The sequence below is a fragment of the Saccopteryx bilineata genome, chromosome 1, assembly GCF_036850765.1.
Source record: "Saccopteryx bilineata isolate mSacBil1 chromosome 1, mSacBil1_pri_phased_curated, whole genome shotgun sequence".
In the NCBI taxonomy this organism is placed as follows: Eukaryota; Metazoa; Chordata; class Mammalia; order Chiroptera; family Emballonuridae; genus Saccopteryx; species Saccopteryx bilineata.
In genome coordinates this window covers 95,073,801-95,145,889 of record NC_089490.1, presented here as the reverse complement: position 1 = coordinate 95,145,889, position 72,089 = coordinate 95,073,801, and the positions used below count along the sequence as shown (strand labels likewise).

At 41.9% G+C, this 72,089-nt stretch overlaps 1 protein-coding gene and 2 pseudogenes across 1 annotated transcript; 2 read left to right on the top strand and 1 right to left on the bottom strand.

Annotated features, from left to right (window-relative positions):
• Positions 1–8,004: 8,004 nt before the first annotated feature.
• Positions 8,005–8,428, top strand: LOC136319966 (large ribosomal subunit protein eL39). Its single transcript, XM_066253104.1, has one exon. The coding sequence runs from the start codon at positions 8,032–8,034 to the stop codon at positions 8,185–8,187; it is 156 nt and encodes a 51-aa protein (XP_066109201.1). The 5' UTR covers positions 8,005–8,031; the 3' UTR covers positions 8,188–8,428.
• Positions 8,429–19,156: 10,728 nt separating this feature from the next.
• LOC136319264 (large ribosomal subunit protein uL23-like) lies at positions 19,157–70,470 on the top strand (annotated as a pseudogene).
• LOC136321536 (U4 spliceosomal RNA) lies at positions 62,889–62,956 on the bottom strand (annotated as a pseudogene).
• Positions 70,471–72,089: the final 1,619 nt, after the last annotated feature.

The window sequence follows — 72,089 nt, the reverse complement described above, 5'->3', positions numbered from 1 at the left end:
GGACAAGAACAGAATAGTATAAAGGAACTGAGACTAATACCTAACTAACAGTATAAGCATAATCTTAGACCAAGATGCAAAAAGACTTGGTAAACCATATAATTTTATAGAGATTATAGGATCTATATTTTCTCTTTCTTTCTTTCTTTCTTTCTTTCTTTCTTTCTTTCTTTCTTTCTTTTTTTTTTTTGACAGAGACCGAGAGTCAGAGAGAGGGACAGACAGACAGGAAGGAAGAGAGATGAGAAGCATCAACTCTTCATTGCAGCACCCTAGTTGTTCATTGATTGCCCTCCCATACGTGCCTTGATGGGGGGCGGGGGGGGGAGTACAGCAGACTGAGTGACCCCTTGCTCAAGCCAGCGACCTTAGGCTCAAGCTGGTGAGCCTTGCTCAAACCTGATGAGCTCGCGCTTAAGTTGGCGACCCTGGGGTCTCAAACCTGGGTCCTTAGGCATCCCAATCCGACGCTCTATCCACTGCGCCACTGCCTGGTCAGGCAGGATCTATATTTTCAACACTGAGCTGTAAACCAACATGGAATTTATTAAATCCAGTATATTATATTGAACAAGGTATTCATACCTTTACATCAGTATGGACTGGAATTAAGGAAATATTGAATAATAACACTTATATACCTGTTTGTTTTGATTGTACTAGGATTAAAGGTGTGTAATCCCTTTTGCAATATATGTTTAAAAAGGAATAAAAAATAGTTTTGTAATGATCCCTGCAAGCAGATAGCTTGTTGGGATCAAGGGGTGGAATGTTGCAGTACTATAAGGTTTAATAATTAAATATATAGAAAAATATGGAAGATATATAAAAATAATTAGGATATAACATTAAAAGCAATTAAGGAAATTAAATAAAGTTATGCTGTCTGGATAGGAATTAATATAGCGTGTACAGATATAATAAACAGACTGCCGTTCACGCAGGGCTCAGTTAGTGTGTGTGTGGTTACATATAGATAAGAAGTGGCTTGATGTCATAACTCTGTGGGTTGAAGTAGACAGGAGGCTCCCCTAGGAACATCTTAAAAGTGGCTTGATGTAACATTTCAGTAGATTAACATAAAAAGGGCTCCCTGTGAGGAACTCCCAAAAAGGTGGTGCGAGATGATAATCTTGTAGATTGACACCTGTTAGAAGGCATTGGCCAGAAAAGGTACTACAGCTAAGGGACCCACCTGCTGCAGTAGTCACCCAGACTCCAACATGAACATGGACTGTCTCCACGCTGCTCCGACCAAAGACAGTGAAGAGGAGCCCGCTGATGGGGCCCCCTTAACTGTACCCAGGCACACCAAAAGGATTTGTGAGTAATAAACTGTCTGTGTGATTCTTGCAACTAACTTGTGTGTTGGTCAGTGTCTTTCCTCCGGTGGCAGTTGGTATCAGCACTGATAAGTAGCATCCTCATAGCCACTTCAAGAGTAGTCTCAAAGAGGCTGCCAGCCCTGCTGATAAGCAAGAGTGTCCCACTGCACGGGGAAGTCAAATCAGGGACACCTGATTGACGATGTAGAGCTCAGGTTCCACTGGGACAACAACAGATAATACTTGCTCAATACAACTTTGTTTGATGATGTGTTTGGGGGAGATTGGTTGTTTGACTGGGGTCTTTGGTGCACTTTGAAAGTAGGACCCACTAGATTTCAAGCTCCACTCAGGAGTCACAGCTCTAGTGATCGATCTAGAGGAAGTATGTTAGAGCAGGCCAGCAAGGTAAAAGTCCTAAAATGCATAGCCGGTACCATTTGGTTCCAGAGATGTTCTTCCGTTTTTACTGAAAACACAAGAGGAGGAAATGTGGTGGATAAATTTCAAAATGGAGTAAGTTGGGGAGGAAAGTTATGATATTCCTACCTAAGTGGAATGTAGAGCTGAATGGACTAATGGTCTAAAACGTATCTGCCAACGTAAATCTTAACCCTAGTGTCATCTCACTCTGTGCAAGGATGTCTGCTAGTGTGATAACCAAGCAGGGAAACAAGCAAACCAAAACCCTGCTGCAGACCAACATTGCTAGTAATTCCAGGTCCTGAGTGGGAACGGTGGGGAATGAAGAAATAAATTTATAGAGAAAAAAGATGGGATTTGGAGGTCTCTTTGTAATGAAAAAGACAGCCTGCAAAAAGCAAGTCTCCACCCCCACCCACCACTTTATTTATAGGGCAGAGCAATATGCAAATAAGGAAGTCTCCGATAAGATACAAAGTCACACATCTCCAAGGCAACCCAAGAATTCTCCCAAGTGCAGAAAACCCTCCACAGTGCATAAGATCTTAACTTCACAAAACAAAGAGTAAAAAGAAAACTGCCCCTAGTCTCTCCGAAGGACATGGGGGATAGGACCAGTAGAAACAATTCAACATCACAACTAACATGGAGAGATGTGGAGAAAAACTTCGCCTTTAGCAACTTAACCAAGCAAATGAGGTGGGGGGTTGGGATAAGTACAAATACTCAGCTTCATAGCCAATATGGAAGTATGGGGGAAGAACATGGCCTTTAGCTAAGCCTTAAACTGGGAGGGCTTTGCCAACTTGCAGTCTCCCACAAAACCCCTCAGATCAGGAAACACTACAGGGCTTAACCAACTAAAAATAATGACAGGGAAAACTGCCTCTATCACAGGACAATGATGGCATTTAAATGACATATCAAGGCACACAAAAAGCTAGTGACTGTTCTAAAGTCTGCTAATGTCGTGCTGGCCAGTTAGCACGGTTGGTTAGAGTTTCGTCCTGAAGTGCAAAGCTTGATGGTTTGATTACTGGGTCAGGGCACATAGCGGAACAAATAATCCTGTCCCTCTTCTGCTCTCTCCCTTTCTCTCTCTAAAATCAATAAAATAAACATTAAAAATAAAAGTCTTCCAAGGTTAATTCCACTTATTGCTTATACGTGCAATATTTCTCATAAAGGACAACTTTTGTTTCAGCATATCTTTTCTTTTAATCAGCATATTTTTTTCATCTTTATTAGTTTAAGTTTAGGCAGCATTCATTTTGAATCTGAAAACGCTTTTGAAAATACACCCTTAGGGAGAAGGAAAAAAAAAAAAGAGAAGTGTTGATTTTCCTGTCTAAAATGGGTTTCAACTATTCACCACTCCAATTAACCCTAAAGGACCTAATCTCAGCTCCCAGACCCTTATCACTTTCTAAAGGGTCTTCTTTCCTTCAATTTCCTTTAAAAGTTAATGCATCACATGCCAGTGCTAGATGAATTATCCTAAATTAAAATTAAACTTTTTTTTTATTGATTGATTTTAGAGAGAAAGGAAGAGAGAGAGAGAGAGAGAGAAACATCAATCTGTTCCTATATGTGCCCTGACCAGGGATCAAACCCACAATCTCCGCGCAGATGTTCTAACCAACCAACTACTAGGCCAGGGTCTAAATTAAAATTGTACTCATATCAATCTCTTGTGCAAATGTCTTCCATGGTTATTGAATAAAGTTTAGATCAGTCCTGCTCAATAAAAATATGTAAGTCATATATGAAATTTAAAAATTTCCAGTAGTGCCTGACCTGTAGTGGTGCAGTGGATCAAGCATCGACCTGGAATGCTGAGGTTGCTGGTTCAAACCCTGGGCTTGCCTGGTCAAGGCACATATAGGAGTTGAAGCTTCCTACTCCTTCTCTCTCTCTCTCTCTCTCTCTTTCTCTCTCTCTCTCTCTTTCTATCATTCTCTCTCTCTATCTCTCTGTCTCTCTTCTCTAAAATAAAAAAATAAAAAAAATAAAATTTCCAGTAGCCATATTAAAAAATAATGAAAACAGCCCTGGTCGGTTGGCTCAGTGGTAGAGCGTTGGCCTGGCGTGCAGGAGTCCAGGGTTTGATTCCCAGCCAGGGCATACAGGAGAAGCGCCCATCTGCTTCTCCACCCCTCCCCCTCTCCTTCCTCTGTCTCTCTCTTCCCCTCCTGCAGCCAAGGCTCCATTGGAGCAAAGTTGGCCCGGGCGCTGAGGATGGCTCCATGGCCTCTGCCTCAGGCGCTAGAATGGCTCTGGTTGCAACAGAGCGATGCCCCAGATGGGCAGAGCATCATCCCCTGGTGGGCATGCCAGGTGGATCCCGGTCTGGCGCATGCAGGAGTCTATCTGACTGCCTCCTCGTTTCCAACTTCAGAAAAATACAAAAAAAAAAAAAATAATGAAAACAACCAAGCTGTTAATTTTAATATATTTTATTTAACTTACTACACCCCAAATATTCTCATTTCAACATGTAATTAAAATAAAAATTATTAATCAGATATTTTTCTCTTTCTTTTGGTATTAGACCTTCAAAATCAATCTGTATTTTACACTTAACAGTACATTTTAATTGAAATACTAAATTTTCTTTTTTTTTTTTTTTAGTGAGAGAGAGGGACAGACAGACATGAAGGGAGAGAAATGAGAAGCATCAACTCTTAAATGCAGCACTTTAGTTGTTCACTTATTGCTTTCTCTTATGTGCCTTGATGGGGTGCTGGGGGGGGGGGGCTACAGCCAAGCCAATGACTTCTTGCTCAAGCCATTAACCTTGGACTTGACTTCAAGCCAGCAACCATTGGTCTCAAGCCAGTGACCATGGGGTCACTTCTATGATCCTATGCTTAACCCAGTGACCTCAGGGTTTCAAACCTGGGTCCTCAGCATCTCAGGCTCATGCCCCATCCACTGTGCCACTGCCTGGTTCAACAGGACACTAAATTGTCAACGATAGAGGTGAAATGTCGTCTTATTAAAACAATAAAGTTGTGTTTAACAAAAATATTTTACACTGCTTCAAATTTCTTTACACTACTTCGATTCTTAAAGATCGTTTAAAAAAATGTTTATTTTATTAACTTTAAAGAGAGAGGAAGGGAGAGACAGGAACATGAGCCGTTCCTGTATGTGCCCTGACTGGAAATCAAACCGGCAACCTCTGTGCTTTGGAATGATGCTCTAACCAACCGAGCTATCCAGCCAGGGCCACGACTTCAATTCTTAAATACAAACTCAAATGAATTAAAATAGGATGAAATTAGCCCTGGCTGGTGAGAGCGTTGTCCTGATATGCTGCAGGTGCAGGTTCAATCCCAGGTCAGGAAACATACAAAAACCAACCAATGAATGCATAAATAAGTGGAACAACAAATCAATGTTTCTCTTTATTTCCTTTCCTTTTCTCTCTCTCAAAACAATAATAAAAAAAAGTTAAAATGGGATGAAATTAACAGTTCCTTAGTCATACTAGCACATTTCAAATGTTCAATAGCCAAATGTGGCCTGTGACTAACCTATTGAACAGTAACGATCTAGACTCCTTAGTATGATCTGGAATACAGACTAAACACCCAAGAAGTATATCTCCCTTGGCAAAAGTCAAACTGAACTATTTGTTGATTTTCAAACAGGCCCTATTTCCTGTCTTACAGTTTTTACTTTTCTATTGTCTCTCTTACAAATCTCTTCATTCTTACTTGTAAAGACTAATCCCATCATTCAAGGGTCAATATATATATATATATATATATATATATATATTTTTTTTTTTTTTTTTTTTGTGGCAGAGACAGAGAGAGTCGGAGAGAGGGACAGATAGGGACAGACAGACAGGAAGGGAGAGAGATGAGAGACATCAGTTTTTTGTTGTGGCTCCTTTAATTGTTCATTGATTGATTTCTCATATATGCGGTGATGGGGGGGCGGCTACAGCAGACTGAGTGACCCCTTGCTCGAACCAGTGACCTTGGACTTAAGCTGGTGAGCCTTGCTCAAACCAGATGAGCCTGTGCTCAAGCCAGTGACCTTGCCTCCACATCCCAGTCCTATGCTCTATCCACAGCGCCACTGCCTGGTCAGGCTCAAGGGTAAATTAAAATTCTTTCAGCCAGGCCTGACCTGTGGTGGCGCAGTGGGATAAAGCGTCAAACTGGAACACTGAGGTCGCCGGTTCGAAATCTTGGGCTTGCCTAGTCAAGGCACATATGGGAGTTGATGCTTCCTGCTCCTCCCCCTTCTCTCTCTCTCTCACTCCTCTCTCTCTAAAAAATCAATAAATGAAATATTAAAAAAAATTCTTTCAGCCAAAAAAATTCATTTGAAGATTATACACGCCTTATAATACGCCATTCTATCTTGATTTTTAGATATTTAGGCTGAAACTCCATGGTTGCATGATCTGGTTTGGTTGTTTTTGTCTGGCCCAGAATAGAATAGCATTCAAATACATGTTAGTTGAATGAATATAGCAAGGTTGCAAGATACAAGGTTAATATTTATATATAAAAGTCAATCATGTTCCTATATACCAGCAATAAAAACATGGAATTTAAAATTAAAAACTTAATACCATTTATATTAGCCTCCAAAAAAAGAAAATGTTTAGATACAAATGTAACAAAATATATACAAGATCTATATGAGGAAAACTACAAAACTGATGAATGAAATCATAGAAGAGCTAAATATTTCAAGAGGTAGTCCATGTTCACTGATAGGAAGACTCAATATTATCAACATGTCAGGTCTTCCTAACTTGATTTGTAGATTCAATGCAATCCAAATTGATATCCTAGCAAGTTATTTTTGTGGATATAAAATACTGATTCTAAAGTTTATATGAAGAGGCAAAATACCCAGAAATTCAAAAAATATTGAAAAACAAAGTTGGAGGACTGATACTACTTAGCCCAACTTCAAGACTTACTATAGAGTGTCAGTAAACAAAATATTGTGGGTTTGGTGAAAAAATAGACAAATAGATTAATAAAACAGAATAGAGAGCTCAGAAAGACTGATATAAATATAGTCTATAGATTTTATTTTTTAAGTGACAGAGATACAATAAGGGAGAGAGATGAGAAGCACCAATTTGTAGTTGTGGTACTTCAGTTGTTCATTGATTTTCCTCAGAAGTGCCTTGACTGGGGGGCTGCAGCGAAACCAATGACCCCTGGCTCAAGCCAGTGACCTTGGGCCTCAAGCTAGTGACCTCGCACTCAAGTTGGATGAGCCCACAGGGTTTAGAACCTTGGACCTCAGCATCCCAGGTCCAAGCTCTATGCACTGCACTACCACTGGTCAGGCTATTGTCTATGGATTTTGACACAGGAACAAAGGCAACACAATGGAGCAGATAGTCTCCTTAACAAATGGAGCTGTAACAATGGGACATCTAAACATAAATAAATAAATAAATAAATAAATAAATAAATAAATAAATAATCTAGACAAAGACCTTACACTGTTCACAAAAATTAACTCACAGTGGATCATAGATCCAAATGTCAAACGCAAAATCATAAAAACTTCCTAAAACGGGAGAAAACAGATGACCGTGGTTATGGCGATGACTTGACAAAGGCACCATCCAGAAAAGCACTAATCAGTTATTAGAATGGCCAAAATAGCACACTGACAGAACCAGCTGATGAGGATGTGGTGTAACAGGAACTCTCATATATTGCTAATGAGAATGCAAAATTGTATAGCCACTTTGGAAGACAGTTTGGTAGTTCCCTTTTTAAAAAATTTTTAAAATATTTATTGATTTTAGAGAGAGAAGAGAGAGAAAGAGAAAAGCAGGAGGGAAGAGCAGGAAACATCAGCTTGTAGTTGCTTCTGCATTGCCTTGACTGGGTAAGCCTGGGGTTTTCAAACCAGCAACCTCAGCATTCCAGATTGATGCTTTATCCACTGTGCCACCACAGTCAGACCAGTTTGGTAGTTTCTTACAAAACTAAATATACTCTTACTATACATACTACTATATTGTCATCTCTTTAATAAAATCCAGCAATCATACTTCTTGGTATTTACCCAAAGGAGTTGAAAACTGACGACCACTCAAAGACTCACACACAGATGTTTATAGCAGTTTTATTCATGATTACCAAAATTGGGAAACAACCAAGAGATCTTTAAATAGATGAATGTATAAACTGACCAGACAATGGAATATTATTTAATGTTAAAAGGAAATGAACTACAGCTTTTTTCTCTCCGCCATCGTGGTGCGTGCGGTTGTTTCTTCCTCACCATGTCTTCTCACAAGACTTTCAGGATCAAGAGGTTCCTGGCCAAAAAACAAAAGCAGAATCGGCCCATTCCCCAATGGATTCGGATGAAAACTGGTAATAAAATCAGGTACAACTCTAAGAGGAGGCACTGGAGGAGAACCAAACTGGGTCTGTAAGGAACCACACATGAGATGACTCACATTTATGCTGTGTTCACGTTGCCTACACCTCATAAATCACTGGAAAGAGCACTGCTGTCGGACAGTTGGCTATTTTAATTGGGAGATTGTTGGGGAAATGAGTTTTCTCTATGATAATTTTTTTTTTTTTTGCAATAGGATCTGGATCAGTAATAAATGTGAGACCTTTTAAACTGCAAAAAAAAAAAAAAGGAAATGAACTACAAAGCCACAAAAAGACATGGAAGACCCTTTAATGCAGGGGTCCCCAAACTTTTTACACAGGGGGCCAGTTCACTGTCCCTCAGACCGTTGGAGGGCCAGACTATAAAAAAAACTATGAACAAATTCCTATGCACACTGCACATATCTTATTTTAAAGTAAAAAAACAAAACGGGAACAAATACAATATTTAAAATAAAGAACAAGTAAATTTAAATCAACAAACTGACCAGTATTTCAATGGGAACTATGCTCCTCTCACTGACCACCAATGAAAGAGGTGCCCTTCCAGAAGTGCGGCGGGGGTCGGATAAATGGCCTCAGGGGGCCACATGTGGCCCACGGGCTGTAGTTTGGGGACCCCTGCTTTAATGTATACTAGTAAGTGAAATACAATCTGAAAAGGATAGATACTGTATGGTTTCAACTACACAACATTCTGCAAAAGGCAAAACTATGGACACTGAAAAGATCTCTGGTTGTTAGGGATGTGGGTGGGGATAGGAGGAAGGATCAATAGGCAAAACACAGAGAGTTTTTAAGGCAGTAAAACTATTCCATGTAATGCTGTAATGTTGGATACATGTCATTATACATTTCTCCAAATCCACAGAATGTGCAAGACCAACAGTGAACCTTAATGTAATGTGTATGGGCTTTAGGGGATTATGATGTGTCAATGTAGGTTCATCAAAATGAATGTATAAATAAGTAGAACAAATCAATGCTTCTTTCTTTCTTTCTTTCTTTCTTTCTTTCTTTCTTTCTTTCTTTCTCTCTCTCTCTCTCTCTTCCTCTCTCTCCAAAATCAAATAATAAATCGGGGGAGATGTTTATTTTACTTTTTTTTTACAGAGACAGAGCAAGAGTCAGAGAGAGGGATAGATAGAGACAGACAGACAGGAATGCAGAGAGATGATGAAGCATCAATCATCAGTTTTTTGTTGTGGCACTTTAGTTGTTCATTGATTGCTTTCTCATATGTGCTTTGACCATGGGGCTACAACAGACCGAGTAACCCTTGCTCAAGCCAGCAACCTTGAGTCCAAGCTGGTGAGCTTTGCTCAAACCAAATAAGCCCATGCTCAAGCTGGCGACCTCAGGGTCTCGAACCTGGGTCCTCCACATCGCAGTCTGACATTCTATCCACTGTGCCACTGCCCGGTCAGGCGGGAGATGTTTATAATGCAGAGATTATGCCTTATGTGGGGGCAACTCTGTTCCTTTTTCTTAATTTTGCTGTAAACTTAAAACTGCTTTAAAAAAAAATAAAATCACCCTAGCCAGTTGGCTCAGCAGTAGAGCATCAGCCTGGCATGTGGAAGCCCCAGGTTCAATTCCCGGTCAGGGCACACAGGAGAAGTGATCATCTACTTCTCCACCCCTCCCCCTTCTCTCTTTCTCTCTTTCTTCTCTTCTCCCATAGCCATGGCTCAAATAGTTTGAGCAAGTTGGCCCCCCGTGCTGTGGATGGCTCCATGGCCTCACCTCAGGTGCTGAAATGGCTTGGTTCTAAGCAACAGAGTGGCAGCCCCAGACAGTAGAGCATTGCCTCCTAGTGGGCTTGTTGCATGGATACTGGTTGTGGCTCATGCGGGAGTCTGTCTCTATGCCTCCCTGCCTCTCACATGATAAAAAAAAAAAATTATACTCTGTCTGATCAATTCCACTAACACAACTTGTCTTTTAAGCTTTACTTAATCAGTCAACGAGGCTTGCTCCTTGTCACCTCTTTAATGAAATCCAATTATTAATTTCTATTGAACAATTAATCAATTTTTTAAAATTATTTTTATTTATTTATTCATTTTAGAGAAGAAAGACAGAGAGAGAGAGAGAGAAAGAGAGAAGGGGTGAGGAGTAAGTGTCAACTCCCACACATGCCTTGACCAGGCAAGCCCAGGGTTTTGAACCGGCAACCTCAGTGTTCCAGGTCGGTGCTTGATCCATTGTGCCACCACAGGTCAGGCAATTAATTCATTTTTTAAAACATCCTATGAAAACAATAGTGAACTTTGCTGTTTAATACCATACCCTTAAATGTCTTTGAATATAAGTCCTCATTTAGTACTTAGTTCCTTAGAAACTTCATTTCATACCTTTCAGTATGTTTGCCAATTCCAAGTAATTATTTTTTTTTGGATCAAGTACTCTTTAATACTTGGAAGATATTAAATTGATTACCAGGCCACAGCATCATGTAGATTATACTTATTGTTAATAATAATAATGTCAGAATATGCTCTAAACAATATCTACAAAGATAAGTAGATCATTCCAGTTGATAAAGATTTGAAGAAAAAGGAAGAACCAGGTATTAAGAGGGGGAAGTGAATGTCTATGTCACAATTCAAACTTAAAAAAAAAGTCAAACTAAAAAAACTACTTTATACAACAGGTGCCCACAATTCAACCCCAAACTCTCCCCAATCTCCATATGCCAAACTCTGTCTGAAAAGCAGCATAGAGAAAAATCTTTGGGTTTATATTTATAGATTATCTCTGTGTTTTTTACTAGCCTTCTTCCAGGATTAGAGAAAGAAGTGGCACTTCCTCCTTGCAGAGCATCTCCGTTGTTAGGGATGTTGTTAGGGAGTAATTAAATATGTAGAAATATAGAAAAATATGAAAGATATATAAAAATAATTAGGCTATAACATTAAAAGCAATTAAGGAAATTAAATAAAGCTATGCTGTCTGAATAGGAATTAATATAGTGGGTACAGATATGACAAACAGACTCTGCCTTTTGTGCAGGGCTCAGTTAGTATGTGTGTGAAGTTACATATAGATAAGAAGTGGCTTGATGTCATAACTCTGTGGGTTGAAGTAGACAGGAGGCTCCCCTAGGAACATCTTAAAAGTGGCTTGTTGTAACATTTCAGTAGATTAACATAAAAAGGGCTCCCTGCGAGGAACTCCCAAAAAGGTAGTATGAGATGATAATCTTGTAGATTGACACCTGTTAGAAGGCATTGGCCAGAAAAGGTACTAAAGCTAAGGGGCTCCCCTGCTGCAGTAGTCACCCAGACTCCAACATGAACGTGGACTGTCTCCACACCGCTCTGACCAAAGACAGCCAAGAGGAGCCCACTGATGGGACCCCCTTAAGCTGTACCCAGGCACGCCAAAGGGATTTGTGAGTAATAAACTGTGTGATTCTTGCAACTAACTTGTGTGTCGGTTGTGTTTTTCCTCTGGTGGCAGTTGGTGGCACTTATCATTACTATCCTCATAGCCGCCTCAAAGTAGTCTCGAAGAGGCCACCAGCCCTGCTAATAAGCAGGAGTGTCCCACTGCACAAGGAAGTCGAATCAGGGACAACTGATCGATGTAGAGCTTGGGCTCTATTGGGATAACCACTAAAGCAGGAATGTCTCCTCTGACACCACCCCTTACTCCACAGTTGCCTTGGGTGGGGCACAAATATCCTCCTCACTCACTATATGCCCTTTCGAACACCCAGTGGAGCCTTGGCATTGTCATGTTATCTATTTCCTCTTATTATCAGCACTAGGAAGAATAGTAAAAGAGAGAATCATTATTTAGTGTAATTGACTGAAGAGCAAAATCTGAGTCCCGGCTCTGGAACATGAACTAGAATTTAGACATCTGAACAGGTCATTTAACTCCTCTCACTTTCAGTATTTAAATTGGAGGCCGTAAAACACAGCTCATGGAATTATTGGAAGAATTAAGTGAGATAATGCACGTGAATAAAACAGAAACTCTAAAACCTTAAGTACTATTCATTCAGTCAGGTTGTCAGTCATTTATGCGTTTAAGAAAAATTTTAATAGAGCCCTGGCCAGAGAGCTTGGCTGGTTGAAGTATCATCCTGAAGCACAAAGATTGCTGGTTCAATCCCCGGTCAGGGCACATACAGGAACAAATCAATGTTCCTGTCTGTCTGTACCTCTCCCCCTCCTCCCACCCCCACCTTCCTCTCTCTCTGAAATCAATCAACAAAAAACATTTTAAATGTTTAATAGATTTTATTTATTGATTTTACAGACAGAAGAGGAGGAGATGAGCAAGAAATATCAACTCACAGTTGCTTCACCTTAGTTGTTCATTAATTGTTTGCCATATGTGCCTTGACCAGGCAAGCCCAGGATTTCAAACCAGTGACCTCAGTATTCCAGGTTAACACTTTATCCACTGCACCATCACAGGCCAGGTCATTTATGCATTTTTTATCAACTGTTTATTGAATACATACTGTATGAAAGGTATAGTCTTATGTGCAGGCAAAACAAATGTCACTAAGACAAAGTCTTAATCTTCATATAGCTTACATTTTTGTTGTTGTTTTGTATTTTTCTGAAGTTGGAAACGGGGAGGCAGTCAAGACAGACCCTCGCATGTGCCCAACCGGGATCCACCCGGCATGCCCACCATGAGGTGATGCTCCGCCCATCCGGGGCATTGCTCTGTTGCAACCAGAGCCATTCTAGTGCCTGAGGCAGAGGCCACAGAGCCATCCTCAGCGCCCAGGCCAACTTTGCTCCAATGGAGCCTTGGCTGCGGGAGGGGAAGAGAGAGACAGAGAGGAAGGAGAGGGGGAGGGGTGGAGAAGCAGATGGGCGCTTCTCCTGTGTGCCCTGCCAGAATTGAACCCAGGACTCCTGAACGCCAGGCCGACGCTCTACCACTGAGCCAACTGGCCAGGGCCCATATAGCTTACATTTTAATATGAAAAGCCAATGTGATGGTTAAATTTATGTGTCAGTTTGGCTGGGCCACCATAGTGTCTAGGTATTTGGTCAAATATTTTGTATGTGGGGTGTTTTTAGATGAGATTTACATTTAAATCAGTGGGCTTTGAGCAAAGCAGATTGCTCTCCCTAATCTGCTTTATTTTGGATGGGCCTCATCTAATCAGCTGAGGGTCTGACTAGAACAAAAGACTGACACCCTCCCCTCCCCAAGCAAGAAGGTATTCTGCCAGCAGACTGTCTTTAAATTTCAACTGTGATGCCAGGTTTTCCTGATGATGGTTCTTGTACTTGAACTATGCTTTAGCTCTTTCTGTGTCCTGCTAGCCCAGCCAGCAGATTTTGGACTTGCCAGCCTCCATAATCATGTGAAGCTATCCCTTAAAACAAATCTACACACACACACACACACACACACACACACACACAGAGACACACACACATCCTATTGCTTCTGTTTCTCTAAAGCAGTGGTCCCCAACCCCCGGGCCGTGGACCGGCGTGGTCCATTTGGTAGCGGTCCGCAGAGAAAGAATAAATAACTTACATTACTTCCATTTTATTTATATTTAAGTCTGAACGATGTTCTATTTTTAAAAAATGACCAGATTCCCTCTGTTGCGTGCATCTAAGACTCACTCTTGACGCTTGTCTCCGTCACATGATACATTTATCCGTCCCACCCTAAAGGCCGGTCTGTGAAAATATTTTCTGACATTAAACCGGTCCATGGCCCAAAAAAGTTTAGGGACCACTGCTCTAAAGGACACTGACTAATACAGATTTTGGTACCAAGAAGTGGCATTCTGCTATAATAGCTAGATAAACATGTGGAAGTGGCTTTGGAACAGAGAAATGGTTAGAAGCTGGAAGAGTTTTCAGGTACATCTGATGATGTTCAGAGACTAGGCTTGGAATTGATGTTGGAATGGGATAAAACTTTTGGGGTTGTTGGGATGGAGATGAATAAATTTTGCTTGTGAGAAGAACATGAGCTTTGAGGGGTGTTATGGGCCAAATTGCGTCCTCCTACAATTCATATGCTGAAGCCCTGACCTCCAGTACCTTAGAATGTAACTGTATTTGGAGACAGAGCCTTCAAAAGGTTATTAAGTTTAGACCCTGTCTGGGTAGCTCAGTAGGTCAGAGTATTATCCTGATACACCAAGGTTGAGGGTTCAATCCCCAGTCAGAGAACATACATGAATCAACAAATGGATGTATAAATAAGTGGAACAACAAATCGATGTTTCTCTCTCTCTCCCTTCCTCTCACTTTAAAATCAATCAATCAATAAAAATTTAAGGCCCTGCAGGGTTAGCTCAGTGGTAGAGCGTCAGCCCAGGGTGTGGATGTCCCAAGTTCAATTCCCAGTCAGGCACACAGGAGAAGCGCCCATCTGCTTCTTTTTTTTTTTTTTTAATTTTTAAAAATTTATTTATTCATTTTAGAGAGGAGAGAGAGTGAGAGAGAGAGAAAAAGTGGAGAGGAGCAGGAAGCATCAACTCCCATATGTGCCTTGACTGGGCAAGACCAGGGTTTTGAACCAGCGACCTCAGCATTCCAGGTCGAGGATTTATCCACTGCACCACCACAGGTCAGGCCCACCTGCTTCTCCACCCCTCCCCCTCTCACTTCTCTCTCCCTTTCTCTTTCTCCCTCCCCCACCCCCTGCAGCCAGGGCTTGATTGGAGCAAGTTGGTCCTGGGTCCTGAGGATGGTTCCATGGTCTTGCCCCAGTCGCCAAGAAGAGCTCAGTTACTGAGCAATGGAGCAATGGCCCAGATGGGCAGAGCATCACTCTCTAGTGAGCTTGCCCTGTGGATTCTGGTTAGGGCACATGAAGGAGTCTGTCTCTTTCTCCCCTTCTCTCACTGAATAAAAAAAAAAAAAATTAAATTTATTCAGTTTAAATGAGGTCATAAGAATGGGGTCTTAATCCAAAATAATTAGTGTCCTTATAAGTAAAGAAAGAGACACCAGGGATGTGCACACAGAGAAAAGGTCATGTGAGGACACAGCAACAAGGTAGCCATCTGCAAGGAAAGAGGTCTCAGGAGAAATCAGCCTTGTTGGCACCTGGATTTCAACTTCCAACTTCCAGAACTGTGAAAAAATAAATTTTTGTCATTTGAGCCAATCAGTCTGCAGTACTTTGTTATAGCAGCCCTAGCAGACCAATACAACAGACGATAAATAAGCAAATAAGTATGTAATGTCAATTAACAATAAGGAAACACTTTGAAGAACACTACAGCAAAGTAAAGCACTGGAGGAAGGAGAGTTATTTAAGGTAAGGTGGTTAGGGTTGATCTCAGTAGAGATGACATTTGGACAGAAATCTGAATGACAAGAGGAAACAAATTTTGTGAGCATTTGTGAGAACACTCTTGAAGGAGGAGAGCAAGAGTGGAAACATAGGGACCAATTAGGAGGCTAACAGTTCAGGTGAGACATGATGAGAGCTTAGATAAAAGTAGTAATGGTGGAAGCAGTGAGTTGTTGTATTTAAAATATTTTATATATTGTCAAGATAGAACCAACAGGGTTAACTGAAAGTCTAGATGTTGGGTGTGAAACAAACAAACGAAAAAAACAGTCAAGCCTGACCAGTGGATAGAGCATAGGACTGGGACACTGGGGACTCAGATTCAAAACCCTGAGGTTGCTGGCTTGAGTGTGAGCTCATTCAGCTTGAGCACGGAATCACCAGCTTGAGCGCAGGGTCACTGGCTTGAGCATGGGATCATAGACATGACCCCATGGTCACTTGCCCAAAGTTTGCTGGCTTAAAGCCCAAGGTTGCTGGCTTGAGCTCAAGGTCGCTGGCTTGAGGAAGGGGTCACTCACTCTGCTGTAGCCACTCCCCCCCATCAAGGCACATATGAGAAAATAATCAATGAACAACTGAGGTGCTGCAATTAAGAACTGATGCTTCTCATCTCTCTCCCTTCTTGTCTGTCTGTCCCTATCTGTCCCTCTTTCTTTTTTTTTTTTTTTTTTTTTTTTTTTTTTTTACAGAGGCAGAGATAGACAGGGACAGACAGACAGGAACAGAGAGAGATGAGAAGCATCAATCATCAGTTTCTCGTTGCACGTTGCGACTTCTTAGTTGTTCATTGATTGCTTTCTCATATGTGCCTTGACCGTGGGCCTTCAGTAGACCGAGTAACCCCCTGCTGGAGCCAGCAACCTTGGATCCAAGCTGGTGAGCTCTTTGCTCAAGCCAGATGAGCCCGCGCTCAAGCTGGTGACCTCGGGGTCTTGAACCTGGGTCTTCCGCATCCCAGTCCGACGCTCTCTCTCTCTGTCCTCAGATCAAAAGTTTTGTTTTAGACATGTTAAGTCTGAGATAATGTTAAACTAGGCACAGAGAACATGACTTCTATTTCAGCCCTAGAGTCTGGGAATCAAAAAATACAAAAGATATGGTTCTTGCCTTTAAGGTCTTATGGAAGGGGATGGAGAGAGACATATAAACCAGTTTTATTAATTAAAATACTCTATTTTTGCCCTGGCCTGTTGGCTCAGTGGTAGAGCGTAGGTCTGGCGTGCGGTAGTCCCAGGTTCGATTCCCGGCCAGGGCACACAGGAGAGGCGCCCATCTGCTTCTCCACCCCTCCCCCTCTCCTTCCTCTCTGTCTCTCTCTTCCCCTCCCACAGCCAAGGCTCCATTGGAGCAAGGTTGGCCCGGGCGTTGAGGATGGCTCTGTGGCCTCTGCCTCAGGCACTAGAATGGCTCTGGTTGTGGCAGAGCGACGCCCCAGATGGGTGGAGCATCGCCCACTGGTGGGCATGCCAGGTGGGTTCCGGTCAGGCGCATGCGGGAGTCTGTCTGACTGCCTCCCCGTTTCCAGCTTCAGAAAAACACAAAAAGGAAAAAAAAACAATTAAAAAAATACTCTATTTTGGCACTGTTTGGTTGGTTCAGTGGTAGAGCATTAGCCCAGAATATGGTTGTCCTGGATTCAATTCCTAATCAGAGCACACAGAAGTGACCATCTGTGTCTCCACCCCTGCCCCTCCCCCTTCTCTCTCTTTCCTTCCTGCAGCCATGGCTGGTTAGTTCCAGCAAGTTGGTCCCCAGCACTGAGGATGGCTGTGGCGCTTCCACCTCAGGTGCTAAAAATTGTTTGGTTGCTGAGCAATGGCCTTAGACGGGCAGAGCATTGCCAGTAGGAGGCTTGCCGGGTAGACCCCAGTCCCAGTGCATGTGGGAGTCTGTCTGTCTCCCTTCCTCTCATTTAAAAAAACAAACAGATTTTATTTGGGGGGAGCAGTTCTAAGTTTGCTGAAAAAATAAACAGAAAGCACATACAGTTCTCATAAATCCCCTCAACTGCCCTAATAGTATATTAACATCTTGTATTAATGTAGTACATTTGTGACAACTGATGAACCTACATTGACACATCATAGTTACCCAAACTCCATAGTTTACATTAGGGTTCACTCTTGGTCTTGTATATTTTATAGGACAAATGTATAATGAATGTATCCATCATTATTGTATCTCATAGAATGGTTCCATTGTCCTACAAACCCTCTGTGCTCTACTCATTCTTCTCTCCTCCTCATGTCACACCCAACCTCCATTCCTTCGCAACCAGTGTTTTTTGTTGTTTGCATAGTTTTTTAGTTTGTTTAGTTTTGTCTTTTACAGTATGTCCTATATTTGGAATCATATAGTATGTATCCTTATCAAATTGGCTTCTTTCACTTAGTAACTGCATTTAAGGGTCCTCTAGTCTTTTCATGGCTTTATAGCTCATGTATTTTTAGAACTGAATAATTTTCCACTATCTGAATGTACCAGAGTTTATTATTCACCTTTGAAGGACATCTTGGTTGCTTCTAAGTTTTGGCAATTATGAATAAAGCTGCTGTAAACATTTGTGCTCGGGTTTTATGCAGACATAGGTTTTCATCTCGTTTGGGTAGGTGCCAAGGAGTGTGATTGCTAGATCACAAACAAGTATTTTATTTATTTATTTATTTTTAATTTTTATTTATTGATTTTAGTGAGAAAGGAAGGGAAGAAGAGAGAGATGGAAACATCAGTCTGTTCCTGTATGTGCCCTGACCAGGGATCGAACTGGCAACCTCTGCACTCTGGGCCAATGTTCCAACCAACCAAGCTATCCAGCCAAAACACAAACAAGTATTTTAAATGGCAACTTCTATACAAGTGCCAATAGGGAACACAGATTATTGCTTTCAGGAAGCAAAGAGCTTCCTTTCAGTTCCTTAAGTTTAGTCTAACAATGCTGTAAAACTGTAATGTCCTTCCTTTTCTGTGTAGCTATTAATGGGACTTTATCACCAGGATACCCACTCCTGGCTCATTTCCAGGAAGATAGCTGTGGAATACTGATAACTGAAGTGTTCGCACTGACTCACATACAGCCTTTCCAAAAACCATAAGCAACTGTCAATCTCTGGACTGAGGTCAGTGTTTCACATTAAAGATCTATATCCTTTTAGTAGGACTCATCTCTAACTTTGGTGACCCTCCAAACCAGCAAAGCCAACTCAGGGGGAAAAAATCCATCAAGTTCTCTGGGGGGGGGGGGAGGCTATTGAGCTCTAGGGTGGTGTTTACTAACACAGGGTTCTAAGATTGACTAACAGATACACAACCCACTGAAAGTGATGTAAATGTTGTATTTCAGTGTACTTTTCCTACCAGGAGGAGAACCATAAGCTCTTACCACAGTCTCAAGAGTGAGTACAGTGGCCTGACCTGTGGTGGCGCAGTGGATAAAGCGTCGACCTGGAAATGCTGAGGTCGCTGGTTCGAAACCCTGGGCTTGCCTGGTCAAGGCACATATGGGAGTTGATGCTTCCAGCTCCTCCCCCTTGTCTCTCTCTTCTCTCTCTCTCCCTCTCTCTCTCTCCTTCTCAAATGAATAAATAAAATAAAAATAAAAAATAAATAAATAAAATAAAATAAAATTTCCTTAAAAAAAAAAAAAAAAAAGAGTGAGTACAGCACCCAGAAAACAGCCAAAGGAGCCACCAAACCATGGGGGTGCTGGAAGAGGCGAAGACTCTGACAGCTCCTGGGTCATCAACAGAGGACCTGTAATGTGAAAACTACAAGCATTGTCTGCTTTCACATTGCTTCTCTGCCCACTCTTAGAGATGGCGCTACAAGTAGAATCACAAAGAACAAGTTTTTTTTTTTCAAGCCAGGGGCTCTAATTTCTTTCTAGCAGGGAGGAGGATAAGAGAAAGCAGTTCTTTCAAAGTGCAGGAATAGAGCTACTTATTATTAGGGTGCTTTAGAAAGAAGTACAACACACCCTCAGAACTGGGCATAGCTAAGAAAGCCTTAAAATATTTCACACTTACTCATTCAAGTGGTCACTGTAATATTTTAGCATTTGCTTGTAGTAACTTGAAGAGGAAGAAATGTTAAGCAGTGGGGCTCAGCTCTCTCAAGCTAAATGAAGAATCATGTGTTCTTTTCAAAACTGTCCAGCTACATGCATTCAACACATTTTATGGAATGCCCACCACGTGCCACTCAGTGTTCCTGCCACTGTACTTGTAATAATTCTGTTTTCTATTTGTGCTTCACATCTAAGTGCCATGTCATCTTTCTCTGTAGTAAAAAAAAAAAAAAAAGAAAGAAAAAAAGGCAGCTTTCCTAATTTATGCATCTTTCTCACAAATAACCCAGACCTTTGGCTTTCTCGTTTTCAGTCTCAAAATGGGGCAGTCACAGAAATATTTGGATGAGGCGGGCCCAGAAACCAAAGAATCTCTTCTGGTTTTTGTCGACCGTAGGGTAGCCCCGCCTGTTAAGGGGCTGCGTAGGCAAGTGCAGACGTGCTTTGTAGAGCGTCAGCCAAATCTCCAAAGCGACCAGTTCCATCACTCAGAGCTGACTCAAAGACTCTGGTCCCTTCATTCTTCTGCTATTCCCTCCTCCTCCCCACCCACGGAATGTGTTTTAATTATACTGCTACCTAGGGATGCAAGCAATGTCTTTGTCTTCCTTATTCTCTTGTGTTTTTGTTTTGTTTTTTTTCCTGCTCCTTGGTTCTAGGTCCTTATTTGACTTCAGTCTCATGGGTGTGTAAAATCCTGAGTGCTTCTTGCATGGCTGTATGCAAACTTATTGAATGCCTACATACCTATTTCAAAAATGTGTGCAACAAGTGTTGACTTTGATGGCCTGACCCTCTAATCCTCTAACTGATTAGTGTTCCAATGTTGGGAAATTACATGATTACAATCACAATCTAAATTCTTTAAATTGTAGGTTCCAGCTGGATTTATTAATCCAATTTAATTTCAATTACATGTAAATAGCTGTTTTATCTTTTATTTTTTGTAAACAGCTGTTTTAAGCTAATTAGAAATAAACAAGTTTATACATGTTCTTACAAAATTAAGAGGAAAAAGATAATCCATTAAAATCTTGACAAATGACAGAAACGGTTTGGGGCCTTAGCTTTAAAGAGAAGCAGAGGGCATATTTGCTACCCCAAAATATGCCCTTTGGGATATTATTTTAAGCTGGTGATTTGGAAAGACTCAAGAAAAACCTTTCACCTCCCCCCTTACTGCCTAAAAAAATTTTAGATAGATTCCTGCACCCCCTATCAGGAAGGGAGCTATCATCACAGATAACTATAGTTCAATATAAACTAGTGTGTGGGAGATAGGGAGAAAGCTCGCAAGGCCTGTTTGACCAAAGTCCTCTCTGTGTTCCATTGTTAAAGATGGCCCAGCAAACATTTACCTACAAACATTTGCTTTTCTATCCATGTGAATTGCCTTCCTCCCCCAACTTTGAAGTCCTAAACCATAACTGTCCCCCTTCTCCTTAGCTCAAAAAGGTATAGAAACCTTAACTGCTTTATCTGTCCTGGGCCGGAGCCCATATTCTTTTTTTTATTTATTTTATTTTTTATTTTTTGCCATATTTACACTTTGCTTTATTTAGTGTTAGTAGCAGGATATATGTATATATATTATAAACCCATACACATGGGTTTATTAAAAAGATGGGTTTTTTTTATGACAGCTTAAGATCTGTTTTTATAATACTATAATCTGAACATTCTCCAATTTGACTAATCATTCTTTTTTTTTATTTGAGGGTCTGTTCAGTTTTTATTTATTTATTTATTTTTTATTGAATTTATTGGACTGACACCGGTTAACAAAATTATACAAGTTTCAGGTGCACAATTCCACAACACATCATCTGTATATCGTATTGTGTGTTCACTACCCCAAGTCAAGTCTCCCTCCATCATCACTTATCCTCCCTAATGGGCCCTATATTCTTATAGGACTCTCACATGCATGTAATAAGGTTGGTTATTTTCTCTGTTACTCTGTTTCATGTGTGCAACCTCCAAACATTTGAACACTAAACAGTTATAGGATTATTAGACCAGCTGGAAGAATTTAGAAAAATAGAAAGGAAATTATTTTTCCTCCCCTCCAACTTGATAGTCTTTGGCCTGCTCCCTCTCCTTCTTAATGCTGTGAAAAGGCATCAACAGATCAACACACTGACAGCAGCAGTGAAGGAGAAAGACAGAGAGCCTGAAAAATGCACGATGGGCGATAGGTCTGGGTTAATTCATTCTTACATTCACATAGGTCTACTATGTCGCTAGGCCCAGTTTTAGATACTGAGGAGACTGTGGGAAAGGTGGTAGGAGAAATCTATTCCCTGCTTGCGTAAGACCTATCAAACGGGTTGGGGTTACTTACACATACATTTTACTTTTTATTTCTATTTTTAAAATATTTTAAGCAAGTGTAACTAAAAGCACATATTCTGGAGCCAGACATCTGGGTTTGAATCTTAGCTTTACCACTTACGTGTGATCCTGAAAAGTCCTTTAGCCTCACCGTGCTACCATTTCCTCATCTGTAAAACAAAGGTAAAGATAGAGTCTATCTTCTTCATAAAAGTTATGATGATTAAACTAAACCAGTCATTATGTGCATAATACTTAAAATAATGTTAGTATATATCATGTCATACAAGTATTTGTCAAATTTTTAAAAAAAAGAAAGCAGCAAACTCACCTATTTAACTTTATATTTGACTATATATGCTCAGAGATAAAGAAGTTACTATATTAAAGTATAGCTCGCCCATTCTTTTTAAGACCCTTAAAACTTTTCAAAAAGTCTTCAATTACCTGTGAAGTTTTCAAACAAATCATCACAGAAATATTCTTCTCTGTAGTAGCAGTAATAATAGGTTCTTAATAAATTGAAACTGTTTTAATTAAATGCCAGGTTCTTATCATGTTATCTTATTTACACTTAACAGTTTAAATTTAGTATTTTTATCCTAAGTAACCATGAGAAATCTATAAGTAGATTGCTCAAGGACCCATGGTTTGGGGTAGAACTAGTTATCTGACTGTATTACACTATAGTGCTGTAGATTAAGAGAAAGATAGAGTCAAAGTAGGTTAAAAACAAGTTATCTGAGATAGCCAGTGTTTCCCTATCCCCACCCCGTATGCTTTTCTTCCTAGAGATGGAGCCTTTTCTTTCTCTTCCTTTTAAAGCAAGTGGTCATAAACAGGATATTGGCATGCAATAAATGTAGAGGCAGATGATAAAATGCTATTCAAGAGTTGTAGAAAAAAGTCATCCCACTTGTTCAGTAAAGATTCTTATTCTCAGGCTATATAGAAAGAAGACCATCCCAGGTGGAGGGGAGATGAGGATGGTAGGGAAAAGAGGCTTCATGAGAGAAGAAAAGCTATTTACCAGTGCTAAACTGTAAGCAAGAAATGTGTGCGTTGCCCTGGCCAGGCAGCTCAGTTGGCTAGAGCGTCATCCCCATATGCCAAGGTTGCGGGTCAGATCCCCGGTCAGGACACAAAGAATCAACCAATGAATGCATAAATGAGTGGAACAACAAATTGATGTTTCTCTCCCTCTCTCCTTTTCTTCCTCTCTCTCTAAAAATAAATAAATAAATAAATAAATAAATAAATAAATAAATAAATAAAATCAATAAAAGTTGTTGAGTTGGCTCTGACTCCTGACAACTCTGTGAGGAATGTCCTGTCTTCAACAGCCTCTCAGCTCTTGGAGACGCATGCCTGTGGCTTCTTTTACGGAGTCAATCCGTCTCATATTTGGTCTCTTTTCCTGCTGCCTTTTATTTTTCCCAGCATTATCATCTTCTCCAAAGAACCCTGCCTTCTCATAATGTGCCTGAAGTAGGACAACCTCAGTTTTGTCATTTTTGCCTCCAGAGATGTTTCAGGCTTAATTTGCTCTAGGACCCAGGCTTAATTTGTTTGTTTTTCTGGCAGTCCAGGGTATTTGTAAAGCTTTCCTCTGACACCATATTTCAAATGAGTCATTTTTTTCCCTATCAGCCATCATTACCATCCAAATTTCATATCCAAATATGAAAAGAAGCAGTCTCCTTTAGGAATAATAGATTTAGGTAGCCTAACACTTTTTTTCTCTCAACATTTGATTTTATAGCACTCATAAACTACAAATCGTTTTTTAAATTTTTAATTGGTTGGGAAAAAAATATTTTGTTACTCGTAAAGATTACAAGAAATTCAAATTTCAGAGACCATAAGTAAAGTTTTATTGGCACAAAGCCATGCTCACTCATTTACATGCTGTCCATGGCTGCTTTTGCATTACAATGGCAGAGCTGAAGAGTTATGACTGAGACTATATGGCCTGCAAAGCCTAACATATTTAGTCTTTGACCCTTTAAATTTTGCCAACTCCTGAGTTAGACAGCGGATGATTTTAGGCACAAGGCAGGGGAAGGGATGGAAGGGGGTGGTGTAGCAGGAGCAGACAGTAAAGAGAGAAGGCATGGAAACCATTTGGGTGGGATGCAGACATCTTGAGAAGTAAAAAATCTCTGAGCATTTCTTGTTAGCAAATGCAAAAATGTGGGTCTCCCAAGATGGAAATGCAAAAAGGCAGAGACTGGAAAATAGGAATTTCTCTCACTCCATGTAATAGGGAATGGGAGAAAAACTTACCAGTGTAGAAAAACTTACCACTGCCCTCTCAAACTGATTCCCTAGGTTCACAGAGGGCAGATAGGTTCACTTAGTTAATTTTACTTATCTAGAAACATAGCATAGATTATTGTAACACCTTAATCCCTAGCGGCCACCTTGACCATAGTGCTGCTCTCTAAATTATTAGGGAGAGGAAATCTCAGAACTAGATTAGAGAAGTAGCTAGTGAAAGACGGGTTGATGGCTAATTTTCAAATCCAGTCTTCCTTAGTTCCATGGTCATTTTCTGTTACCCCCCCCCCAAAGGTGGCAGACACATTGCATTTTATATAACCAGCAAGATGACATAAGAGGGCTGTAAGGATGGTTGAAGTATACAGTATCACTGATAGCTAGACTTTGCCAGGGATTTCCTTACCTTCTAATATTCCTTTTAACGATTGAAGAATGGAAGTCTCAAAAGTTAGGAATGGAAACTGGAGCCAGGTTACCCCCACCATCCCCCATCTATATAATGAAGTGATGGATGTAGAGAATAATAGCAGAGGAATAAGAATCTCAGTAAAATTAGATCCCTGAATAAGTCATTATAAACAAAATACATTAAGCCATAGATAATTAATTTGTTTATTCTACACTTACTGATTTTTTAAATTTTTATTGATTTTAGAGAGAGAGAAAAGGAGAAAGGAAAGAGAGGGAGGGAGGGAGGGAGAAGGAGGGAGGGAGGGAGAGGGAGGGAGGGAGGGAGGGAGAGAGAGAGAGGAACATTGATCTGTTCTTGTATGTGCCCTGACCCAGGACGGAACTGGCTTCCGGACCATGCGGAGCTATCTGGCGAGGGCTACATTTACTGATTTCTATCACTGCTAGATGCTGTCATATTTTTTAATATACTATGAGAGATTTGTAAAAAAATAAGGTGAAACTCTACATAATTTTAAAGCCCTGCATAATTTCATAATAAAAATGATTGTATTAATTCATTTCTTGAAAAATTCAGGTTTTAATGTGGCACAGTCAGTGTGTGTAAAGTAGAGCATGCTTGAATTTTCTTTAAATATTTTTAAATTTATTCATTTTAGTGAGGGGAGAGAGCTCGACAGAAAGAGGGGGAGACAAAGAGAGAGAGAGAAGGGGAAGGAGCAGAAAGCATCAACTCCCATATGTGCCTTGACCAGGCAAGCCCAGAGTTTCGAATGTAGGATCTCAGCGTTTCAGGTGGACGCTTTATCCACTGCACCACTACCACAGGTCGGGCTTGAATTTTCTAATGACTAACTTTCTACAATATGTCAGATGCTGCTTTAAAGACATATACGCTGACTGTGTCAACTCAAAGTCTTCAAAAGCTTATACTAAGTGGCAGGAAGGGGCACTACCACGTGCATAATAAAAACACAACACACAAATAGAATGCCATGATACATAAATCACCTTGTTTTAAAAATGTGGCTCTTGTTTTTCTCCCTAGTGCAAAACAGGAAAGAAAGATAAACTCCACAGAGAATTTCATTCACATTCAACAGTAAGGAAAATGAGGCAGGGAGAGTGCTTGGTTTACATCCCCCGCTTCCTGGTTTCCACCGGTTTCTCGTGTCAGACACCTCTTCTGTCACGGCAAGCAACACGCAAGACAGCTCCCTATTTGCCAGCAACTGGCTTTTCCTCCATTTCCCTATACAAGTTTATTCTCTTTTCGAAGGCCTCCATTAATTCTTACCGCCCCTCCACTCACGGTCAAGCTGGGTTTTTATCGGCCTCCTCATTGGTTCAAAATAATCGCTTTTCTCCTCACCAGCCCTGCTCACTAACTGAACTTCCTCCCTCTTCTTTTAGCGCACATCCATCCCTCTATCCAGTTTCCAAGTCGTCTCGTTCTCCTCCCTCGTACTCCACTCAGTCTTTTTCAGTCTTTTTATGATAATCCCTCTATTCCTTTTCACTTTCATTCTTTTCTTTTGCATCTCTCCTTCCTCAGCTAAAACTGGCCCAAGGTAGAGACCGAGAGCCCATAGGAAAGAAAAAACAGTGTGCACGTGAGAATGCAGGGTCTGGACTGAGCTGAGAGTATGCAGCCCGCAGGCTCAGAGCCTGGGCGGGGGATCCCTAGGTTAGGGCGGGGACAGGATGCGAGCTTGTCGCGGGCCGTGTCACTCTGCACGTCTCCGAAAGGGACGGAAAGGCATTGCTCATGCTGCTAGACTAGCCTGTCATCCGCCCCGCCGCCCCCTCGCCTCCGCTGGGGCCAGATGCTGAGAAGAGCCAGCTAGAGCGCTCGTCTAATTGGACGGGGAAAGTCGCAATTTCCTGGAATCCGAGGCATCTCTGCGGAGATGCGAAAGGTTAAACAAGGGTTGCCTTAAGGGCAGATCTTTGTTCTAAGCAAGTAATCCTCAAACATCCCCACTAAAAGCACCACTCGGCAGTGTCAGCCAGCACCCACCTTACTGCCGGGACAGCCATGTGTGGTTAGCCACAGATTTTGCCTTTTCTCTTTTTTCTCCCCTCTTCTCTTTTCCACATTTCATTCCACATTTCACCCTTCCACACGGCCTCCGATCTTGATGAAATCTTCCCCTTCATATGCACCTGCAGCACCCCGATTCTGTTTTTTAAAGTTAATTTATTTTGTTAAATAAAATATATACAATAAAATTTATTTGAGCATTTTAGGTGTACAGGTGACAACTAGATACACACACCCGTGCAACCACCGCCCCATAGATTCGCTCCTTTTCAAAAAGTTCCCTCAGCACCCTGATCCTTGCTGATGTTACCGTCATTTTTCCATAACACCTCATAATTTTGTTCTCATGAAGTCATTCTTTTTATATATTGGCAGCTATTTACTAAGTGCCCTTTGTGAAACAAACAGTGATGTCTTTACACAAATAAGGAACCAGAGCCTCTCAGTTTAAAGTAAAAGTGTATATAATACAACTCATGCTTTCTGTTCTCCTTACACTTATTTCTGATAATTCCCTCAGACTACTTGGTCATGTGGCTAATCCTTCTTGAAAAATAAATGTTTGGTTTTGTTTTCCTAAGGAAGGTCAAGGGTGATTAACACACAGTAGACCCTGAGTAGCCACTGAGGAGAACTCTTGGTGGGAAATGACTGAAACAGGGATTTCCTGGAGGCCTGGGAAGGGGCATGCTCTAGCAAGTGTGGGAATGTCACAGGCACTGTTTCAGAAAGAGGTCCATAGAAGTCTGATAATGCAGCTGTAAAAGCTACTGGAAGGCTCCTCAGGCAGGGGACAGGATGTGAGACCCTGGAAAAAGACTCATGAGGAAAAGTGTCACATTAGAAAAGAAGGGAAAGTAGGCTGCTGAGGAGAGATGAAGAAAATTTGAAGGCTCCCCTCCCTAAAAGGTATGCCGTGCAAGGGGAGGGTAAGAAATCAATTGAAGAGGAAGAGAGGCAAAAGGGCACAACGATGAAAAATAAGAAAAGGAAGAAAGAAAAAAGATTTGTTGCAATGTTGATGTAAACCTGCGCCTCTTCCTGAACCAGTGACACAGGGTTTCCATTTCCCCTTACAGTCATACATTGCTCAAGTTTAGAAAACCAGATATCTGAGTACCAACTCTGAATGAGCGGAGAACCTCAAGAGCCACATATCAGATGCTCACATTACCAAATGGAGTCTCTTAATAGTGCTGGGGCTTTTAGAATGGAAACATTTCAAGAAACAGAATTTGTCTTTTAGTGGTGTTAGAACTGAGGGTGAGTTCTATATTCTTTTTGTGTTTTTCTTTCTTTTCTCTTTTTTACTGAAGTATATATACAGTAAAGCAAATGAAAATGCACTAATGTTAAGTGGGTAGCTGGATGAATATTAACATCTGTATTCACCTGTATAAAGATTAACCAGATAGAGATCTAGAGTCCAGAATACTTCTAGCTCACCAGAAGATTTCATTATGTCTATTCTAGTTATGGCCCCTCTCCCCAGAAGGAACCACTATATTGACTTCTATCACCACCAATTATAGTATGTATTCTTGTACTAGGATTTTTTTTTTTTACTCAACATAGTGTGTATAAGTATTAATGTTACATACGTGTATCAGTGGTTCATTCTTTGTTATCGCTGAGTAGCATTCCACTTATGGATATGCCAAAATTTGTTTACGCATTGTCCTGCTGATACACACATTATTGTTTTCAATTCTGAGCTATTATAAACATTCTTGTCATTTGCCATGTGTGTGAATTCTTTTCTCTTGGGTGTATACTTAGGAATAAGGTTGCTAGGTTGCTATTTTTTGGCAATCTATAATAAATTATAAATAAAAACAAATGTCTTTGTCTTAATATATGTATGGTGTTTTAATAAAAATATTTTATATCATTGTTTCAGTTTATCCTCAAACATTTGTTGTGATGTAAGTAGAGTAGATAATACGATCTCCATCTTACAAGTATAGAAACTGAAACTTGTAAGAGGATTTAATGCCCAAGTTAAAGTCATAACTTAGTAAGTTGTGACTTAGAACTAGAAACCACATTTTCTGATTCCTAGTCAAGTTCATTTTTTCTTTTACATTTCTCTTAGTTCACTGGCCTCATGAAAATAGAGAGGTTACCCTACTGTCCAGTTTGCCCTGGACTGTCCCTGTTTTAGCACTAAAAGGCCCTAGGCAAACTGGAATGGTTGTTCACTCTACAGAACAAAGAAGAGTCAGTGGATATCATGGCTTGAGAATGACAAAACCTTTCTGATTTAGCTCATTCATGCTCTTCCATTCCCAAAGAAAAAGATATTTTTAATCAAAGAACAAAGGAATAGCCAAATATTTATGTCCTATATATGTAAACTGTATTCCTGACTTCGCAAATTTTCTAGACTAGTCTACTCAAATTGTGGTCTGTGAACCAGCAGCAGAGCATCTCCAGGGAGCCTGTTAGGAATGCAAATTCACTTTTTGTCCGACATTTTAGAGAGGGTGCAGTGGTAGCAGCTGCTTTCTAAACTTTACTATGTCACCAAAAACAACAGAAAAAAGATGCTGAAAAGTCAGCCAAGAAAGACAAAGATCCAGTAACAAATCTGGGGGCAAGGCCAAAAGGAAGTGGCCCAAAGGCAAAGTTGGGGACAAGCTCAATAACCTAGTCTTGTCTGACAAAGCAATATGGACAAACTCTAAAAGGAAGTTCCCAACTATAAGTTTATAGCCATAGCTGTTGTCTTTGAGAGACTGAAGATCCCTGGATTCCTGGCCAGGGCAGTCTTTCAGGACTTCCTCAGTAAAGGGCTTATTAAATTGGTTTCAAAGGACAGAACTCTAGGAATTTACATCAGAAGCCCAAGGGTGCAAATTTATATTGCCTCCACCAGCATCCATTCCCCCAACCCCAGACCTAAAGAATCAGAAGCTCTGAAAGCTCTCCAGGTTGAAGTGTGAAAAGAGAGCCAAAGTTTAAGAAGCACGGATCTTTAAAGCCAAATTCCTTTACTGATACATGGTTACCTGCTGGTTTTAAAGACCCTGGGGCAGAGTGATCCCATTACCTCACTCAGTAAACTTTCCCTAGGTAAAACAAATTCCATTGTTGGTAAACACCTTCTTTCTCACTTATTGACTCTCTTATCTAGCATTCTGGTCCTAAAAGAGTGCACAATATCCTTTCATAGTTGATTTTTTTGTCCTTTTCTACAACCATTCAAAGTGTTCTTTATTATCACTTAAATTATGGTGTCTAGAACAAATCCTAGTGAATACTACAATACAGTGAAAGACAGATCTTGTGGTCCCAATGTGACTATTCATGAATCTTTAAGAAATCACTTTCCAAAGTACATCAGAAACCATAAATATATAAGAATCATGAAGTCTAGAAACAGAAGAAAAAATAGTTAATCTGGATCCCAGAGAGAAAAACAGACGACAGATTGATATAAAACAGAAGGGATTTGCTGAGTAAGTTTTGCTAGCAGGGACTGGATTTGGGCTCCCGATTTGGGTTCCCTTAGGGTTTTGTGTGACTTGGCTGGCATCCATCTACATAGTTTGTCTGTACTCTGTTTTAGGACTCAATCCCAAAGGTCACTCTCCAACTCTAATCCAGTGTCTCATTGTCCATCTATTCTAGGCTCTCTCATCCTTCTACTTCCCTTCATTCTTCCCCAGAGAGTGGTTGCCAAGGGAATGAAATCATATTAACCAGCTGGTAAAGAAAAACAGTGACAGAAGCAGAATGGAAGAAAATGCAGAGATAAAAATCAAAGACTAAAGCTTGGAAAAGGCACAGACATAGATGAGACTTGACACGGTCAAAAGAACTGCTTAAGTGATAAAATGCTATAAACACCTTAGAGAAATAGATGTAGACACATTGCCCACAGTTAGGGGAACAGAGTAGAAGAGGTATGAAAGCAGCAGACAGAGAGAAACCCAGGGACTTGAAATATATAGAGAGACACTGGAAGAGGTACAGTCAGGTGTTGAACTGGATCATACAGGATTCTGGAGAAAGCAGATTCAGACTGAATCTCTGCGCTTCAGGAGGATGCTCCAACCAACCAAGCTATCTGACCAGGGCAATATTTTTTACCTTTTGAATTTTTACAAGAGTTTGTTTAAGCCAAACTTAAGACATATGCCAGGGATCAGGCTTTCAAAATGCTCTTGCAGGCAGAATCTTGCTAAAAACAGTTTGAAGGAAATGTTTATTTATCCTCAAATGCTTCCCTGAGTCATTCCTCTTTCCAAGGAAGGGACCAATGGAAGGTTTTAAAGAGCAATACTTCTGTATTGCTTTCCACTACCTTGCTTGCCTGTGGTCTTCTGAAGTGCAAGGAAAGGAACCTTCCAAAGAAAACCAAAGGAAGCTTCCTTAGACACAAACCTTTTAATCTCTTGACTATTTCTCCTTCCAAGTCTTCAATACTTGTACCTCAAAATTTCTACAATCCCTTCTCTTTTTTGTTCTTTATTCTTTTCTTTATTTTAAAAAAATATTTTATTTATTTATTTTAGAGAGGGGAGAGAAAGAAAAAGAAGCGGGGGAACAGAAAGCATCAACTTCCCATATGTGCCTTGACCAGGCAAGCCTGGGGTTTCAAACCAGCAACTTCAGCATTCCAAGTTGATATTTTATCCACTGTGCCACCACAGGTCAGGCTTTTCTTTTCTTTCCATTTCCCTCAGGTTATAAATCACCATCTTAATATCTCCTTCCGTCTACTCCATTCTCTGTTCCAATATCTGCCTTTACCGAAAGTTCTACTTGTCCTCACATCCTAGCCAGAAACTTTGTTTCTTACAATTCTGTTTTTGCCCATTAGCTGCACTCTTACTTAAATCTCTCAATCTTTGGATAACATCTAATAAAAGCGATAAGAAACCACAGCTTTTTAAATGCAGAAACATTTTAATGAGTTTTTAAAAAGGCAATATTGAGAAAATTTTAAATGTATTGAGAGCCTACAAAATGCATAGAGGCTCTGGCCAGTTGGCTCAGCTGTAGAGCATCATCAGCCCAGTGTGTGGAAGTCCTGGGTTTGATTCCTGGCCAGGGCACACAGGAGAAGCACCCATCCGCTTCTCTACCTTTCCCCCTCTTCTTTCTCTCTGTCTCTCTTCCCTTCCCACAGCCCAGGCTCCACTAGAGCAAGGTTGGCCTGGGTGCTGAAGATGGCTCCATGGCCTCTGCCTCAGATGCTAGAATGGCTCTGGTTGCAGTGGAGCAATGCCCCAGATGGGCAGAGCATCACCCCCTAGTGGGCATGCCCAGTGGATCCCGGTCAGGCACATGCTGGAGTCTGTCTTTCTGCCTCCCCACTTCTCACTTCAGAAAAAAGAAAATTTTTTTTCACAGAAAGTGCTAAGGAAAGCCAAAGAAGAAAGAGATTTTATTCATGTAGGAACAATCCAGAAAGACTTCATGAGGTTAAAATTTGGAATGGATCTTGAAATATGGGTAGAATAGCCTGACCAGGCAGTGGCGCAGTGGATAGAGCATTGGACTGGGATGCAGAGGACCCAGGTTCGAGACCCCAAGGTCGTCAGATTGAGCGCAGGCTCATCTGGCTTGAGCAAAAAGCCCACCAGCTTGAACCCAAGGTTGCTGGCTCCAGCAGGGGGTTACTCAGTCTGCTGAAGGCCCGCAGTCAAGGCACATATGAGAAAGCAATCAATGAACAACTAAGGTGTTGCAACACGCAATGAAAAACTAATGATTGATGCTTCTCATCTCTCTCCATTCCTGTCTGTCTGTCTCTGTCTATCCCTCTCTCTTTCTGAAGAAAAAAAAAAAAATCAAGTATGCAGCTGCATAACTTGAAAAGAAATATGGGTAGAATAAGAGGCAGAGATTAGAGAAGGGCGTTTCAGGGAAATGGAGTGGCCTGGGCAAACATGGTGGTGAGAAGGTTGGGGAATAGTGATTTGTCCAGCTTAGTTGAAGAGTAGTGTACTCATAGGAGTCTAGTAAGAGCTAAACTGGAAAAGCAAGTTCAGGCTAAGCTGCCGAAATCTTTGAACACCATATCTGCTACTTGAAGTGTGAGCCCTAAGGTAGGGAGTGGAGTAAAATCTTATTGCTTTTTTTTTTAATAGCACCAATGTACCACCTTTACTCCAGAGATAACCAAATGCATCACTTTTATTTTACATGCTTTGCCCTAACTAAAATGTTCTCCCTCTTTTGTGCTTTTATTTACCTCCCTTTTCCATAGCTTCCCTCAAGCTCAACCTTGAACCTCAGCCTCTGGTGCTTCACTTCACTGTTCAATGCGTTGCTTCAGTTAGAAAGCTTTCTGGGTAGAAATCAACTTAGTACAATGGTGGGAAGGGTTTCCTGCAAATAATCTTCTCTCACTTCTATTTTTGGAACAAAAACAAGGCTAAAAGTTAAAAAATAACTCAGGTATCAGTTTGGTATTGACTTGCTGTGCTACACACTATGCTAATTTTTTTTTTTTTTTTTTGTATTTTTCTGAAGCTCGAAATAGGGAGGCAGTCAGACAGAGTCCCACATGTGCCCGACCGGGATCCACCCGGCACGCTTACCAGGAGGCGATGTCGCAACCAGAGCCACTCTAGAGCCTGGGGCAGAGGCCAAGGAGCCATCCCCAGCGCCCAGGCCAACTTTTCCTCCAATGGAGCCTCGGCTGCGGGAGGGGAAGAAAGAGACAGAGAGGAAGGAAAGGGGGAGGGGTGGAGAAGCAGATGGGCGCCTCTCCTGTGTGCCCTGGCCGGGAATCGAACCTGGGACTTCTGCACACCAGGCCGATGCTCTACCACTGAGCCAACCGGCCAGGGACTCACACTATGCTAATTTTAAGTCATTGTCTTGTTCTGAAAGGTGATCTTAGGGCTGAAAAAGAAGAAACTGAGTTGTTGTTTGGTTTTTTTTTTTTAAGATTTTTATTTATTGATTTTAGAGAGAGAAACAGGGGTTGGGGAAGAGCGGGAAGCATCAACTCATAGTTGCTTCTCATATGTGCCCAGAATGGACAAGCCCAGGGTTTCGAACCTGGGACTTTAGCATTCTAGGTCAATGCTTTATCCATTGTACCACCACAGGTCTGGCTGGAACCTAGCTGTTTTATTCTCTGCAATTTCAAGGGTTCCCACAAATACTCTGCCTATACAAATACTTAGTGATTCATGCATGTAAAGCAATCATTACTCTATGCAAGTAAGGTGAAAAATTACATTAAAATTTTCAGTACTAATTAGATATTCACTTATCATTCTTCTTGCAAATACATACTTGAAATTTCCAAATTTTTGGAGACTTTCTGTGGTTCACTCATATGCCTGATACATAAATAAATATTTGAATGAATTAACGACTCTTTATTCTAAACATAAAGGTATTGGGGAAGGATTGTTTTCGCCCCCAGATTCTGGGTGGATTCACAGTTGGAATGTGAAAAATCAGAAGCATCTGAAAAGACCTACTTCCTTGCTGTTTCTGGGTCTGGCTGAGGAAAGAATTTGTTTTCCCTCTTTCACTTCAATCCCTAGCAGAACCTGCTCTTTTCAGGTACCCTAAGAATGAAGCTATTTACTGCCCCATTATTTCCTCTTTGATCTTGACAGCTGCAGTCAAGACAAAGACATGAAACAGCCCCGGGGAAAAGACTCATATGTTCCCACCAAGAAGGACGTGCAGTCAACAGCATTCTTCTTTGTCCCCCACACCTCTACCTTCAAGTACAACCAGTGATTGGACAGTGGCTTCTGCCTCCACCTATCTCACACATAACGAACTACAGAACATTATTAGGACGGCCACATCCCAAAATAGCTGCATGTCTCACAGAGGCAGCTGCATGATAAGAAAGAAGCATCTAATCAACTTGTATTGTATTATCTAATATTAAGAGATGACAGAAGGAAAGCAGATTCTTCTTCTTCTCAAGGAACATGGCCTTTCCATTGAAAGAATAAACAAACTATAGGGAGGAGAAACCAAATAACAGAAAAAAGAATGAGACAAGAGTATAATTTTGCTTTAAATAAAAGCATTTAAAAATATCCCTGCTCAGGGCACATGCAGAAACAGATTGATGCTTCTCTCTCTCTCTCTCTCCCCCCTCTCCTCTCCCTTCCTCTCTCACTAAAATTAATAAATAGAAATTTTTTAAAAAGAAAGAAAATAATGTCCAAACCTGATTGCTGAACATTGTTAATATTCTAAAAATTATGGAGATTGGGAGATGTGACAGAATATTAGAACCATAACATTTTCTTATGGGGAAAAAAATTAGTATTTTATTACTTTCCCATTAAATTCTAAAAAGATTATTAACACATGATTGGCATGAAATAAAAGGAGAGAGCAGTAATTAGTTGAAAGCAGAACTAATTCATTGTTTGTTTGTTTATTTATTTATTTATTGAATTTATTGGAGTGAACACTGGTTAACAAAATTATATAGGTTTCAGGTGTACAATTCTGCAGCGCACCTTCTGTACACTGCATTGTGTATTCAACCCCCCAAGTCAAATCTCTATCCAGCACCATTTATTCCCCCCTAATTCATTAAGTTTAAATCACATCAATTTTCTCACACAAGATTTTACTTACTTTTTTTCCAATAAGGGTAGTAAACAAAATCAGGGAAATACAAACACAAAATCAGGAAATAGTTCAGAGTTTCTAAATGTAGGTACTCATTGACATTTGGGCCAGATGATTTTTTGTTACTGGGGCTTGTCCTATGGATTATAAGATGTTCAGCAGCATCCCTAGCCTCTACCCACAAATGCCAGTAGCATTCTTTTTGCCATAAGTCAGGGCAACCAAATATGTCTGCAGAAATTGCCAAATGTCCCTGGAAACAAAATCACTGCTGGTTGAGAACAACTGCCTTACACTGAGAAAATCTCTAACGAGAGCCTTGTGTAAAAGACTGAAATACCTAACCCATCTGGAACTCAACTACTTGAAAAACTCACTTATTTTGAATATACGTTAGAAAAAACAAAATAAGAAAAAAAGATTTCCTCACTAGAGTGCAAAGCTTTTCTCAGAGAAGGGCTCTATGGGTTCCTCTCATTAAATATTAATAATATTTAATTTATTATTATAAAATATTTCAAACATGCAAATCACAATTTCAATATTTGATACAGAATATAAGCTGGTTGTTTGATTTCCAAACTAACAACAGATAAAATAAAAATTAGAAGAGATATTGTATGCTACAGGCAGGCACCCTAACACACTAAAAGCAGCAAGAAAGAAAACACAAATTATAAAAAGTGACCGTATTTCTGGGGGAAAAAATACAACAGAGGGGTACTATTCTACATTTGAGTGTATTATTCAGATCACTTTAGTCTTTGGCAGCCTACTTCAAAAAAGATATGACTGCCTGACCGGGCAGTGGTGCAGTGGATAGAACATCAAACTGGGATGCGGAGGACCCAGGTTCGAGACCCCGAGGTTGCCAGTTTGAACACGGGCTCATCTGGTTTGAGCAAAGCTCACCAGCTTGGACCCAAGGTTGCTGGTTTGAGCAAAGGGTTACTCGGTCTGCTGAAGGCCCACGGTCAAGGCACATATGAGAAAGCAATCAATGAACAACTAAGGTGTCGCAAGGAAAAACTGATGATTAATGCTTCTCATCTCTCTTTGTTCCTGCCTGTCTGTCCCTCTCTCTGACTCTCTCTCTGTCTCTGTAAAAAAAAAAAAAAAAAAAAAAAGATATGACTAGGATGAGGACGTACCTGGAAACAAGGTCATGTCAGGTATCTAGGAGAACTAGGGTTATTTAGCTTAGTGAAGAAAAGACATTGGGGGAGAATATAAGAACTTTATTCAAATATTTAATATGCTTCCAAAAGGATGTATTTTTCAGTAACCCCAGATGAAAATGGCCATCACATTTATATTACATTTATAAACATCTCAATGTAGTTTATAAGAACTTTCTAGTGTGTGTTGGGGGGGAGGAGTTCCCCCACATCAACAAACAATTTGCTGACACTATCCAGAGATAGCATCAGATTCCACAGATTAAGGGCTCAGTCCTACCAGATTGCTCCCCCACCCACATACTTCAGATGCCAGATGCAAACCCAGGTTACCTGCAGGTCTGAACAACTGGCCACAGATGGGAGATTCCAATGACCTCCTCCAACTCAGAATGCCAATCACTTGTCCAGGTTGTCACCTGTACTTCTGAATGACTAGCTATAAATCAGAGTTTCCTGCAACTCCCTCCTTGGGTTTGATTAATTTGCTAAAATGGCTCACAGAACTCAGAGAAACATGTTACTTACTAGACCGCTGCTTTATTGTCAAAGGATATACCTCAGAAACAGCCAGATGAAAGAGGTGCATAAGACATGGCAGGTGGGAAGGGGTGTGGAGCTACCATTCCCTCGCCAGGTGTGCCATTCTCCCGGAGGCATCTCCACATGTTTACCAATCAGGAAGCTCTCCAAACCTCATCATTAACTGCTTTCCAAAGGTCACTTCGTTAATATAACAAAAGACCCCCCTCCCTTTTTTTGTTTTTGCTTTCAACACTTACCAAATTCCAAGAGCTCAGAGAGTTGTGAGTTAAGAATCATGGACAAAGACCAAATATAAAGGAGAAATACATTTTGGTCAGATGAATCTGACTATAAATCACAATATCACAATCAAAACCATCACAGTATCTGGCCTTAATCTCTCTTTCCTGCCTTATTGTCTACCACTATTCCCTTGATTTACTAAATTCCAGCCACACAGGTATTTGTCTGTCTCTATTGTATCAGGTTCATCTCTGATACAGGGTCTGCTTGGAGATATCTACATGAAATGTTCAAATGCCTGATTTCTTCTTGTCATTCAGGTCTGAGCTCAAAGCCACTTCCTCAGAGAGGCCTCCTTGTCAGCCTCTCTATGTTGCCTTTCTATGCTCCCACCATTTATCACATTTCCCTATGTTAATATTTTCATAGCTCTTATCACTATCTGGAATTCTTTGGTTATCATCTGTTCCTATTACAACAGGGACCTTGTCTACTGACATATTTGTCCCATATATTTAATGCCACTATAAGTTTCTTTTTTAGATATTTATTTATTTATTTATTTATTTATTTTTAGAGAGAGAGAGAAAGAAAGAGAGAGAAGGGGGAAGGAGCAGGAAACATCAACTCCCATATGTGCCTTGACAGGCAAGCTCAGGGTTTCGAACTGTTGACCTCAGCTTTCCAGGTTGACACTTTATCCACTGTGCCACCACAGGTCAGGCAATGTCACTATAAGTTGCTTGAGTTCTTTTTTTTTTTTTTTAGATTTTATTTATTCATTATAGACAGGGGAGAGAGAGAGAGAGAGAGAGAGAGAGAAGGGGGGAGGAGCAGGAAGCATCAACTCCCATATGTGCCTTGACTAGGCAAGTCCAGCGTTTTGAACCGGCAACCTCAGCGTTTCCAGGTTGACGCTTTATCCACTGCGCCACCACAGGTCAGGCTGCTTGAGTTCTTTATAGATATATATTTTAGATAGCAACCCTTTATCAGGTATATTATTGGAAAACATATTCTCCTATGCAGTAGATTGCTTTTTCATTTTGATGATGATTTCTTTTGCAGTGCAAAAGCTTTTTTGTTTGATATACTCCCATTAAATTTTTTTCTTGCCTTTGTCCTAGGAGACATATCCTGTTACAGCAACAATGAACTACTCAGAGACCAGATGAAATGCTCTGAGGGGCAGAGGGGAGTCAACAGCCCTGGTCAGCAGACCAAAGAACTGAAGCCCATCCCAGCCTCACTTAGATATTTATTAGCCAGTACAAATGACTCAAGGAAACAGACAGCAGAAGTTTTCAGGGGGTAAAGGACAAAGAACATGCTGACTTCTAATCTCTGTTCTGAGAGCATAAACATTTTCTGTTACTGAATCTTATTCTGCTGTTTTGCTGTTTCCAGCACACACTGTTTCCAGTACGGGTCAGAGAGGCCCCTGGACTCTCATCCACTCAGGGCTTTTGCCCTAGGGCATCTTGCTGTCTCTAATTCTTCACAGCATATTCCTATAATACCCCAAAAAATGTTGCTGAGAATGACTTCAAAGAGTTTTTTCTTCCAGGACTTAAACAGTTTCTGGTCTTAAATTTAAGTCTTTAATCTATTTTGAATTTATTTTTGTATATGGTTTGAGAAAGTGGTTCAATTTTCCTATCACCATTTGTTGAAGAGATTGTTTTTACCCCAATGTATATTCTTGACTCCTTTGTCATAGATTAATTGAGCATATAAGTGTGGACTTATTCGTGACTGTCTATTCTGTTCCATTGAAGCTATGTGTCTGTTTTTGCACCAGTACTATACTGGGTTTTTAATTTTACTTTATTGAAAAATTTGTTGATATTTTTAGAGGGGTGGGTGACATTGGATAATAGGATCATATAGGCTTCAAGTGTACATTTCTATGATATTTGATCTCTATATTGCATTGTGTGCCTACTACCCAAAGTCAGACCATTTATGGTCCCTTTTACTCTTTACTAGCTCCCCACTCCCTTTTCTCTGGTAACCACCATACTGTTGTCTGGATCTATGAGTTTCAGTTTTATATCCTACGTATGAGTGAAATCATATAGTTCTTAGTGCTTTCTGACTGACTTATTTTGCTTAGCATAATATTCTCAAGGTTCATCCATGTTGTTGCAAATGGCAGTATTTCATCTTTTCTTATGGTCCATACTGTTTTGATTACTACAGCTTTGTAGTATAGTCTGAATCTGGGCACATAATATCTACAACTTTGCTCTTCATTTCAAGATTGCTTTGGCTATTTGGGGTCTTTTGTGGTTCTATATAAATTTTAGGCTTATTTGTTCTAGTTCTTTGTGTCTTGTTTAATTTCTTTCATCAGCCTGACTAGGCGGTGGCGCAGTGAATAGATCATTGGACTGGGATGCGGAAGGGCCCAGGTTCGAGATCTCGAGGTCGCCAGCTTGAGCACTGGCTCATCTGGTTTGAGCAAAGCTCACCAGCTTGGACCCAGGGTCACTGGCTTGAGCAAGGAGTTACTTGGTCTGCTGAAGGCCCCTGGTCAAGGCACATATGAGAAAGCAATCAATGAACAACTAAGGTGTCATAACGAAATACTAATGATTGATGCTTCTCATCTCTCTCTGTTCCTGTCTGTCTGTCCCTATCTATCCCTCTCTCTGATTCTCTCTCTGTCTCTGTAAAACAAACAAACAAACAAACCCAAAAAAAAAAACCCCAAAATTTCTTTCATCAATGTCTTATAGTTTTCAGAGTACAGGTCTTTCATTTCCTTGGTTATATTTATTCTTAAGTATTTTATTCTCATTCTCTCTCTTTTTTATTTAGCATGAGAGAGACAGAGACACAGAGACAGACAGGAAGGGAGAGAGATGAGAAGCATCAACTTGTAGTTGTAGTACTTTATTTCTTCATTGACTGTTTCTCATACATGCCTTGACTGGGGGGTTCCAACCAAGCCCGGGACCCCTTGCTCTAGCCAGCAACCTGGGGCTTTGAGCCAATGACCTTTGGGTTCAAGCCAGTGACTGTCAGATCACGTTGAAGCTGCCACACTCAAGCTGGCGACCCCACACTCAAGCTGGTGAGCCTGTGCTCAGACTGGATGAGCTCACACTCAAGTTGGTGACCCTGGGGTTTCAAACCTGGGACCTCAACATCCCAGGTCAATGTTCTATCCACTGTGCCACTACCAGTCAAGCCCTTTTGTCTTTTTTTTCTAGTATGATTGTTATGGCTAGAACTTCCAATATAGTCCCAAATAAAAGTTGTGAGAGTAGGGATTCTTGACTTGCTCCTGATCTCAAAAAAAAGCTTTCAGCCTATCCTGTGGTGGTGCAGTGGACAGAGTGTAGAAATGGAGCACTGAGGTTGCCAGTTCAAAACCTCAGGCTTCTGTGGTCAAGGCACATACAAGGTGCAACTACAAGTTGATGCTTCCTGCTCCTCCCACATCCCTGCCTTTCTCTTTCTCTCCTTTCTCTAAAATCAAATCAATAAATAAAATCTAAAAAAAAAAAAGCTTTCAGCTCTGGTCGTATAGCTTGGGTTGGTTAGAGCAGTAGTCCCCAAGCCCCCGGGCCGTGGACCAGTACCGGTCCGTGGGCCATTTGGTACCGGTCCACAGAGAAAGAATAAATAACTTACATTATTTCCGTTTTATTTATATTTAAGTCTGAACGATGTTTTATTTTTTTAAAATGACCAGATTACCTCTGTTACATTCATCTAAGATTCACTCTTGACACTTGTCTTGGTCACATGATACATATCTGTCCCACCGTAAAGGCCAGTCCGTGAAAATATTTTCTGACATTAAACTGGTCCATGGCCTAAAAAAGGTTGGGGACCACTGGGTTAGAGCATCATCTTTTTTTTCTTTTTTTTTTTTTTTTTTTTTTTTTTTTACAGAGACAGAGTGAGAGTTAGAGAGAGGGATGGATAGGGACAACAGGAATGAAGAGAGATGAGAAGCATCAATCATCAGTTTTTCGTTGTGGCACTTAATTGTTCATTGATTGCTTTCTCATATGTGCCTTGACCGAGGGGCTACAGGAGACAGAGTGACCCCGTGCTTGTGCCAGCAACCTTGGGTTCAAGCTGGTGAGCCTTGCTCAAACCAGATGAGCCTGCGCTCAAGCTGGTGACCTCAGGGTCTCGAACCTGGGTCCTCCACATCCCAGTCTGATGCTCTATCCACCGTGCCACCGCCTGGTCAGGCTAGAGCACCATCTTGATATGCAAAGGTTGCTGGTTCGATCCCCAGTCAGGGCATATACAGAAATAGAGCAATGTTTGTGTGGGTGTCTCTCTCCTTTCCTCTCTCTCAAATCAATAAAAACAAACAAACAAAAAACCCAACAACAACAGAACTTTCAGTTTTTCACTGTTGAGTATGATGTTAGCAGTAGGCTTGTCATTTTTGGCCTTTATAATGTTAAGATATGTTTTCCCTATCTTTTTGTTGAGAGATTTTATCATTATGGATAAAATTTTGTCAAATGCTTTTTATGCATCTATTGATTAGTTTTCTGCCATGACAAAGTAACTACCTGGCTAAAGCCAACCCTATATCTATTGAGATTATCATACAATTCTTATCCTTCTTTTTGTTTAGGATTGATTTACAGATATTGAACCATCCATGCATTCCATGAGTAAACCTGACTGGAATTCTTATTTTTTTTTGAAATAATGATTATTCTCCAATATAGTAACATCCTTGTGAAAGGGTATAGTTTCCCTGAAAAAAGTGGACATTCTTATGTCTGTAGAAATAAAGGTGGGTCCACAAAAAGAAACCAGAATTCCTACATATATGTATAAGAAAACTAGATCCAGCTTCCTAAGACTTTTTGTGTGTGTGTGAAGGAGTGAGAAAGAGAGAGGGAGAGAGATGAGAACATTAACTCATAGTTGTATCACTTTAATTGTTCATTGATTACTTCTTATATGTGCCTTGACTGGGATGCTCCAGCCAAGCCAGTGATCCCTTGCTCAAACCAAGTGACTTTGGGCTCAAGCCAGTGACCATGGGGTCATGTCTATGATCCCACGCTCAAATTGGCAACCCCAACCTAGATGAGCCCACACTCAAGCTGGCGACCTCAGGGTTTCGAACCTGGAACCTCAAGCATACCAGACTGATGCTCTATCTACTGCACCACTACCAGTCAGGCACTCTTAGACTTTGAGTATAGTTGTGTGTGCGAAGACCTACCCAAGAGGTACAAGGTAAAGTTGGCCTTGACGAATGCAATTAGACCAAGAGCTTTTTAAGAAGGCAGCTGTGGCCCTGGCTGGGTTGCTCAGTGAACAGAACCTCCTTCTGGTGTGCTGAGGTCACGGGTTTAAATCCTGGTCAGGGAACAAATGAGAAGCAATCAATTAGTGCACAATTAAATGGAATAACTAAGTGGAACAACCAGTTGATGCTTCTCTCTCTCTCTCTCTCTCTCTCTCTCCCTGTCCCTCTCCCTCTCTCTTCCCCCTGCTCTCTATCTCTCTCAAATCAATAGAAAAATTAAAAAACAAGGCAGCTCTTTAGTGAACTAAAAGAGAAATCGTTATTTCTCTTAACTCTTACAATATTCTCTTTTTCTTCTTTTATTTCCTAATCTTTGGAAAGTCTTGCTACAACATTCCAGGCTTATCTCAACTGTATTAAATGTTTTAGCATTGAGCCAGAATTCAAGAAAAAGAGAAGCACTCTGCCCTTCTCATGCTCTTTCCATTCTTTCCCGCGTTCCATTGCAACTTCTCTAGTAAAGCGTCAGCGGCAAAAGACATGCAATTAGGGTGGCCTAATTGCATAATCAGTGACCTCTTTGCTATTATCCAATTCAACCTCTGTTCATCATTTGAAGCTGTTAATAAACCCTGTTAATCTTTCTTGGCTTCCAAGCCATTCTCTGATAGTCTTCAACTTTTCTAACTTCTAATTTTATCTTTTTTTCATTGGTTCTCTCGCCTCAGTGAATGACTATTTAATTTAATTTAATTTAATTTAATTTAATTTAATTTTTTGTATTTTTCCGAAGCTGGAAACGGGGAGGCAGTCAGACTTCTGCATGCACCTGACCGGGATCCACCCGGCATGCCCCCCAGGGGGCGATGCTCTGCCCATCTTGGGGCATCGCTCTGCCGCAATCAGAGCCATTCTAGCGCCTGAGGCAGAGGCCACAGAGCCATCCTCAGCACCCGGGCAAACCTTGCTCCAGTGGAGCCTCGGCTGTGGGAGGGGAAGGGAGAGACAGAGAGGAAGGAGAGGGGGAGGGGTGGAGAAGCAGATGGGCGCTTCTCCTGTGTGCCCTGGCCAGGAATCGAACCCAGGACTCCCGCACGCCAGGCCGATGCTCTACCACTGAGCCAACCGGCCAGGGCCTTAATTTTTTAAATTAATTTTTATTACTTGATTTTAGCAAGAGAGATAGGGAGAGAGACAAGAACACCTATATGTTTCTGTATGTGCCCTGATCTGGGATCAAGCCAGCAACCTCGGCACTTCCAGTTGGTTAGAGCATCACCAGGGCACAATAAACAACTCTTAAGTGATAAATTGATCTTTGACCAGATTTGCAGTGGTCATAACCTTTCCACCAAGGGAGGAAATTTCTAATTCTGTAGAGATTAACCTAAACATTCTTTTGAATTTCAAATCAAATTTACAGTTGTCTGCTATGAATCTCAACATAGATATTCCGTAAGTACCTCAAGCTTAAATGCCCAAAACTGATCTTCCAAAGCTATTTCAGCTCTTCCTCCTCTAATTGAGTTGTCCACTTTGGTTAATGGCATTAATAATTATCTAGCTCTTACCTGACCAGGAGTGTGGCACAGTGGATAGAACATCAGCCTGGGATGCTGAGGACCCAGGTTCGAAAATCTGAGGTCACTGGCTTGAGCACAGGCTCACCACCTTGAGCACAGGGTTGCGGCGTGAGTGGGATCATGACCCCACGGTCGCTGGTTTGAGCAAGGGGTCACTTGTTCTTCTGGAGCCCCCTGGTCAAGGCACATATGAGAAAACAATCAATGAATAACTAAGATGCCACAATGAAGATTTGTGTGTGTGTGTGTGTCAGAGACAAAGAGAGTCAGAGAGAGGGACAGATAGGGACAGACAGACAGGAAGGGAGAGACATGAGAAACATCAATTCTTCGTTTTGGTTCCTTAGTTGTTCATCGATTGATTTCTCATATGTACCTTGACCAGGGGGCTACAGCAGACCGAGTGACCCCTTGCTCAAGCCAGTGACTTTGGGTCCAAGCTGGTGAGCTTTGCTCAAACCAGATGATGCCGTGCTCAAGCTGGTGACCTCAGGGTCTTGAACCTGGGTCCTCTGCATCCCAGTCCGATGCACCATCCACTGTGCCACTGCCTGGTCAGGCCACAATAAAGAACTGATGCTTCTTATCTTTGTCCTTTCCAGCCTGTCTGTGCCTGTCAGTGTCTTTCCCTCCCCTGCCCCTCTCGTGTGAGCGCATGCTAAAAAAAAAATTATCTAGTTCTTAACTAAAACTTCTGGTTTTTCTATTTCCTTCACCTTCTAGCTTGTCAAGTCCTTTCAGTCTGCATCCAAAAAATGTTCCTCGCCTAACCTGTGGTGGCGCAGTGGGTAAAGCATCGATCTGGAATGCTGAGGTCGCCAGTTCAAAACCCTGAGCTTGCCTGGTCAAGGCACATATGGGAGTTGGTGCTTCCTGCTCCTCCCCACCCTTCTCTCTCTCTCTCTCTCTCTCTCTCTCTTTCTCTCTCTCTCTCTTTCTCTTTCTCTGTCTCCTCTGAAATGAATAAATAAAAATAATAACAAAAAATGTTCCTCAATACTAGACTTGGTATTGACAAGATCAACTCTTGTTTTGAAAATGCTGCTGTGTGACAACTGGATATCTTCAAGCGTAAGAGTGAAGCTGAACCTTTTCCTCACACCATACATAAAAATTACCTCAAAATGGTTCACAGACCTAAATTTAAATTTTTCTGACTTGAGTTAGACGAAGCCTTTTGTGATATGACATCAAGAGTACAAATAACAGCCTGACTAGGCGATGGCGCAGTGAATAGCGTGTCGGACTGGGATGCAAAGGACCCAGTTTTGAGACCCCAAGGTCACCAGCTTGAGCGCGGGCTCATCTGGTTTAAGCAAAAGCTCACCAGCTTGGACCCAAGGTCGCTGGCTCGAGCAAGGGGTTACTTGGTCTGCTGAAGGTCCTAGGTCAAGGCACATATGAGAAAGCAATCAATGAACAGCTAAGGTGTTGCAACGCGCAACAAAAAACTAATGATTGATGCTTCTCATCTCTTCGTTCCTGTCTGTCTGTCCCTGTCTATCCCTCTCTCTGACTCTGTCTCTGAAAAAATAAAAGTATAAATAACAAAAGAAAAATTAGATAAAAACTTTCGTTTCACAGACTACCATCAAGAAAGTGAAAAGCCAACTTATACAATGTGAGAAAACATACATAACTTATATGTCTGAATAAAAGACATACCCAGAATACATAAGAATTTATAACTCATAAAAAGACAATCCAATTAAAACATAGGTGAAGGATTTGAATAGCCACATTTCTAAAAAATATATACCAATGACCAATAAGCAAAAAATATGCTCAGTATCTTTAATTATTAAGAAAATACAAATTGAAGGCATAATGCAATACCTATTTGCACTCACTAGAATGACTGTAATAAAAAAGATACATAACAATTGCTGTTGGAGAAGATATAAAGAAATAAGAACCCTCGTACATTGCTGTTGTGAAATTATATAGTGCTTTGAAAAATAATTTGGTAGTTCTTTAGAAATTAAGTAAGATTTATCATATGACCAAGCAATTTCATTCGAATGTGTACACCAAGGACAACTGAAAACCTATGTCCACACAAAAATTTGAATGAGAATGCTCATAGCAGCATTATTCATAATAGCCCAAAACTGAAAAAAGCAAATGTTCATCAATTGATCAATGGATAAACCAATGCAGTATAATCATCATACAATGAAATATTATTTCTTCATGAAAAACAAGGAAGTACCAATACATGCAACAACATGGATAAATTTTGAGGCACTAAGTGAAAGAGGCCAATCACAAAAGGTCACATATTTTATGATTATATTCATGAAATTTCCAGAATAGGCAAATCTATGGAGACAGAAAGTAGTTTAGTATTTGCCAAGGGCTGGGAGGCTGTTAAGGAAGAATGCAGAATAACTGCAAATGGTTATAGGGATTTTTGAGGTGACAATATGTTCTAAAATTAATTAATGCTTGCACATCTCTATAGATATACTTAAAAACCTTGAATTGTAACACTTTAAGTGAATTGTATAGTATGTGAACTATATTTTAATGAAGTTGTTATATATATATAAATATATATATTTGTGTGTGTGTGTGTGTGTGACAGAGACAGAGATAAACAGAGAGAGGGACAGATAGGGACAGACAGACAGAAAGAAGGGTCAGAGATAAGAAGCATCAATTCTTCTCTGTGGCACCTCAGTTGTTCACTGATTGCTTTATCATATGTGCCTTGACCAGGGGGCTACAGCAGACCGAGTAACCCCTTGCTCAAGCCAGTGACCTTGGGCTCAAGCTGGCGAACCTTGCTCAAATCAGATGAGCCCGCGCTCAAGCCGGGACGTCGGTGTTTTGAACCCGGGTCCTCCGCGTCCCAGTCCGACATTATGTACTGCGCCACCGCCTGGTCAGGCAAGTTGTTATATTTTTTAAAAGTCTCTTAAATCTGTCTTCTATTCTTTATGCTCAAAGCTACTGCCTCAATTTATAGTGAGTAACTGGTCTTATTTTCTTTGATTTCTCTAACCCTCTTCCCCTAGGATGTACCTTTACATCACAATAGTTGTCTTTTATACAGATCTGTTCTAAGCAAAACATGGAACATGTGAATTATAAAGGATAAAACTTATAAATACGATCATATAAAATTAAAACTTTTTATTATAATGAAACATCATCAAAATTTTGAAAAATGGCAAAATATAAATATGTGCAACTTATATGACAAAGACTTCATTTTCATAATGTACAAACAGCTCTTTTAGCGTGGTAGAAAAATGAACAATAAAAGATAAAAATAGACCAAACATAGGAATAAGCATTCATATAAGAAAAATCAGTAATGGCCCAAATGAAGACATCCAAACTTACTAACAACAAACGAAAAGAAAAAAATATTTTGCGTTCTACAGAGATCGGTAAAAATTATGAAGACTGACAATACTCAAGCTTCATTCGAGTTTTAGAAAATTGGCATTTGACATGAATGTAAAATTATAGACCTTTTTGAAGGTAGCTTGACAATATCTATTAAAACTTAAGTAGTCATATGTTTTTTGTGACAGAGAGACAGACAGACAGAGAGAGGGACAGACAGGGACAGACAGGAAGGGAGAGAGACGAGAAGCATCAATTCTTCTTTGCGGCACCTTCATTGTTCATTGATTGCTTTCTCATATGTGCCTTGACTGAGGGGCTACAGCAGAGCGAGTGACTCCTTGCTCAAATCGGCGGCCTTGGGTTTCGAACCCGGGTCTTCTGCTTTCCAGTTTGACGCTCTATCCACTGTGCCACCACCTGGTCAGGCAGTAGACATACTTCTTGACCCATAATTTCTATTATGCATGGATGCTACAAAATACTGCTACAGTATATACAGATAAAAGTACAAAGATGATTATCATAACATTATGTCATAGGAAAAATTCATAAACAGCATAAATGTCTATGGGAATTTGATTTTCAAAATGTTATCTACAATCTCACTTTTGCATTATTACTTTCTCTTATTTACCAGGTGCAACCAGTTTATATTTTTTCCAATTCCTCAAGAAACACCAAGCTTGGGAGGCGAGAGGGGGAGGGGAGGGGCACAAAGAAAACCAGATAGAAGGTGATGGAAGACAATTTGACTTTGAGTGATGGGTATGCAACATAATCAAATGTCAAAATAACCTGGAGATGTTTTCTCTGAACATATGTACCCTGATTTATCAATGTCACCCCATTAAAATTAATAATAAATTTATTTTTATTGAATTTTAAAAAAGAAAAAAAAAGAAACACCAAGCTTTTTTGTACTGTACTGTACAACCTTAGCTTTGTCCTAGGTTCAGTGTCACACCTGAGAAAAGCCTTCCCTAACCAGCTTTCCTAAAGAAAGTCCTTCTCTGTTCATTTCTATTTTAAGTGCTAGTGTTTTCTCTACTGCCTTGCCAGTGCCAGCTGTAGAGTAAGAGGGTTCTCAATAATGTAACATGAATAAGTGGTATAGCCATATAATGAAATACTATATAGTATTAAAAAGAATGAAATATAACTCTATATATTGACTTGAAAGCATGTCTAAGTATATATTTCTTTACTATATATTCAAAAAATTATATGTTAATCATAAAATGTGCAAAAATACACAAATGCAAAAAGTTAAAGACAGTTACTTCATTGCTATTTAATTTCAAGATGAAGCATGGCTAAAACCTTTGAGGGTATATACACATATATGACCACATGTGTTACATGAGTGTGTATACATGCATTCTGTTGTATGAATACACACACATGCATTCTGCTCATATACCTGTATAATTTAAAAAAAAATTTTTAAGACTTTATTTCTTACTCATTTTAGAGAAGAAGAGAGAGAGGGTGGGGGGAGCAGGGAGCATACTCCATATGTGCCTTGACCAGGCAAGCCCGGGGTTTTAAACCTGTGACCTCAGGGTTTGAGGTCAATGCTTTATCCACTGCGCTACCACAGGTCAGGCCTATCTCTATAATTTTGTAAATGGCATAAGATAAATATATACATAATTCCAGCACTGTGATTTTTCACTCAACAATAAATCATGGACATTGTTTTATTTTTTTTTATTTTTTGTATTTTTCTGAAGCTGGAAATGGGGAGGCAGTCAGACAAACTCCCACATGCGCCCGATCGGGATCCACCCGGCATTCCCACCAGGGGGCGATGTTCTGCCTATCCGGGGAGTCGATCTGTTGCGACCAGAGCCATTCTAGCACCTGAGGCAGAGGCCACAGAGCCATCCTCAGCGCCTGGGCAAACTTTGCTCCAATGGAGCTTGGCTGTGGGAGGGGAAGAGAGAGACAGAAAGGAAGGAGAGGGGGAGGGGTGGAGAAGCAAATGGGTGCTTCTCCTGTGTGCCCGGGCCGGGAATCGAACCTGGGACTTCTGCACGCCAGGCCAACGCTCTACCACTGAGCCAACCGGCCAGGGCGGACATTGTTTTATATCAGTACTTTTACATATGCTGCACACTGGTTGGTCCCCAGTATGATAGGGGACACCATAACTTATTGTCCACAGAGGTTGCTTTGCTATTACAAATAATGTGAAAATAAATATTGTTTTGCATTTATCTTTGTGAACTTCTGAGAGCATTTTAGGGGAAAAATTAGATACAGAATTGCTATTTCAAAGGTACTTATATTTTACATTTTGAAAAAAATGACAGATTTTTATCTCCTAAAGTACTAATTTTTATTCCTACCAATTGTGTAAAGAGTCTTTTTTAAAATTTTTTTTCCTTGTATTTTTCTGAAGCTGGAAATGGGGAGGCAGTCAGACAGACTCCTGCATGCGCCCGACCGGGATCCACCCAGCATGCCCACTAGGGGGTGATGCTCTGCCCATCTGGAGTGTTGCTCTGTTGTGACCAGAGCCATTCTAGCGCCTGAGGCAGAGGCCATGGAGCCATCCTCAGCATCCGGGCCAACTTTGCTCCAGTGGAGCCTTGGGGAGCCTTGGCTTTGGGAGGGGAAGAGAGAGACAGAGAGGAAGGAGAGGGGGAGGGGTGGAGAAGCAGATAGGCGCTTCTCCTGTGTGCTCTGGCCGGGAATCAAACTCGGGACTCCTGCACGCCAGGCCGACGTTCTACCACTGAACCAACTGGCCAGGGCCTAAAGAGTCTTTTGTTGTTGTTGTTATATCCCTACAAAAACTGAATCTTTAAAAAAATTTTTTTTTTTTTAGATTTTATTTATTCATCTTTAGAGAGAGAGAGAAAGGGGGGAGAAGCAGGAAATATCAACTCCCATATGTGTCTTGATCAGGCAAACCCAGGGTTTCCAACTTCAATGTTTCAGGCTGATACTTTATCCACTGTGCCATCACAGGTCAGGCCCAAAACTGAATTTTGATCATTCTTTTTTTTTTTTTCTTTTACAGAGTCAGAAAGAAATTTCTTTTTCTTTTACTCTGTCAGAGACAGAGTCAGAGAGAGGGATAGATAGGGACCGACAGACAGGAACGGAGAGAGATGAGAAGTATCAATATCAGTTTTTTGTTGCGACACCTTAGTTGTTCATTGATTGCTTTCTCATATGTGCCTTGACCATAGGCCTTCAGCAGACCGAGTAACCCCTTGCTCAAGCCAGCGACCTTGGATCCAAGCTGATGAGTTTTTCTCAAACCAGATGAACCTGAGCTTAAGCTGGCAACCTCGGGGTCTCAAACCTGGGTCCTCCACATCCCAAGCTGATGCTCTATCCACTGCGCCATCACCTGGTCAGGCTGATCATTCTTTTTAATTTGTCCAATCATAGGTAAAAATAGGACTATTTCTAAGTTGATTATTAATTAATGAAGTATATTTACATATGTTCTTTTTGCTGTAGTTGATGTTTGTGTGATCTTCCTTTTCACAGAAGATACTCACCATTAATTTTAAAAAGGCAATAGCCAAAAGTATGGTTTGAAAAACTATGGTACAGTACCTCCCAGTTTCTGTAGAATGATGTGGCAGCATGTGCACATGTGCAGATGATGACGTAACACCATGTATACAGCAGAGCAGCCCGCGGCCATGCCAGTCCAGATGTGGACGGTACAGAGGAAAGTCCAGTGTGTTCTGTGGCTCACTAAATTCGAATCTGTGACCAAAGTGCAACGTGAATATCGGCGCATTTATAACGAAGTGCCACCACATAGGAATAACATTACTTGGTGGGATAAGCAGTTGAAGGAAACCGGCAGTTTGGTGGAGAAACCCGTTCTGGTAGGCCATCAGTCAGTGACGAGTCTGTAGAGGCTATACGGAATAGCTACCTAAGGAGCACTAAAAAATCTGTGCGTGAGCCCACATTGAACTGCACTAAATAGGTATGAAACTGGGAGAGTTTTCCTTTCATTTGGTGCAGATTTCACATTTCTATCATCTTTTGTTGCTTTCCTGTGACCGGTCAAAAGTGCACCATGACTTTATGGACACACTGTAGTTAACTCTAGTGAGTGGGATTATAGAGTCCTTTCACTTTATATGACATGTTTCTCTGGATATGTGTGTGTGTATGTGTGTGTGTGTGTGTGTGTGTGTGTGTGTGTGTGTGCACGCACCCTGACTGGGAATTGAACCCGCAACCTTGGTTTATCATGACAATAGTCTAACCACTGAGAAACCTGGCCAGGGCCTGGAATAAATTTGTTAAGAAAGAATAAGCATGTTTTGGGGGTTTTGGAGTTTTTTTTTGTATTTTTCTGAAGCTGGAAACGGGGAAGCAGTCGGACAGACTCCTGCATGCGCCCGACCGGGATCCACCCTGCACGCCCACCAGGGGATCATGCTCTGCCCATCTGGGGCATCGCTCTGTTGCAACCAGAGCCACTCTAGCACCTGAGGCAGAGGCCATGGAGCCATCCTCAACGCCTGGGCCAACTTTGCTCCAATGGAGCCTTGTCTGCGGGAGGGGAAGAGAGAGAGACAGAGAGGAAGGAGAGGGGGAGAGGTGGAGAAGCAGATGGGTGCTTCTCCTGTGTGCCCTGGCCGGGAATCGAACCCGGGACTCCTGCATGCCAGGCCAACGCTCTACCACTGAGCCAACTGGCCAGGGCCAAAGCATGCTTTGTTTTATAGTAAAAAATAACAGTAAAAAATATTTTTTTCTTTTTTTTTTTCAGTGAAAAATATTTTAAAACACAGATGTGATTATATCATCATTATGCTCAAAACTCTTCAATAATTTGCTGCCTACAGAGTAAAACTTATATTGCTTAATAAAGCGCTCCAGATATTACACAATTTACCTTAATTTTCATCCTCCTCATTCACGCCTATCTAATCTGGTCACACAGATTACCTCTAGACTCTTTACTATGATTTCTTCTGCTTGAAATATGGTTATTTGCTGCCTGACCAGGTGGTGGCGCAGTGGATAGAGCATCAGACTGGGATGCGGAGGACCCAGGTTCGAGACCCCGAGGTCGCCAGCTTGAGCTCAGACTCATCTGACTTGCGCAAAAGGCTCACCAGCTTGGACCCAAGGTCACTGGCTGGAGCAAGGGGGTTACTCAGTCTGCTGAAGGCCTGCAGTCAAGGCACATATGAGAAAGCAATCAATGTAACAACTAAAGTGTTGCAACAAAAAACTGATGATTGATGCTTCTCATCTCTCTGCGTTCCTGTCTGTCTGTCCCTATCTGACTCTCTCTCTCTGTCCCTGTAAAAAAAGAAAGAAATATGGTTATTTACCTTTTCTGCCTATGGCCATAGCTTCAAGGCCCAGCTCAAATGTCCCTCTACTTGCACTCTTTCCAATCCCTAGAAACAATTAAATTGCCCTGAATATTTACAGAGTAACTTTTTTTTTTTTACAATTCTATTATAGTCTAACCATAAATTTGTTATGTATTACAGTTGAGTACAAACATTCATTCCTTTAGTTTTTCTTTGTTTTCTTCCAGCACTCAGTAGAGGGCCTAGAATTATAAAGGTTGCAGTTCTACAGGGGAGAATAATGGTCAATATCAGTACAGAGTATTAGCGGAAGCGTCGGAGGCTTAGGGGACACCACTTAACATTGTGCGGATGGCATTGGCACACCCCAGATTAACATTCACATCCGAGTTGACGTGAATAGTAGTGCTCCTTGGTAACCTGGCACTGCACAACTTCCTGTCTTGCACCGGGTGGGGGTGGGGACTTGGGGTGAGAAACAAAATTCAGGCAGGAGGAAAGGGTGTGGTAGTGTCCGGGAAAGCTTCCTCTTTGCGAAGGTAAATTGAGAAAGACCTGAAGGGTTAGTAGTACAAAGTTGCGCTGACAAAAGTGAAGGTAGGGAGATAAAAGAGTCTTCTAGGCTGTGTGAGAAAAGGCTTACTCCTGCAAAACTTTCAGCATAGCTGAAGCTTAGAGGTGAGAAGAAGCAAGGGAGTAAGCAGGGATCACATCACAAATGGCCTAATATGCCAGGTTAAGGAGTCTGAACTTTATTCTGAGTACAGCAGAGAACATGTAGGTTAAACACATAAATAACATAAACAAATTGGAATTGACTGACTGTACTAAAACTAGTTAGAGGCTTTATACATTTAACAGGTGACAATTACTTGAATTGTACTGGCAGTGGGCTCAGAATATCAGGTATCAAAAGAACTTAAAAAATACATCTAACATAAACTTCTGTTTTCAAGTAAATTTTCTTTAGAGGCAGGTATGGTTTTCTTTTTCTTTTTTTTAGCGAGAGAGATAGAGAGAGACAGATAGGGACAGACAGACAGGAAGGGAGAGAGATGAGAAGCATCAGTTCTTCACTGCAGTACCTTAGTTGTTCATTAATTGCTTCACATATGTGCCTTGACTGGGGGGCTGCAGCCAAGCCAGTGATCCCTTACTCAAACCAGAGACCTTGGGCTCAAGCCAGCGACCTTGGGCTTCAAGCCAGCAACCATGAGGTCATGTCTATGATTCCACGCTCAATCCAGCGACCCCATGCTCAAGCTGGTGAGCCCGTGCTCAAGCCGGATGAGCCAGGCTCAATCCAGCAACCTCGAGATTTCAAACCTGGATCCTCTGTGTCCCAGGCCAACACGCTATCCACTGCACCAACACCTGGTCAGATATTATGATTTCTCGTTTGATTTTACTTATCCTAAACCACAGATGGAAAAAATGAGACAGAAATAACTGGGACAAAGCTGGAAAAATAATACAGAACTAACCTGTTCTTTCAGTAAACATTTATTGATCAACTACTCTCTATTGGGCTCTCTTGGCACAGTTCTCTGTATACTCACAGAAAGATATTATATTGTTATGGCTTAAAGCCACTGCTAGACTTCTAGATATGTGCTATCTGATTATGGAGACGTGCCTTTCTGCCAGCTGGTGGCCCTTTTTGTAGGAGAGTCATTTAGAAAATATTTCAGCCAACCTCTGTTTCTCCAGAACAAAAGCAAGGTTACGTACTCATTAGAACATCAGGTACTGACTAACTTGGCATTTGCTCCTCTTTCACATTCTTGACCTTGGATTCTATTGGTTTTACAAGAATAAGCTTGTGTTTATCCACTGCAAGAAGCCTGTGTGGACTGACCTTTCCCTCTCTTTCTCCCATGTTGGAAAACTACCATTTTCACTAAGGGGCTTTCCGCATGTTTGGGGCTTGTTCATTTCCCCCTCTAATTTTGTTCCATATCACTTTCTCTCTCCTTGACTTTTATTACCACCACTTTGGAGCCATAGATATAACACTTTATAATATAAGAACAAAAGATATTTGGAATGATGGTTAATCAGACAAGAAGAGGTGTCTGTCTGATCTGTGGTGGCGCAGTGGATAAAGCACCGACTTGGAACGCTGAGATTGCTGGCTCGAAATCTTGGGCTTTCCTGGTCAAGGCACATATGGGAGTTGATGCTTCCTGCTCCTCCTCCTTCTCTCTCTCTCTCTCTCTCTTCCTTTCCTTTCTAAAAATGAATAAATAAAATCTAAAAAAATAAAATAGCCTGAGCAGGTGGTGGCGCAGTGGATAGAGCGTCAGACTGGAATGCAGAGGACCTAAGTTCAAGACCCCGAGGTCACCAGCTTGAACGTGAGTTCACCTGGTTTGAGCAAAAGCTCACCAGCTTGGACCCAAGGTCACTGGCTCAAGCAAGGAGTTAGTTACTCAGTCTGCTGTAGCCCCATGGTCAAGGCACATATGAGAAAGCAATCAATGAACAACTAAGGTCTCACAATGAAAAACTGATAATTGATGCTTCTCATCTCTCTTTGTTCCTTTCTGTCTGTCTCTGTCTATCCCTCTCTCTGACTCTCTGTCCGTGTAAAAAAAAAAAAAAAAAAAAGTTAAAAAAATAAAAAAGGGCCCTGGCCGGTTTGCTCAGTGGTAGAGCGTCGGTCTGGCGTGTGGGAGTCCCGGGTTTGATTTCCGGCCAAAGCACACAGGAGAAGCGCCCATCTGCTTCTCCACCCCTCCCCCTCTCCTTCCTCTCTGTCTCTCTTCCCCTCCCGCAGCCGCAGCCAAGGCTCCATTGGAGCAAAGTTGTCCCGGGCGCTGAGAATGGCTCTGTGGCCTCTGCCTCAGGTGCTAGAATGGCTCTGGTTGCAGCAGAGCGACGCCCCGGATGGGCAGAGCATCGCTCCCTGGTGGGCATGCCGGGTGGATCCTGGTCGGGCGCATGCGGGAGTCTGTCTGACTGCTTCACCATTTCCAGCTTCAGAAAAATACAAAAAGAAAAAAAAAGAATAAAAAAAAACCATAAAAAATAAAAAAGGTGTCTGGGAGCAAGCATAGGAAGGAAGGGAAAGGTGAGGAAAGTTCATCTTAACTTTCTCCCACAGTTGGCACAGGAACCCCCATCTATAAAGTCCTCTTATTGCCTGGAGACCCTGATTTTTGGTTAAGATTCAGAGTTAGCCTGACCTGTGATGGCGCAGTGCATAAAGCGTAGATCTGGAATGCTGAGGTTGCTGGCTAGATACCTTGGGTTTTCCTGGTCAAGGCACATACAAATGCTTCTTGCTCCACCCCCGCCAAATCAATCACACACACAAAAAAGATTTAGAGTTAGATCCTAGAAACTTTAAGAATTAGATAATCTCTAAAAGCTTTCTGGGTTTTTTTGTTTTGTTTTGGTGAGAGAGACAGAGAGAGGGGACAGATAGGGACAGACAGACAGGACAGGAGAGAGATGAGAAGTATCAATTCTTTGTTGCGGTACCTTAGTTGTTCATTGATTGATTTCTCATATGTGCCTTGACCGGGGGACTACAGCAGAGAAAGTGACCCCTTGCTCAAGCCAGTGACTTTGGGTTCAAGCTGGTGAGCCTTATGCAAACCAGATGAGCCGGCGCTCAAGCTGGTGACCTCAGGGTTTCGAACCTGGGTCCTCTGCGCCCCATTCTGATACTCTATCCACTGAGCCACCACCTGGTCAGGCAAGAGCCTTTTGGTTTTAAATTTTTTTTAATTCTTTAAGATTTCACCAACATGTTTATTCACAAGGTTGATTTCTAAAGAGAACTAAGTATATTTATTAAAATCAGGACTGAGGACTCAAGACTTAGATAATGTGAGAATACTAAAAGTTAGATTTCTAGGACTTCCTATATCCTTCAGTAGATTTCTGTAAAAGTTACCCAAAACATTAACAACCTTTTGCTGCTAACTTTTGGCTCCTATTATGATACAACCATCATCAGTAAGACAAAAGAATATTAGCTAGGGAATTTAAGTGGTGCAATGTGTTTTGAAGAAAATTTATTCTTAATATGAGGGATAAAAGAAACAAGTATAGATGCCAGATTTAGCAAAAATAAAAATTCATTAAATTTGAATTTCAGATAAACAATTTTTTAGTATAAAGAGAGTGTCCCCCATTATTCAAGGTTTCACTTTCCTAAGTTTCAGTTGCCTGTGGGAAACTGAGGTCCAAAATAATGAAATGAAAAATTCCAGAAATAGACAATTCATAAGTTTTAAATTACCTGCCAGTCTGAGTAGTGCGATGAAATCTCGCACTATCCCACTCAGTCCCACGCAGAGCATGAATCATCCTTTCGTTTGGTATATCCATGCTATATATGCTACATGCCTGTTAGCCAGTTAATAGATCTCTAGTTATCAGATTTATTTTGAGAGAGAGACATTCACATAACTTCTACATCAGTATATTACTATAATTGTTCTATTTTATCATTAGTTGTTGTTCATCTCTTACTATGCTTAATTTATAAATTACACTTTATCATAGGCATATATGTTTAGGAAAAAGCATAGTATACATAGGATTTGGTACTATCTGTGGTCCCAGGCATCCACTGGGCATCTTGGAATGCCTACCCCATGAGTCGGGGGAGCTGTTTGCAATGTTTACGAAATACCTATATCAAAACTTACTTTAGCCTGACCAGGTGGTGGCGCAGTGGATAGAGCGTCGGACTGGGATGCAGAAGGACCCAGGTTCGAGACCCCGAGGTCGCCAGCTTAAGCGCGGGCTCATCTGGCTTGAGCAAAGAGCTCACCAGCTTGGACTCAAGGTCGCTGGCTCCAGCAGGGGGTTACTCAGTCTGCTGAAGGCCCGCAGTCAAGGCACATGTGAGAAAGCAATCAATGAACAACTAAGAAGTCGCAACGCGCAACGAGAAACCGATGATTGATGCTTCTCATCTCTCTCTGTTCCTGTCTGTCTGTATCTGTCTATCTATCTCTGCCTCTATAAAAAAAAACAAAAAAACAAACAAACAAAAAAAACTTACTTTAGCTGGCAACCTTAAATAGAAATAGCTCAATTTCTGTCTCATCTCATATACTGTTAGGAGAATTAAATCAGATATTAATAAAAGTACTTTTTGCCTTCTCCCTAGGTTAAGGAATATGATATTGATAGTTTTCAATACAAATGTTGACTGTCCATAATAAAGTTAAATCTCAATAACCCAGCATCTTTCTGGTGCATTTTCCCTGCTGTCCATGTCTTAGCCATAGAAATGAAAAGCAAAAGCAAACAAAACCACTTAATATTAGATGAAAAACAATTAGAAATCTATTAGAGGATACTGAAAAAATCATAAATTATTGTTTAGGTATATAATAGCTTCCATTAGCACAAAGAACTGGCTTTATACTGGGTTCACCAGCTTAAGCACCAGGTTTCTGGCTTGAGTGTAGGATCACTGACACGAGCCCAAGTTTGCTGGCTTGAGCAAGGGGTCACTGGCTTGGCTGGAGCCCCCTAGTCAAGGCACATATGAGAAGCAATCAATGAACAATTAAAGTGCTGCAACTATAGCCTGACCTGTGGTGGCGCAGTGGATCAAGCGTCGACCTGAAATGCTGAGGTCACTGGTTCAAAACCCTGGGCTCGCCTGGTCAAGGCACATATGGGAGTTGATGCTTCCTGCTCCTCCTCCCTTTTCTCTCTCTCTCTCTGTCCTTCTTCTCTAAAATGAATAAATAAAAATAAATAAAGTGCTGCAACTATAAGCTGGTGTTTCTCATCTCTCTACCTTCCTGTCTCTGTCTCTCTCTCACTAAAAACAAAAAAGTGAAAGTTCTTTGGAGACTGAAATACTAAGATATTATTGCACTGAGCCCCATACAATATAAGTAGAAAGGGAGGATTCTTAAACCACAGGTCATGCTAATCTTACAGGCAGACTTTCCTCAAAGGCATTTATTTCACTTTGTGTGTAGCTTAAGAAATCAATGAGTCATTTGCCCAGAAAAATGACATCAGCACTCTCCAGAGTAACCTCTTAAAACCCAACCTGGACATTAGGCAACCAGTCTCTACATCCTCTTAAGATAGTTAGGTCAATTTCAGTTCCTATTTTTTTTTCCCCTGAGGCCTGGCCCTCCTTGTTTTCCAAATGGCTTTATTAGCAATGTTGGGACCATAAGAAGAAATCTAAACAAGTCATGGAATACACTAACAGCTTCATATTCTCCTTCCTCTGGCTGTGATGCCTTCCTTGCCCTAAACATTTACTATTGTTTCTTCCAATCCACAAAATGCTCCTCCTTAATGCACCAGCCTAATAACATTAAATAAATTTGAAAATATATATAATATACATATATATCATACCATTTTGCACACAGAATTTTACATTTATAGTGTAAAATCTAACATGTAAATTTTGACTAATTTTGGTTACATGTATTTTTAATCCAATAGCTTTCAAACTGGTTTTTTTTTATTATTAAATTTCTTTTTAAATCCACTACCAACATCCCACCAGAGTGGTATAGTTGTTACAGTTGATGAACCTTCCTGGCACATCATTACCACCCAAAGTCCATAGTCTACACTAGGAGTTACTCCTGGTGGTGTACATTCTGTGGGTTTGGACAAGAGTTATAATGACTTATATCTACTATTATAGTATCACACAGTGTAGGTTCACTGCCCTAAAAATCCTTTATGCTCTACCTAGTCAGCCCTCCTGCTCTCTTCATTTATTTTTTTAAAAATTCATTTTAGAGAGCAGGGAAAGAGAGAGAGAGAGAGAGAGAGAGAGAGAGAGAGAAGTGGGGAAGAAACAGGAAGCACCAATTCCCATATGTGCCTTGACCAGGCAAGCCCAGGGTTTTGAACCAGCGACCTCATTGTTCCAGGTCGACGCTTTATCCACTGCGCCACCATAGGTCAGGTTCTTCATCCATTTTTAATGAAGTAATTTTTCATATCTTTTCCTAAAAATTAATGTATTAGTTTTAAAGAGGGAGGAAGGGGCAGAAAAGGAGACGGAAACATCAATCTGTTTCTGTATGTACCCTGACCAGGGATCAAACTGGCAACCTCTGCATATCCAGATGGCACTTTCACCAACCAAGCTATCCAGCCAGGGTCATTTTCAGATCTTAAACTTTCATGTATTTTCTTTCCTATAATTGTTTTTCTTATAAATATGCCTGGTTTGCTCCTTTTTCTTTCTCACTTTTCTTTTTACTACTTTCTCCTATTTTGCAAAAGAAAAGCTAATCTCTAACCAGTCTTAAATTTTTACTGTGGTGCAATAAGCACAACTGGAGAGTGCATAGCTCCAGAGGCAGAGTGCTATCCCAATAAATATGGTGCTGATGCTCAGTATTAAAGGGGGGGCGCCGTAGTTTATCCAGTGCTACTCAAAGTGTAAGCATCCGTGAACAGGCAACATCAGTATCTCCTGGGGGCTTGTTAGACAAGCAAACTATCAGCTCCACCCCAGATCTGCTGAGTCAGAATCTCTGCAGGATGGGACCAAGAAATCTATATTAATAAGCTTCCAAATGCCCTGGTTGGTTCGCTCAGCAGTAGAGTGTGGACCCAGCAAGTGGAAGTCCTGGGTTCAATTTCTGGTCAGGGCACGCAGGAGAAATGACCATCTGCTTCTCCACCCCTTTCCCTCCCCATTCTCTCTCTCTCTCTCTCTCTCTCCTCCCCTCCCACAGCCATGGCTCAAATGGTTCAAGCAATCTGGCTCTAGGTGCTGCAGATGGCTCCATGGCCTCACCGCAGGTGCTGAAATAGCTCGGTTGCTGAGCAACGGAGCAGCAGCCTCAGATAAGCAGAGCATCACCCTGTAGGGGGCTTGCCAGGTGGAGCCCATCAGAGTGCATGCAGGAGTCTGTCTCTGCCTCCCTGCCTCCCAATTTTCACTTAATTTTAAAAAAATTTTCCAAATGAATCTTTTTTTTTTTTTTGACAGAGACAGAGAGAGAGAGTCAGAGAGAGGGACAGACAGACAGGAAGGGAGAGAGATGAGAAGCATCAATTCTTTGTTGAGGCACCTTCGTTGTTCAGTGATTGCATTCTCATATGTGCCTTGACGGGGGGGTTAGGGGGGTGCTACTGCAGAGCGAGTGACCCTTTGCTCAAGCGAGCGACTTTGGGCTCAAGCCAGTGACCATGGACTCACATCTATGATCCCACGCTCAAGCTGGTGAACCCATGTTCAAGCCAGATGAGCCCGCTCTCATGCTGGCGACCTCGGGGTTTCGAACCTGGGTCCTCCACGTCCCAGTTCGACACTCTGTCCACTGTGCCACCACCTGGTCAGGCCCAAACGACTCTTTTTTATGTTTATTTGTTTTTTGGATTTTTCTGAAGCTGGAAAGGGGGAGGCAGTCAGACAGACTCCCGCATGCGCCCGACTGGGATCCACCCGGCATGCCCACCAGGGGGCGATGCTCTGCCCATCCGGGGCATCGCTCTGTCGCAACCAGCCATTCTAGCACCTGGGGCAGAGGCCAAGGAGCCATCCCCAGTGCCCGGGCCATCTTTTGCTCCAATGGAGCCTCGGCTGCGGGAGGAGAAGAGAGACAGAGAGGAAGGAGAGGGGGGAGGGGTGGAGAAGCAGATGGGCGCTTCTCCTGTGTGCCCTGGCTGGGAATCGAACCCGGGACTTCCACACGCCAGGCCGATGCTCTACCACTGAGCCAACTGGCCAGGGCCCAAACGACTCTTAATTGTTCTAAACTCTTAAAGTTTTAAAAGTATCAACTAAAGAAACACTAAGCAAAGTTCCATAGCGTCTATATATTTTAGAAATAAGTAAGATGGTTGGCACAGAAACATATATTAACTTTATTTGAAATGTTTTAAAAATTAGACATTTTCTGAGAGAAAGCAAGTCTGATTCAAGCTTACTACCTTGCCCATGAGCAATGGCTTTGTCATTTCATTTATATATATTTTTTTTCAAATTGAGTAAGCTGTATATGTAGTCAGAGGTTTTTACACACACACAGTCTATAAGAGCTTTGTGTGTGGTTGTGCTGTTTAAGGGCCATGTGAAGGCTGAAACCTAGTTGTGCAGTTTCATCAGGTAAGTAGGGACTGAAATACAGCCCACACACAATCCATCTGACAGGCCTGCCCCTCAGCCAGGACAGGGAGCACCTTCTTCTTTGCACAAGGGTACTGAGGGGAAGCAGGGTTTGCCATCCCAAAGTATGACCTTTGTGGGGGTTATTTTAAGCTGGTTCTTTTTAAGAAACAAAAGACTCAGAAAAAAATCTTTGACCTTTCCCTCTTAACTTCCTACAAGAATTTAGATAACATCTCTTCCTTTCTCTGTGGTTCCTTGTTTCAGCAGTTTCTTTTTGTTTGTTTTAATTATATTTATTGATTTTAGTGAGAGAGGAAGGAAAAAAGAGAGAGAGAGAGTCAGGATGTTCCTGTATGTGCCCAGACAGGGGATCAAATGGCAACCTCTGGACTTCTGGGCGATGCTCCAACCAACGGAGCGATCTGGCCAGGGCCTTCTTTTGGCCTTATACCTCCATCGTGCCCCTATCCTGAGCTTTTCTTTTATCTTCTTTCTTATTTTTGCCTAAATGTTCTCAAACTTATTCTCTGCTCTTGAGGGTTTTGCCATTTCATTTCTGGAACCATGACAACACTTTTACACCTAACTAAATACACCAATCCACACCTCACTTGCCTAACCTCAGCCAGAGCTATGACAAGTCTCTTTTCCAACCACCACAAACCCACAGTATGAGGAAGGATGCCTCAAAGATATGCACCGCCACCTGGTGGTGCATTGCTAAAGAGAACCGGCAACCCCAGGATGTTATCGGCAACAGCAGCAGGATCCAAGGTGGATTCACTGGACATGCGCAGAACCTAGTGTTAGCTTCCCCTTCTTTGGTAATAGTGTTTCCCTCTTTTTTTCTTTCTTTTTTTTTCCTTTCTTTTTTCTTTCTTTCTTTCTTTCTTTCTTTCTTTCTTTCTTTCTTTCTTTTTCTTCCTTCCTTCCTTCCTTCCTTCCTTTTTTTTTCTTTTCATTCATTCTTTCTTTATTAACTTCCTTTTTAGCTCTCGTTTTTACAAGACAGACAGACAGGAAGGGAGAGAGATGAGAGGCATCAACTCGTAGTTGCATCACTTTAGTTGTTCATTGATTGCTTCTCATACCTGCCTTGACCCGGGGTGAGGGGTGGAGGGGCTCCAACCCAGCCAGTGACCCATTGCTCAAGCCAATGACCTTGGGTTTCAAGCCAGCAACCATGGGATCATTTCAATTAGCAATAATCGCGCCTCAGATAAACCTCATTGGCTATGATACTGCCACTGTGCAAAGCTCCATGGGATCATTTCAGTGATCCCACATTCAAGCCAGCAGCCCCACGCTCAAGCCAACAACCTTGGGGTTTTGAACCTGGGACCTCAGCATCCCAGGTTGACGCTCTATACCCTGTGCCACCACCAGTCAAGTGGTAATAGCATTTTCTCTGGCTAAAAATATCTTTCCCCTTTCTGATCTTCCAAGTTGGAATATCTCACTTCTCTGAAAGTACTACAGTGGTTTGACTTGTGGCACAGTAGATAAAGTGTTGAACTGGAATGCTGAGGTCACTAGTTCAAAACCCTGGGCTTGCCCAGTCAAGGCACATAAGGCAAGCAAGCAATGAAAAGTTAAAGTGAAGCAATTATGAGTTGATATTTCTTGCTCCCCCTTCCTTTCTCTGTAAAATCAAGAAATAAAATCTTTAAAAAAAATAAAATTACTACAGTGTGGGCTCAGCATTTCATTTGTATCTCCAACGGAGCTTCTCATTGCCTATCCCAAACTATTCCTCAAAAACTCAGCTCAAGTATATACCATCAGAATATTTCAATCATCTGCTGATCTCCTGGGTCACTGCCCCTCACTCCCTGGAAATTTTAAAACCTGATTTATTCTCCTAGTTATATCACTCCTACTGCTATCATTCTTGGTGACTTCCTTATCCATGGAAGCAATTTGTCCCATACACTGGCCTCTCGGTTTCTTGTCCACTCATTTCCAACCATCTTATTTTCCAATTCACCTCAATAACTTATTCCCATGGCAACATCCTCACTCTGGTCATTAAAAATAATTGCATTCCTTCTAAAACCTCTATTTCTTGCATCTCACACTGATCATCATCTCCTGTTGGGCAGATAAAATATATTATGCTCACTTTGTTAAAGATGGCACTGCCCACATGGAAGCCCGTTGCCCAGGTGATTGCTTGGGATGGGCGTGATTGTATTAATGTGTGTTGGGGGAGGGCTTTCGTGCCAAAAGTTTTTAAAGGGAAGAGAGATCACGTTGTTCCAGGAGAAGAGGGATTACATTCTAGGAGGAGCCCATGCTGTAGGAGAGCAGAGTAAGGCCACATGGAAGAGAGGGGAGGCAGCCAAGATGGAGGAATGCTGAAGAAGCCAGTTTGTGCAGAGAAAAGGAAATGAGGAACAGAGGTGAATAAGGCTGGTGAGCTAGAAACCTTTGATTCTAGGAAACTCAGATAAGTGAGCACTGAGTGAGTGGGTTTTGGAGCCCAGTGTGTGTTTTTACTTGCCTGCCGGGTGCAAGCTAGGATTAAAGGTAATGGCCCACCAGTTCATGGCTCCATTGTTTCATTACCATCTGTCCGAATCCAATGCGAACCTGCATAGGCTGGGTGGCTGTGATGGTGGCTGTGGCTACTGGCTTTACACCTCCTTTCCAACAGTTTGATAGAAGTAGGCTCTCTAAGTTATTAGCCACATAAATTTTTCACTGCCTATCACCCTTCTTCAGTTTTTTTTTTTTTTACTTTTTTTTAATTATTCATTTTAGAGAGGAGAGGGAGAGACAGAGAGAGAGAAGGGGGAGGAGCTGGAAGCATCAATTCCCATATGTGCCTTGACTAGGCAAGCCCAGGGTTTCGAACCGGCAACCTCAGCATTTCCAGGTCCACGCTTTATCCACTGCACCACCACAGGTCAGGCCCTTCTTCAGTTTTTAATTTCCATATCATTCAACTTAAATTCTTTGATCCATCACTCTAAACACTCATTTGCATAAACTTGCAATTAATTCCCTGGCACTTCTTTCCCTCTTGTTGCATTCCTTGGTAAAACCCAAACCTTGGCTAGATCCAATTCTACTTACTCTGCCTGCCCTTGAAAGGCAGAAACCATGGGCCAAACCAAAAACATAAGGCTAGTGTGTTCCAAAAGGAAACTTCATTTTAAAAACTCCTGGGTGCAGATGGGCTGAGACAAGCAAATGGTGTCAGCCCCTAAGGAGGGATGGGGCAGGGGATACAGATTTGTCATCAAAGGGCCTTGGGCAAAGGCTGCTGCAAGATAACTTCTTCTATTTGTGGTTGGGAGTGGCACCACAGTTCCTCAAAATTATCTGCACCCTAACCCAATCGTCCCTTATCAGCATCCAGCTACAAGGGAGGTCTGAGCTGGATTACTGAGCAGGCAAGTCCTTCTTCCTCCTTCAGACCTTCATCGTTCTTAAGAAAAATGGTGGCGCCTGACCGGGTGGTAGCGGAGTGAATGGAGCAAAGGACTGGGATGCAGAGGACTCAGGTTCGAGACGCCGAGGTCGCCGGCTTAAGTGTAGGCTCATCTGATTTGGGTGAGGCTCACCAGGTTGAGCTCAGGGTCGCTGGCTCGAGCAAGGGGTCACTCAGTCTGCTGTAGCCCCCCCCTCCCCCCGTCAAGGCACATATGAGAGAGCAATCAAAGAACAACTAAGGTGCCTGTTGGGCAGATAAAATGTATTATGCTCACTTTGTTAAAAATGGCGCTGCCCACGTGAGGCCGTCGCCCAGGTGATATTAATGTGTGTTGGGGATCATTGTAGCCTGGGGCTTGGTTTTGGGATTAAGCCTTTCCCACCCTTTTTGATGTGGGGCGGTACAATCCAATCATGCCTCAGAGAAGTGACTTTGTATTAGAGACTTCCCTACTTTGTATATTGGATTAAAGGTTGTGAAGCTACAGTATAAAATAGGGGCAGAACGGGAGCTTGCTCTCTTGGTTCCTGGGATGATTAGCATGAGAGAGCAGAGGGAGCAGAGCAGAGAGCAGAAAGAGGCCATGTGGCCAAAAGAAGCAGCCAAGATGGCAGAGTATTGAGTGAGAGGCCAGTTTGTGCAGTTTGACGCTGGAGAAGGAAGGAGATGGGGAACAGAGGTGAATAAGTCTGGTGAGCTAGAAACCTTTGATTCTAGGAAACTCGGATAAGTCAGTAGCTTTGTGAGCACTGAATGTGAGTGGGTTTTGGAGCCCACTGTGTTTTTGCTTGCCTGCCGAGTGCAAGCTAGAATTAAAGACTATAGCCCATCAGCTTTTGGCTCCGTTGTTTCTTTACCAACTGTCCGAATCCAATGCGAACCTGCATGGGCCGGGCGGCTGCTGTGATGGTGGCCCTGGCCGTGGCTTCTGGCTTTACAGCCAGGCTGCTGTGATGGCAGCCCTGGCCACTGGCTTTACAGTGCCACAATAAAGAATTGATGCTTCTCATCTCTTTTCCTTCCTGTCTGTTCCTCTCTCTGACTCTCTCTGTCTCTGTCACAAAATAAATAAATAAATAAATATTAAAAAGAAAAAGAATTAAAAAAAAAAGATGGTGGCTGAGTAGCCATTTTATCTGTCAGCCCTCACTAACTGTATAACTAAATAAACAGCTGGTGAAAAATCCACAAATGTGTTAACTGGTCTCACATTCAATTTAGATAATAATCTCAAGTGGGCTCCCAGAACTGCTCCCTTTTTCTAAATCAATTTACTCCCTATTCTCCAAGAAAACAATTTCACACCTTTTCCTTTCCTCAAATTTCCACGGTCTTCTTTTCCTTTTTCACCTGTAGGTCAAATAAGTTTGTAAATATGATGTATATATTTGCTCACTTATAGTTTGCATTGGGTATGGGAGACAGGCTGTAAGATGGCAAAGTCCTTATAGCCTAAGGCTTAGTCTTAAGCATTAATCATCAGTTTTTCATTGCGACACCTTAGTTGCTCATTAATTGCTTTCTCAATATGTGCCTTGACCGTGGACCTTCAGCAGATCAAGTAATCCCTTGCTCAAGCCAGCGACCTTGGATCCAAGCTGGTGAACTTTGCTCAAACCAGATGAGCCCGCACTCAAGCTGGCGACCTCGGGGTCTTGAACCTGGGTCTTTCACATTCCAGTCTGATGCTCTATCCACTGCGCCACTGCCCGGTCAGGCACTTTTTCTTTTTTTAACTGGTTTTTTTATATATATAATTTTTCTTTAAGATTTCATTTATTCATTTTAGAAAAGAGAGAGCCCTGGCCGGTTGGCTCAGTGGTAGAGCGTCAGCCTGGCGTGCGGAAGTCCCGGGTTCGATTCCCGGCCAGGGCACGCAGGAGAAGTGCCCATCTGCTTCTCCACCCCTCCCCCTCTCCTTCCTCTCTGTCTCTCTCTTCCCCTCCCGCAGCCGAAGCTCTGTTGGAGCAAAAGATGGCCCGGGCACTGGGGATGGCTCCTTGGCCTCTGCCCCAGGCACTAGAGTGGCTGGTTGCGACAGAGCAACGCCCCGGAGGGGCAGAGCATCACCCCCTGGTGGGCGTGCCAGGTAGATCCTGGTCGGGCGCATGCGGGAGTCTGTCTGACTGCCTCCCCGTTTCCAGCTTCAGAAAAATACAAAGGAGAGAGAGAGAGAGAGAGAGAGAGAGAGAGAAGGGGGGAGGAGCAGGAAACATCAACTCCCATATGTGCCTTGACCAGGGCAGCCAGGGCCTCGAACTGGTGTCCTCAGCATTCCAGGTCAGTCGCTTTATCCACTGCACCACCACAGGTCAGGCTCCCACCCATTTAATACTAAGATCTTTTCAACATCGTTCTAATACTAAGATCTTCTCAAAACTAAGCTTTTCTCCACATCCTTGACTGTTGCATGATAGGGGGTGGTGTACTCTTAGAGGAATCCCATTTATGCCTCACATAAGTGGCTTTGTATCAGAGACTTCCTTATTTGTATATTGGCTTAAAGACTTTAATTTCTATACTATAAAATAAAGGACCCAGGTTTGAAACCCCAAGGTCACCAGCTTCAGCCCAAGCTGGCTGGCTTGAGCAAGGGGTCACTCGCTCTGCTGTAGCCCCCTGGTCAAGGTACATATGAGAAAGCAATCAATGAACAACTAAGATGCTGCAATGAAGACTTGATGTTTTTCATCTCTCTCTGCCTTCCTGTCTGTCTGTCCCTATCTGTCCCCCTCTCTCTCTGTTTCTATCCTAAAAAAATAAATAAATAAAAATAAGCCTGACCAGGCAGTAGCACAGTGGATAGAGTGTCAGACTGGGATGCAGAGGACCCAGGTTCAAGACCCTGAGGTCGCCAGCTTGAGCGCAGACTCATCTGGTTTGAGCAAAGCTCACCAGCTTGGACCCAAGGTCTCTGGCTCAACCAAGGGGTTACTTGGTCTGCTGAAGACCCCAGGTCAAGGCACATATGAGAAAGCAATTAATGAACAACTAAGGTGTCACAACAAAAAACTAATGATTGATGCTTCTCATTTCTCTCCGTTCCTGTCTGTCTGTCCCTATCTATCCATCTCTCTGACTCTGTCTCTGTAAAAAAAATAAATAAATAAAAATAAAGTAAATTTTTGTCCTAAAGATATCTCCCTTATATCATCAAAATTTTTCTGCCCTGGCCGGTTGGCTCAGCGGTAGAGCGTCGGCCTAGCGTGCGGAGGACCCGGGTTCGATTCCCGGCCAGGGCACACAGGAGAAGCACCCATTTGCTTCTCCACCCCTCCGCCGCGCTTTCCTCTCTGTCTCTCTCTTCCCCTCCTGCAGCCAAGGCTCCATTGGAGCAAAGATGGCCCAGGCGCTGGGGATGGCTCTGTGGCCTCTGCCTCAAGCGCTAGAGTGGCTCTGGTCGCAACATGGCGACACCCAGGATGGGCAGAGCATCGCCCCCTGGTGGGCAGAGCGTCGCCCCTGGTGGGCGTGCCGGGTGGATCCCGGTCGGGCGCATGCGGGAGTCTGTCTGACTGTCTCTCCCTGTTTCCAGCTTCAGAAAAGTGAAAAAAAAAAAAAATTTTTTTTTCTACCAGCCTGACTGGGCAGTGGCGCAGTGGATAGAGCGTTGGACTGGGATGTGGAAGACCCAGGTTCGAGACCCCGAGGTCACCAGCTTGAGCGTGGGCTCATCTGGCTTGAGCAAAAGCACACCAGCGTGAACCCAGGGTCGCTGGCTCCAGCAAGGGGTTACTCAGTCTGCTGAAGGCTGGCGGTCAAGGCACATATGAGAAAGCAATCAATGAACAACTAAGGTGTTGCAACGCGCAATGAAAAACTAATGATTGATGCTTCTCATCTCTCTCCATTCCTGTCTGTCCCTGTCTATCCCTCTCTCTGACTCATTCTCTGTCTCTGTAAAAAATAAATAAAATAAAATAAAAAAACTTTCTTAAAATTTTTCTACCAGATCCATACCATATGTCTTAACAAGAATTCCTCTTAGACAAAAATAAAATCCAGAGAAGTGTATAGTTCTGGCATGGTAATAATCTAAAAGAGAATCTTAGAACACCTATAAGATTCTATTTCTTGGCCCTGACTGGCTGGCTCCGTGAATAAAGCATCCTCCCAGAGCACTGTAGTTGTGGGCTCAATCCCTGGTCAAGGCACATACAAAGAAGCAACCAATGAGTGCACAATTAAGTGGAACAATGAGTTGATGCTTCTCTCCCTCTCTTCTTTCCCACCCTCTCTCTCTCCCTCTCTCTCAATCAATGGAAAAATTTTAAAAGATTCTATTGCTTTTTTTTTTTTGTATTTTTCTGAAGCAGGAAACGGGGAGAGACAGCCAGACAGACTCCCGCATGCGCCCCACCGGGATCCACCCGGCACGCTCACCAGGGAGTGATGCTCTGCCCCTCTGGGGCATCGCTCTGCCTCGACCGGAACCACTCTAGCACCTGGGGCAGAGGCCAAGGAACCATCCCCAGCGCCCAGGCCATCTTTGCTCCAATGGAGTCTTGGCTGCGGGAGGGGAAGAGAGAGACAGAGAGGAAGGGGGGGGGGTGGAGAAGCAAATGGGCGCTTCTCCTATGTGCCCTGGCCGGGAATCGAACCCGGGACTTCCACACGCCAGGCCGATGCTCCACTGCTGAGCCAACCGGCCAGGGCCTCTATTTCTTAAGTAGAGTGAAAGGTATTAGTGTGTTTCTTTGACTAATTGATTGACTGTTAAAGAGAGAGGAAGGGAGATATATAGAGAAATATCTATTGATATTTGTTTTTTCACTTACTTATGCATTCATTGGTTGAGTCTTGTATGTGCCCTGAGGATCGAATCTGCAACCTTGGCGTGTGGGGAGGACACTCTAACCACACTGACCTACCCAGCCAGGGCTCAAGGCGTTCATTTCAAGAATTCTTGCCTTTTTATGAAAATAGTGCTGAAAACAAAGACGGAAACCCCATGCCTTTCCCAAAGTTGAAGCCAAAGCTAAGGCTTTGAAAGTCAAGAAAGCAGTGGTGATAGGCATCTGGACACTGCAGTTCTGAAGGCAGCCCAAAAACCCTCGAAAGAACTTCCCCATGAGAACCAAGTTTGACTACTGTGTCATCAAATCCCCCCTGACCACCAAGTCAGCCATGAAAAAGACAAAAGCCAACACACTTGTGTTTGTTGTGGATGTCTAGACCAACAAGCACCACATCAAACAGGCTGTGAAGAAGCTCTATGACACTGATGTGGCCAACATCAACACCCCAATCAGGCCTGATGGAGAGAAGGCATATGTTCAACTGGCTGCTGACTATGATGTTTTAGATGTTGTCAACAAAACTGAGATCTTCTAAACTGAGTCCAGCTGGCTGATTCTAAATGTAAATTTTTCACCATAAAAAATTCTTATAGACCCTGCCGGTTGGCTCAGTGATAGAGCATTGGCCCAGCATGTGGATGTCCCGGATTCAATCTTGGCCAGGGCACACAGGAGAAGCAACCATCTGCTTCTCCACTCCTCTCCTCCTTGCTTCTCTCTCTCTCTCTCTCTTCTCCTCCCCTCCTGCAGCCAGGGATCAATTGGAGCGAGCTGGCTCCAGGTGCTAAAGATGGCTCCACAGCCTCCACCTCAGGCACTAAAAAAATGGCTCTGGTTGCAACTAAGCAATGGCCCTAGATGGGCAGAGCATCACCCCCTAGTGGGCTTGCCAGGTGGATTCTGGTCAGAGCGCATGTGGGAGTCTGTCTCTGCCTCCCCTCCTCTCACTAAAAAAAATTCTTATCACACACACACACACTCACACACACTCCTTAATAAAAATGAAAGAAATAATTCTTCTATTGATCTTAAGTCCCTCTAAAGATGAGCACCCTATATCTGTATGCTCTTTAAAGTAAAATTCCTCCAATTCCTTAAACCATTCTCTATTAAACTTTCTCCAGTTAAGCTTTGTGCTACTTGGTTTATTTGAACCACTCTTGTCAAGGTCATCAACATACTTCATCTTTCCAAATCCAATGATTAATTTTCTATTATTTTTTACTCAACCACTCAAAAACATATGATAAAACTGATCACTCTCACCTGACCAGGTGGTGGCACAGTGGATAGAATATTAAACTAATGTGCAGAAGACCCAGGTTCAAAACCCCGAGGTCACTGGCTTGAGCTTGGGCTCATCCAGCTTGAGCACAGGGTCCCTGGCTTGAGCATGGGATCCTAGACATGACCCATGGTCACTGGCTTGAGCCCAAAGATCGCTGGTTTGAGCAAGGGGTCACTTGCTCTGCTGTAGCCCCCCAGTCAAGGTACATATGAGAAAGCAGTCAATGAACAACTAAGGTGCTAGATATGACCCCATGCTCAAGCCGGATGAGCCCATGCTCAATCCAGTGACCTCAGGGTTTTGAACCTGGGTCTTCAGCATCTCAGGATGAGGAGGCCACGGTGCCATCCTCAGCACCCGAGTAAACTTGCTTCAGTGGAGCCATGGCTGTGGGAGGGAAAGAGAGAGATAAAAAGAAGGGAGACAGGGAAGGGTGGAGAAGCAGCCTTCTGCTTCTCCTGTGTGCCCTAACTGGGAATTGAAGCTGGGACATTCATACACTGGGCCAACATTCTACCACTGAGCCAACCAGCCAGGGCCTGTCTTTTCACTTTGTTAATGGTGTCCTTTGAAATACAAGTTCTTAATCTTCAAAAATTTTTTTTAAGTTTTAATCTTAAATTGAATATATCTATTTTTTTATTTATTGTTTATATTTTTGGTACCATATCTAAGAAACTGCTGTGCAACCCAGGATCACAAAGATTTACACCTATGTTTTCTCCTAAGTTTTACAGTTTTAGCACTTTCATTTAGGCCTTTGATCACTTTGAATTAACTTTAAAATTTTGGGGTGTTTTTTGTTGTTGTTTTTTAGACTTTATTTATTCATTTTTAAAGAGAGCTAAAGAGAGAGAGAGAAGGGA

Bases quoted from the DNA above. Each gene is read 5' to 3' on its own strand.
- LOC136319966 (XM_066253104.1), top strand. From the start codon at position 8,032: ATGTCTTCTCACAAGACTTTCAGGATCAAGAGGTTCCTGGCCAAAAAA.